Source organism: Polypterus senegalus, chromosome 10, assembly GCF_016835505.1.
Source record: "Polypterus senegalus isolate Bchr_013 chromosome 10, ASM1683550v1, whole genome shotgun sequence".
NCBI lineage: Eukaryota > Metazoa > Chordata > Cladistia > Polypteriformes > Polypteridae > Polypterus > Polypterus senegalus.
In genome coordinates, this window is record NC_053163.1 from 84,178,200 (window position 1) to 84,250,288 (window position 72,089).

The following is a 72,089-nucleotide window of genomic DNA, read 5'->3' on the forward strand; positions in this document are numbered from 1 at the left end:
AAGTTTGCAATTCATATACAAGAACAATTTGCAAGATTCTTTCCCAAACGTCATTGTTACATTACATATCGCTTTGATAATTCTTGTAACTGTTGTGTCTGCTGAACGCAGCTTTTCAAAGCTCAAGCTGATTATGAGTGACTTGCGAACAAGCATGACGCAAGATCGATTGAATGGCTTAGAGTTAATATCAATTGAGCATGAAGTCATCAACTCCCTTGATTATTCAGACTTAATCAAAGAATTTGCAAAAATAAAAGTATGCAAGGTGTTTTTACGTTAAAGGTTTGATTTACATGCTACGTTAGGTATAGTCAGTAGGTTCCTTTGACATGTTCCTCTCAAATCTGATGTATATAATATATAATCATAAAATGATAAGCTATACAATTTATATGAATAAAATAATTATTATGCATTCATATGGATAAAATAATTATCATAGATTAATATGGATAGAAACAGCAGGGCCCCCGACAGGTACCTTTGCCTAGGGCCCCCAAAAACCTAAGAACAGCCCTGACAGCAGCTGTCCTCCTTGTCTCGCAGGACGTTAAAGTGTCTCAAAGAAAATCACGTCTCAACCCAAGATTTTTTTATATAATAGAGAGATAAGCTTTACAGGGCAGGGTGGTAAAGTGACGCATTACTTCTTCACAACTCTAGGAAAGTTAAAATCCTGGCCTGCTCACAATTTGAGTGGAATTTGCATGTTTTACAAATGTCTTTGGGTTGTTTTGGTTTTGTGTGTGTGTGTATGTATCTACCCCCTGCTCATTCCAAAACTATTAATGTTGTGTGAATTTAGTGACTTAAAATGACACCTTGTGTGCTAGTGTACAAACATATGTCCTGCAATGAACTAGATCCTGACTCGTACTTAAGTGATGTCAGGAAAGGCTAGAGTTAGAGCCATCCAAAACTAAATAAAGGAGGATTGTGCTGGTTTGGATATGTGCAGAGGAGAGATGCTGAGTATATTGGGAGAAGGATGCTAAGGATAGAGCTGTCAGGTAAGAGGAAAAGAGGAAGGCCTAAGAGAAGGTTTATGGATGTGGTGAGAGAGGACATGCAGGTGATGGATGTAACAGAACAAGATACAGAGAACAGACAGATATGGAAGACGATGATCCGCAGTGGCGACCCCTAACGGGAGCAGCCGAAAAAAGAAGAAGTAAATAGCTGTATGGAAGGATGATACTTTCAATTGACCCCATATGTGTGAGTGTGAGAATGCCCCACACTTCTAGGGGTTGGTTCCTGCACTGATCTGTAAGAATGAAAATAATGAGTGAATTTAAACAATTGATGTTTGTATGGACAGCATGAGCCATAGAGCATCTAAGATAGTCAACAGTACATCCTGATAGCTTCTAGGACAAGGATTTGGTTCCAGCTTTGTCACCATTTATGTAGCATTTTCATGTTCTTTCTCAATAATGTTCATTTTCGCCTGCAGGTTCTGTTTCTTGTTTCTTCAGACATCCCAAAAACATGCATATCAGGTAAGTCAAAATCTAAATTTGATTAATGTGGGTAAAACAAGGGTGTATGCTGTATTGTGTTGGACTTATTTACTCATGATTCTCAACTATCAGGTCCTCCATGACCCTTTAATGGAAAAGGCACATCCAGAAAATTAATTCAAACAATTTAGAGCAAACCAAAAGTCTAAAATAAATTTATGAATACAGGTATATATCCTTCTGTTTTCTGAATCCAACTTTGGCTGGCTTCTGAAAAAACAAAAACAAGATCCATTGGTAAAAACACTTGCACCACACTAGGAACATTTATAGTTATCGCCCAACCTATCAGTTTGTCTATGAACTGCAAGGAGGGACATATTCCAAGTCTACTGACAAAACATTGGTCTTCTCCTCTCCGAACACCAACTGCCAGCAGAACCAACCTACAGACACATCATATAAAAGTGCATAATTCAATCAAATGCCCACGTTTAACTGTATTTATAGAACATCAAATATGATCTTATTATACTAGTTGAGTACATAACACATACCATATAATATACATAGCACTAATCTTTGTTGGGATTAGCATGCTTTACAAGAATAGATGGCAACTGGGGAAACACAATAGCTTATACATATGTTGCATTCAATAATAAAACAAATACAGTAAAATCCTGCAGTAGCACAAACCAGGAAATAACATGATCATGCCTTCCTTCCCCACAATGATCACTACTTCACTCAAACAGAGATTGTACTTCCTAAAGCCAACCAAACAATGGATTTTGCTAACACTGCACTCTAAACATCTAGCACTGCACCTGTCAATGTGGTATAAATGAGCAATTTTGTAGAGCTACAAACATTAATGTTACTGCCATCAACATTTTCTCTATTTCACCTGCTAATTCAGGCAGGCAATATTAGTTGACACCCATTACCAGGTCTGAATGCATAAGAAAACACTATTAGAAAAGAAGTATGCAAAAGTATTAGATTCAGAGTGCCCAGAGTTCACTAGGTCCCTAAAAGACCCCTGGAATGGCAATATTACCCAGAAAGTGATCTTTTAAGGGTAATTTAAAATTCTTACTACTGCACCTAGGTTCATCTTCTGAAACCCATTTTTTTATGATGTGTGTATGACCGCAAGAGGAATACAGAGTGCTAATACAATTACATATTGCTGCCTGTGCTGTAATCCAGTCAAGCTGCATATTTCTTAAATAGGAATGCACAGCTTTATTAATACTATTATTTAAACAAGTTAGATACAGCTAGAGAAATGCTTCTGATCACCTCACCTCTTTGGTCGTTGCTAACTGAGTTATAATATAGTGAATTGCTACATGTAATGATTCACACTTCATGCATTACATAAAGAATCCAGCAAAGTTACTTGGAGAGACTTTTCGTCGATGGACATAAACGTGAGATATAATGCAGCATTTTATGTTTACTTAACTGTTCACCAATGTTTATGCAAGACTCATTTCGTTCATTTTGCTTTAATGCTTTTTGACATTGCTGACTGTGAAAGGCGCTATATAAACTGACCGTCAGTGGAAGGTCGCATTTAATAGATGTCTACGCAACGGCTAAAATGCATTGAAGAAGTCTCATAAAACATACGTCATCAGTGGATCTTGTCAAACAGCCAGTATTTCTTACAATTTGTTTTCCATTTCGCTTAACAGAAATATGCAAATAACACACGATGGAAAACGGAAATAAGTTCAAGTTTTCTTTGTGTGTTTATTTTATTATTTATTTTAAAGTGCCTTCACAAGGCACCTCCCACATGGTGCAGTGTTGTGACTTGATCCTTTGGTCTTCACTGTGCCAAATTCCGCAGATGCCGCTTGGGGATAATAATAGAGCGCTTCGGTGGTACAATATCTAGAGGGTCAGAGCGCTACATCGTTTTAATGCGGCATGAATGCTTAACCCACACTGCATTTGCCATAGCACTGCCAATAAAAAAAATGTTGAAACGATACACATGCACTAAAAGGCAATTTTTCCATATTTTTTACCTAAATATTTGGAAATAATCAAGACGTTATACCTGACAATCAAAGGATAATTTTAATGACAGAAACTTATAATGAAATCAAATAACATAACCTTCCACCCCAGCTTCGTAGCCTGCATTAAGCGCGAGACGAGACCCGCCCACCTCGTCGCGATGGATTGTGGGAGTTGAAGGCCATATCTGCCAAACTTGCCGGTGTTAGACTGACATGGCATTAAGCAATGTTTCCGTATATGTTTTACTTATTTACGTTTGGCCGCCAACGACCACCTTTAAGACGCTTATGTCAGCAGCTGAAAGGCATTCGTGAATTTTTAGAATGCTGCCCATCCTCGTATGCGGATTTTTACCTAATTGGGCAATGTTTTTCAAACGGGTTAAGTATCAAACATGTTTGTGATGAGTTCTGTGCGTATCAGCGATACAATAATATTATTTGTTTTTCCTTGAATAACGCTAACGTATAAAGTAAAATTCCATTTAAACAGCTACATTTAGTACTAACAAGATGCAGTGTGTGAAATGTCATTCACTATAATGTTTTTACAAAACCCCTAAATAAAAACTGTCTGCTCTACTCATGATGTGCTTGACATCTTCTCTGGCCTAGCATAGCTTAGGATTTAGACTTTGAACTGGTGAGTAGTTCATTTGTTTTGTTTACATTTAGCAATTTATTTAAGCACATCCTAAAGATGACACCCAAAGACAATTTGTTATGGCAGTCCTTACTTTTTAGTGAAAAGATTGCATATTAATTGAAAGAGCACATGTACCAAATTTATAAATGAACACAATGGCTACCGTTGGAGAAAGTCTTTTTAATAACCCTTTTGCATCTTGGACTCTTAGGCTCACAGGGAAATTAATTAAAACACAACACAGGGAAATTAAATAAAGAGTGATCTGATACATGCAGCCGTGTTGAACCTAACCTTGAAGGGATGCCTATAGATCACCACTGGTGTTTTATGCTGACTTTTGTCTATCTGGTTAAAGTATGCAGATGCTTGTCTAGGAAGCAGTCTTATCTTGAGTCTGGGCACCATGAATGTTGTCTGTTACTAGCAGCAGTTCCCAGTCTTGCCCGGGTAAGTATTTTAAATGTATTTTCCCAGTAGCAAAATGATTTAATTTATTTAAAACTCAAAGGCACCTTCAGGGCCAAATGTTTAGGTTCCAAAGCACAGTAGTGTAGTGTCTCTTCCTGACAAAATGGGATATGTGCGCCAAATTTTTTGTTTTAAATTGGTCCATGGTTATAGAAACACACACATTGGGCTTTATACAGTATATTAGATTCATGTTTATGTCATTTTGCTTTACCTTTTAAATGTGCTTGCCTAAAGATTTGCATTCCATCAGCTATATGTTAAAGATGCTCTTGTTTATTCATATCTATAAAAGCTTTGTCTGAGCAAAGAATTCTTGGCATATCCATGATTACACTTCAAGAAGAGCATCTTGCATTTTATGCTGCTGTCAATTATAAGTTTTAGCAAGCTTTGTGACTTTATCTTTGACACTTGTGAGTTGTCATTGACAGACATTTCTTAGATACTTGTTGCAGTCCTGAGAGTCTTGGTATTCTGCTGACAAAGTGAACCAGGTGTCAAGAAGATGAATCACAGATAAAGAATATTTCCTTAACACTAGCTTGCAAATTTGTCTTTATTAGAAGTTTATAATATTTCATATTTGTATAGTCTGATGTTAAATGATAATGGGTTTGTTTTAAGAGTCAGTGTATGGAAATAATGTGTATATTGCTAAGATCCTCCACTTTCTAACCTCTCCCTCCAGCTCACAGGTAACCCATCACAGTATCATTGCCAAGTAGCATTAACATAAAAGTCTTTTTAATGTGACAGGAGAACTGGAGTATCTGTAGAAAAGTTCATGTAAACACAGTGTAGCAGTAAAGCAGTGTCCAGGCCAGACTTTAAGCCAGGGATCTCTGGATCAGTGCAACAACAATGCTAACCACTGTACTACCAATTATACAGTATATTACATTTTTATTTATAGCGTGACAAGATGCCAGGTTGACAAGGAACAGCCAGGGTAAAAAGGTATATTTACAGGTATATTTAATGAGTTTATTTTCTGAACCTGTGAGACACTTGAGCTTAGCCTGACATGCAGAGTGTAAAACTAGAACCCGTTCTTGGTGAAATGCCAGGCTAGCAAAGGGCACACTCGCTCTCTCTCTCTCTCTTTCACAGACCAGTAAATTTGATTAAGCTTTATTTTACTGTCACTAGTAAATGTAAGCTGCATTTGGTTTGTGGAAGAAAATCAAAGCACTCAGAGAACATCCATGAGGATCCAGGAAGAATGTGTAAACACTAACCTTTGCAGTATGGTGCCACCGCCCACACAACTGAGCCAATTTATAGACTTTAGTTGCCCTGCCCTAAAAATCTCTGTATTAAATAAGGAAACCATAGTGTACAGAAAATAATCATATAGACTGAAGGAGACACAGCATGATCCACAGATAATTGAAAGACTCGGAATTAAACTCGGAATTTTAATTTTATTTTCTGGAGACTCTTAGGTGTTGCCTACAGTCTTACAGTCTAAAGCCATATTGTCTGGTCGATTGACAACTTCTAAATTGACCAATAATAGTGTGAAGGTACCTTGTGATGGGCTGTCATTCATATGATACTATTTTTTATTTTACCTCCTGTTGCCAAGATGGAATATGACTGTGATGGTAACCATAAAGGAAAAGTATGCTAAAATAATGGATTGATTGGCATTTTTTAATTAATCAAAAATTTTGATAAGTGCCATGGTTATGTGGTAACAGACATTTAAATGTAAAATGTAATGTTCAATAGGCTTTTTAATAAGAAGAAGAATACATTTTATTTATATGACGCTTTTCCATTTTTATTTGGAATCCTTAGACACTGACATGGGTGTCTGATAACATCGTCTGAGAGTGCTCTTTCTCAGAACTATTTATTTAGAAATTCTGACAGACCTAATGTTCCGTCACCGAATTACTCAAATAATGAAGACTAGGAATATTAGCTACCTCTAGGACCCAGAGGACTACTCCGTACGTCACCGCCCATGGATCACCTGCCTCGGCATTTCAGTTCGGCAGTAGATGTAAACTGCAGCTGTATGGGTATGAGGATTCGCAGACTCGTGTTAAATTTAGAAACACCGCGCTGCTCAGTGTGTCTGCCCTAATTCGGAAGAATTCTGGATACACTAAATGGCAGCTATTGTTTTGAGGTGCACGGAGATGTAATAATCTATTATCATTCATGGAAGTACACTGTGAAGATCGAAAATCTTGGCTCTATGCAAAAGGCTAAGAAGACAACAAACTTTTTTGATCCACGATTTATGTTATGATGACCCAAGAAGTCTCAGAAGCCTGCCGCTCATACTATACCTTGCTCAAAAAGGATGAAATATCGCCATGATTTGTGCGTCCTACGTAAAGATGTGCCGACTACTTAATCGCCACCAGTGTAGGTATTAATACGTACTTTGTCTTCTTTATTTAACCATTGTCACTTTTAATAGATGACATCATACACATTACTTTGTGTTCAGTTGTTACAACAGAAAAGAGAAAAAAATGTCACCTATCGCTGAAACGTGATCAAGCTGTCGATGTTATTCTGTTTGAAGTATCTGAAGTAAGTGGAAGTCGATTTACGCTTTTAAAGTAGCGTGATATGTCAGCTGGAGTGCTATGTTCATGAGAAACTTCTGAACGTCTTTATTAGACTTACTTTTTAACCAATATATGTTTATTTAATTCACAGTTTCTGAAGATTCAGCAGAAGACTGATGGGGGAGGGGAAGATGTGTGAAAGACACGAAGAAGAAATCGAGGATCAGCAGCCCCCGCAGCCCGATCAACAGATACAGAATGGACACGTATTCCACTCCGGTACAAGCTTGCGGCCACCCTTCAGCATACTGATCGGCACCGCCCTTTATGTCGCAGAGTTTGTCAGCGCCGCTGTGCTTTGCGGTTACTATCACCGCTACCATGATCATTACTGGATGGGACTGACCATTACCTTTATGATAGTTCCGTCCGTAGTTAGCCAGTTGGCTCTGACGTTTATACACCGAGACTTGGGAAAGGATCGTCCCCTTATCTTACTAATACACTTGCTTCAAATGGGACCGGTCATAAGGTAAGCTGTTTATTGTTAAATGTTCTCAAGATTAAAAAAAAAAAAAAACTAAAGCATTGCTCTGTATGGTTATTACTTTTTGCGTGTCATTGTTGAGCTTTATTTGCTCACCAGGTTTGTATGACTCCAACGAATTGTCTGCTAACATATGTGATGAGCACTAGATTTCCTTTTAGATTAAGATAATCATCTGGAAATATAAGCAGTACATTGTAAACCATTTACATTTGGTTTACAATTATTATACTGTAGGTCTCTTTTCTGCACACTCACTTGGTACCTGGACATCTCTTCACACAGTTATACCCTTCATTTAGGCATCTGAACATACATTAGCACGGGGGACTCTTATGTGCAGGAAGGAGTGAAAGATATTGGTATTATTTAAATGTATATCCAACTGACCAAAATACTTGGCATTTTATTTCCAGTGCATCTTTTAAATGTTGAACCTATTGTCATTGCAAGCTGAAATACTAGTGTCCCATCCATCATCTACATTACCTGTCTCATAATTATCAATTTCTTATGAGTTCAGAATGTGTTCATTTTGTGTGTAATTGGAATCCTTAATTGACATAATTCCAAGATGAGTTGGTACCATGTGTGCATTGAACCTTTTTTGTAGTTTTAGCTTAGTGTGGTTTCTCATGTAGAAGTTTAATCCCACATTAATAAACTGTGTGGCTTGTTGAATAATTGAATCCATGGACTGTGGAAATCATCAATGTTAGGGAGGTTTTTAGAATTGGGATTCACAAACATCATAGTAGGCCTATATATTATTACAGAAGAATCAGTTCAATTCATAATTATTGGCATGTGTATACAATGCAGTGAAATTACTGTCTGCACATTTGACCAACACTGAACAGGTCCTTGTCTGGCGGCCCAAATCCCACTCTGTTAGTTATGTATCCATCCATCCATCCAGTTCCTAACCCGCTGAATCCAAATAGGGTCACGGGGGTCTGCTGGAGCCAATCCCAGCCAACACAGGGCACAAGGCAGGAACCAATCCCGGGCAGGGTGCCAACCCACCGCAGTTATGTATTCTATCTGTTATTTCAACCATTCATCCATCTTCTAAACCTGCTTATAATATAACATCACAAAATAATAGGTAACTGTGAAATTAATGCTACACTCTGCTTCATGTTAGATTTCACAATCTCAAAACACATTAAAAAGGGTGTTTTAAAGTTTTAAAAGTTTTTTGGGGGATTGAAAGAAAGGAACATTGCTCTTTAAGGGCTTGGCATAATTGTAAACTCCTTTTAGACCCAAATTTAAATGAACAGGTAGAAGCTCTCTTTTGTAAATTCAGCCCTGTTAAACATAACCCCCTATAAATCAAAAAGACATACTCTTAAACACAAGATGTAATCCAGCAAGGCAATAAAATTGTCCAGATTAATTCAGATAACGATTTTGGATGAGATCCAGCTTTGGCAGATACAAAACTAACATTCTGCACACTGATAATGGTGTCCTCCATTATCCACCTCTTCATGTTGGCACAGGTTTTTGGGTTTCCCTGTTTATCACAATTCCTCTCCGCAATACACAATAAAACCTACAGTATATTTTAAGTTGGACCAATGTATACAAAAGAATGTGAAAATTGCTTCAACCATTTTTGCATGATTGGTTAACCAGCAAGCAGTCAAACAAACAGCTTACAATTTTTATTTATACAGATACTCATTAGCCAGTAAAATTTCAGCACACCATTCAGGCAAAAACAGAGCAAAAGAAGCAGGAAAGGGTATAGAGAGTTTTCGTCAAAGCGGTCAGATTTTCTGAAAATGAAGGAAAGCAAAGTTGAAAAATATAACACAATTAAGCAGGGCTCAATCAATAGCCCAAAAGAAAAGGCTTCAAGAACTTGCTGTGTTTATGGAGCGTGTTTATGTTCACTTAAATATACCACATAAGACTGAAATAGGCATAGTTTAGCCAAGGTAATATCAACTGACCGGTCAGGTCTGGTTGGGGAGCATGCACTGGTTCATCACGTTGCCGCATCCACCACACGACGAAACAGCTGTGGATCCTGGTTGGCCATATGTCCGTCTCAGCCAGGAGTTATGTGGGTGTCCCCTCGGTCTGATCCAGCCTATCACGTCCTCAGCAATGAGGATCTTGCAAGCCAGATCACTCTCGGGGAACTGAGCCATATGGCCGTAGTGTCATAACTGATGCTCTCTCACAATACAGGTAATGTGCCTCATTTGGATCTCCATGAACAACCACTTGTTTGACACAAAGTCAAACTAGCAGTTCTCAAGGATTCTCTGAAGAGACAGAGTACCGAAGGAGTCCAGTCTTCATCTCAGGTCACTGGATAGCATTCATATCTTGTAACCATATAGCAAATCAGGAAGCACCAGGACTCTAAATACTTGGACCTTGTCCTTTTTGCATATATATATATGAGGAGCGCAACATACCCCTTTCCAGCGACCTCATGACACACCATGCTCTCCTGTCACTGACGAGGTCGACACTCTCTCTGCAGACAGACACACATGGCTGTGTCCAAGATTTCATTAATGAAGTCTGATGACTAAGGCCATCGCTGGAAATGAAGTACGACAGATTTAAATGTGACAATCTGGTAACAGGACAAAGTGGGTTTAAGCCTCTTTTTATTAAAAAAGTGTAATCTGTTACTATTTCCATTTTTTCCCTTTTATTGTTGGTTAAGTCATATTCTGCATAATTATATCTAATATTATATGAAAAGTTATAATTCCTTGTCCACTGTAAAAGTTTGGACTGGAGCTTTGCTGTCTTATAAAAATGGTATTATCCTAATATTGTAAACATTTATCAACTTATATGATTCATAGGATTGGCTATAGTTGTCCTGCAACCTTGTCCTGGATAAGAGGGTTAAGGAAATTGATGAGCGGGTGAATGAATTATTATACTGTACCTTAGGCAAGAGGCAGATCAGAACATTTTAATAAATCAGTATTTTACATTTAAAGCTGAAGAATCAAAATTAACTGTAAAGTTAAAGTAATTTTAAAAGTGGTCAGAGCACTGGGTAGTGCTGTTGCTTTTCATCTCCTAAGTGCTAGGTTCAAAAACTGTACCAACTGCTGTCGACTGGAGGCAGCACTTTCTACCAGTTAGTCTCCAGTAATTTGGCTTTCCTTCCACATCCCCAAGATGTGCATCTCTGTTTTGGTACGTGTATATGCAAGTGTCCTTTACAGCAGACTAGCACATTGTCCAGGGTTGGTTCCTGAATAAGGCCCTATACTGCTGTGATAGGCTCTCATACATTCACTTTAGGAAACAACTCGTATTATTTGAAACAAAGAAAAGGGTTAACACTATTCTTTTTTTAATTTTGAAACTGTCAAGACATTAAATTTAGTGAATCATGTGACTCCTCTGCCAGTTACATTTCTGTGTAGACAATCTTGTTTCAATGAAACCCTGTAAACATTTTAAAATGGCCTTGTCTATTTTTCTCTTTGGTTTATCATCCTATGTGTAATTTGATTCAGATGCCATTAGATAAAAATTGATGATTTGGACAATTTATTACTTACAAATTTAGTATTTCATGTATACAGGTGTGGTTTGGCTTAATGAGCAAAATAATCTCTATATATAATCTTCATTTGGATCTTGATCTTTGTTTGTCCGCGAATGAATTAGAAGAAGAAGCACTAGATGGCAGTAGAGAGACAGCTAAAACATAGGCATTGCATTAAAAATCTCCTCCAGGCTTATACTACTGAAGACTGTAGTACGCCAGTCATACCTCAAAACACAGACATTCAAACTAAACAAATTGTTGTGCTTTAAATTAACTAAAGACATCTTCATTTAGATCTTGATCTTTGTCCGCAAATTCCACACATGCGTAGACCACCTTCCAGTTTAGTATGTTGTTGTTACTCACGGATGTCAACAATGTGCCGGAATAACGAAAGGGGTGGTGGACAGTGTTATGCTGGTTAGCTCCTGAGGCCTGGTTAGAGAATGAGATTGCCGAAGATAAAAGGTACGTGCCTACATAACATATGAATGAAAGAAAGACAGTGGGTAAAATGAATGACAACGTAACAGCACATTCCAGAAATTATTATTGTTACGTTGTAGCCGGCGAGTGCTACGCGTCTCACAGTTGTACCGTGGCTTGCTCACATGTCAGTGAAGTGATCCCTATTTAAGCTTTAAAGAGCCTGGATACCTATGTGTCCCCCTTTTATAAACATTGCTCCGTGTATATTGCCTTACTCTTTGGATTGCCACAAAGCAACCTGTGAAATTGGAGAAAGGTTGAGAAGAGATCGTGAGAGGAAACGACAGCATCGTGAAAATGAGACGGACTGTGAACGGACAGAAGCAGAAATGCTCCTACACCACCACATAATTACGATTCGGACAGTGATTCCGAGTAGGCCGTTCCTATCGAATCAATGTCCAAGAGTTTTCTTTTGTAATTTTGTTTCCCTTATAAAAAATCATAATGCTGTGTGACGAAGGGCCCAGTTCACGACTGGCAGCCGCGTTTAAGCAGGGAGCCCTTCACAGACAACTTTAACACGCGCAACGTAGTTGGGCGCACATGGCTAGTTTACAATAAAAATCTATTTTTTTATATAATACATTTTTGGTTTGTTTGTCTTCAAAATGCAGTATGTGCATTCAGTACACAATTATCTCTACTTATCAAATTTATTCTTGAAATGTGAATTTATAACATTTTAAGACAGAAGCATGCTTGTAAAACTGTAATTTAAAATGGCTAGGAGACTTTCTCAAATAGCATTTGGTCATATCAACTGTGAACTACTGTAGTATTTTACATGCAAAGTAGTGGAGTTTTAATATGCAAACTTTGTGTTTGAACTGTGTATGCAGTTAGAGAAATACATCCCAAGTCAGTACAATTATAAAAATAAGACTATTTAGCAAACTATGTAAATGAAATATCTTGGAAAAAAAAGTAGTTACAACATCTTGGTAGTTTCCACGTTCTTCATATGAGATATATAACGGACATAGCAGTGCACTTCTGTTTATCTTACCTTATTTCTTGTTTACAAATTTTGTGTTTGATGCAAGTCTAATATTATCTGAAGGACTGTATCAGTGCTCGAGGCGGTTTATAAAATATTCTTGAGTTAATTCACCTTTATCCCCTCTACAGTCTGTTTTATGAAACCTTTAAATCTCTTTCAGTTATTTTTTTTTTTGCTTTAAGTTTGTGAAAAGATACAATTTTACAAACTTCTTTATTACTTTTACTTATAAAAAAGTAACCCTTCTGTGGAAGTGGGAAAACTTGCAAAACACCATATCTACTTCATTTGAAATGTCAGTATGAACCTGTGGCAATGTTTATACAATAAATTGTTTCATCCAAAAGTAACCTGTTGCAAATGAGGTGTAGTACTAATCCTTCTATGGCAACTATATCTTATAGTTAAGAAGTTACTGACATAGACAAAGATGGTGTATTTAGTTGCAAATACTTGAAAGCCATCAACAATAGTAGACACTGTGGCAAATTATCCCTAAATATGTGTATAATAAGATTGAGCTCTTAAGCTCATTAATCATAAATGTATTCAGCAATCATTTCTATCATCTACTTTCTACACTAATCAATTATCTGTAACATAGTTAATGTATCTGATTAGTTAATAAGTAGGAGGTGTTACCACTATCTATATATCAATCTAATATTAAAAAAAATAATCTTTGGCATTTCATGGACGTGTTTAGGTTGATGTTAACACCATGCCAAGGATGTAATAAATTTGTAGTAAATGTAGTAATTACTGGTTCTATTTTATCTACTACTAAATCCATTATGGTTGTATAGGGTAGGTTTACTGTCCCTGTATTGTTCTTTTTGATGTGAGACTACTTCTTTCTACATGGTATTGCTCTTATTTTCTTTCAATAGTATAGTCATTGAGCTGATTGTGAAATTTTTAGATTAGTTTTTCATATACACCTTCTTCAAATGTTTGTGGTGCGATCTGACTCTAGTGTTTGTACATGCTTCTTTATTCTTTATATTATTTAAATTAAGTACAACTCCCTCTTCAGTCTCTACATCTTTTTTTAAACAATTCCTCCATTGCCCCACACAAACCCACGTAGCAAAGTTCTCCTCAGACTGGGTAGGTTATTCCAATAGCTTCTTTCTTACTTGGCCTCAGTCCATTCCATACAATTAGTAGTGTTGGAAAATCTGTTGAACTGCTCTTAATATAGCTTTCTGATAAATTTATCTGGGACACTTAGTATTAGCATTTGCACTCTCCTACACCTGTATATTTAGATGTTTCTGTCTAAACAGTTGCTCAGAATAACTATCGGGATGATTCCCGAGTGAGCTTGGCATTATGTTTTTTTTAACATTGTCTAATTGGTTTGCTGGCAATATTTGACTTGTGACTTTCCTAACAGTGTATATTTGCAGTATTTTAGCTCTTAACAAGGAACGTGTCTGTCTACCTCTTAGTTAAATTAAAGAAAAATCATTAAGTGTCAGTTGAGCTTTATGTTGTGAAGTCATTTTCTATATTTTAGTTATGTTCGTTTCTGTTTTTTATTGTAGCTCAACATGGTTTGGCAGGTTTTACTAAAATGCCCTGGTAATTATACCTTTTAAAAGTTACACCTGATTTCTTTTTGTCTAATTTTAAGTTAGTTCATTCCCCCTAACAAAGTTAATTATTTGACATTAGAAATCTTGTAATCATTTTAAAAACAAAAATGTAAGGGTATATTTATAAAGTGACAGAACCTTCCATGTCTCTGCATATAGTAGTATTAAGAAATGTGAAATTTTATTTCATAACACAGTACACACCCACTGCAGTGCTTTGCTTTTTAAAACCTGCCTTTCCTGAACAGGCTGGGTGTATTTATGCTGTGCATTAGTATTTATTATAAGCTTTTATCTTAAATTCCTTTGCTCTCTTTAAATGTTAACTGCATTTAGGGTTTTGAATTTGTGTTTTTAAATTTTCACATTAAATTACAAACAAGAGTAGGTTTTAAAAGTTATAAAACTCTTACTATTTAGTCATCTGGATCACTAGGCAGGAACAATCCATTGGAAGATGACAGTCAATCACAGGATAAATTCATAAACGTACACACATGCACATACATACATTAAGGCCAATTTAGCAACACTAGCTCACCTAACCTACATGTCTTTGACTGTGTTGGAAAGTCTACACAGACACAGGGAGTGCCTAGGGCTTGAACCCTAGTTTCCTTTTTTTGAGGCAACATCACTACCATTATGCCTCCATGCTGCCCTTCTTTGATTCATTCATTTGCCAAATGTTTGCTCTAATGCATCTCATGGAGTATTTTTTTAAATGCACTATTAATATCTTTATATATCAAGGTACCTTTATTGCGGTAATTGTTATTTCAGTCTTTGGCATTATTAGCCGTTTGAATTTGATGACTAATATTACCATTATTATCCCCCAGCAGGTTTGCTTTCTTGATGACTACCAAATACTTTTTTTGCCTTGGCTCCCTGCTTTGGTCCTTAGCAAGGTCAAACCAGGCTATATATTCCTGTTAATTTCAGAAATGCTGGAAGTATGTGCTGAATTCTTTCCAAATATGTATCTACTAACCATTCCATCACACAGTCAATACTTATTTGGGCTTTCCCAAATTTGTTAAGTAGGTTTCTCCAGTTAAACCTGCTTACCGCAATAGTATTAATTACTGGAAAGCTTATTTCTTCTGCTGAGTATACAGAATTGTAGCTGATCATTGACTTTTGGCCCTGGATTCTATTGTACCGTCTACTCATGTTAGAAGCCCTGAGTTTGAAGATGTTTTTTTGTTATGGACAGACCATGACTAGTGCAGAAATGTAAAAACAGCTAACTACTTGGATTCAGATCAAGTACACTGTTGGTCTCAGTCTTGTCTCTTCATGTATCTCCATGATAAACCATAATAAGGTAGAAGTCTCTCAATCAAGCTACAGTAGCATGTAAGAGTTTAGGCACCCTTGCTTAAAATGTATGTTACTGTGAATAGTTAAGTGAGAATTAGATGAAATGATCACTAAAAGGCATACAGTTAAAGATGACACATTTCTTTAATATTTTAAGCAAGATTACAAGTTTTTTTGCATCATTCCCAGGTACAAAATACCAAAAAATGAAAAGGGCCTGAAGCAAAAGTTTGGGCACCCAACATTGCCAATACATAGTAACACCCCCTTTTGCAAGTATCACAGCTTGTAAATGCTTTTTTTGTAGCCAGCTAAGAGTCTATTTTTATCCATTCATCTTTGCAAAAGGCTTATAATTCTGCAAGCTTCTTGGGCCATCTTTCCTGCACTGCTCTTTTCAGATCTATCTACAGATTTTCAGTGATGTTTAGGTCAGGGGACAGTGAGTGCCATGCAAAACAGTCAGCTTGTGCCTCTTGAGGTATTCCATTGTAGATTGCGAGGTGTATTTCGATCATTATCTTGTTGCAGAACTCATCCTCTTTCTAACTTCAGTTTTTTTTACAGATGGTGTGAAGTTTGCTTCCAGAACCTGCCTGTATCTGTTTTAATCCATTGCTCCCTCTGCCACTGACATGTCCCCTGTGCCACTGGCTGCAACACAGGCTCAAAGCATGATTGATCCACTCTCAGGCTAAACAGGTGGAGAAGTGTTCTTTTCCTGGAATTTGGCACCCTTTTTCTACAAATATATCTTTACATATTGTGAACAAAAAGTTCTATTTTGTTTTTATTATTCCTCAGGATTTGTTTCCAAAATGCATCAGGTTTGCTTAGATGTTCATTTGCAAATTTCAGGCACTGAATTTTGTGGCTAGGATGCAGAACAGGTTTTCTTCTGCTGACTCTACCATGAAGGTCATATTTGTTCAGATGTCACTGCAAAGTAGAACAGTGTACCAGCACTCCAGAGTCTGCTAAATCTTCCTGAAGATCTTTTGCATTCAAACAGGGGATTTTATTTGCTTTCTAGCTAACCAACAAGCAGTTCTTTCAGAAAGTTTTCTTGGTCATCCAGACCTCAACTTGACCTCTACCGTTCCTGTTAACTGCCATTTCTTAATATTTCGAAGTGAGGAAACAGCTACCTGAAATTGCTTTGCTATCTTCTTGTAGCCATCTCCTACATTGTATTTTCTTTTTCAGACTGCTAGGCAGCTGCTTAGAGGATCTTATGGTTGCCAATTGTTGGGACAAGGTTTGAGGGGTCAGAGAATTTACACGGCTTTGCATTTTGCATCACCTGGGGTTTCCTAACATTGACTGCAAACAAGCCATAGCCGTAATGAGCTAATTAAGGTCTGAGACTTTGGTACCAAAAAGTTATCTGAGACCTCAAATATCTTGGGATGCCCAAACTTTTGCATGGTGCTCCTTTCCTTTTTTCACTGTACAATTGTACCAAACCAAAACTATACACTAATCTTGCATAAAATGCTGAAATGAAATGTGTCATCTTTAACTGTATTCCTTTTGGTAATCAATTCATCTTCTGCTCACTTAACTATTCACAGTAACAGACATTTTATGAAAGGGTGCTCAGACTTTTGTATTCCACTGTTTAGAGCCTATAGTCAGAATTACTTTGGCGCACCCAAAGTACCATTTCTGAAAATCTCAGTATCAATAGGTAATTGTTAAAACATATAACTGTGTCCATGTACTGTACTGTTTTCTTCTCAGCAACTTTACTTGGCATTGAGGTGACCCTCTCATCTGAAGATACAAAGTCCACCTAAGTGCCACCCTGATGTGGCATGGGCACTCCTATAGGGAAACGTGAGCACAGGGGAAACACCACCATGACTCAAGAACACTTTTTCTAGATCCTATTCTGCATGTATGATTGAGTTAGACTATGTATCCAATATTTTCCAGCCTCCCATATTAGTAATGTCTGACTTACCAACAAAGAAGTTTACACTTCGTTAAGCCAGTTTCAGCTTCCAAGGTCCAGTTCATCTGAATGTGCCTCACATGTAAATGTCAGTTGATTAACACTGAACTTGACATCCAGCCTTCACCTTGTGAATGGTAAGCCCAAGTTTCAACTTTACTTAACATCTGCCCACAAGGTTTGTGCTAACCAATGCCACTGTCAAGCCTGGTTCCATGAGTGGATTCTGGTGTTCCTGTTTTGGTTGGGTTTATTGTGAACATTTATAAGTGCAAGGCTCTAAGGATCTTTGAGGTACACAAGGCCACACACTGCATCATAGTGATGGCTCCAGGAGGGAGAAGAACATGGGTTTGAGTCCCACATCCTGTTTGCATGGAGTATGCAAAGTGCTTTGAGTAGTGAGAAAAGCACTATATAAATGTAAACTATTATTAATTTATTTAATTATGCTAATATAATATAAATGTTAATTATAGTTAAACAGTACTTATTTCTGAAATGCAGAGCAAATGTCTTATAATGTATGGATGTTAGCATGATAAATAAAAACAGTATAAGAAATTCATTACATGACATCTAAATTTATAAGTGGCAGTTTTCAATTCTCGGAAGGATTCTGTACACAGGCTACACTATAGAAACGTTGAAAAATAACTGACTCACAGATCCAAGCACTTGCAAGAAATAGGAATTAGAAATATAGTAGACTGGATTCTGACTAGCAGTAAGAATGAGTGTTAAGAATAGCTGTCAATGGCATGATATACTGTAAAATGAATAATTCATGCATTAACTACAAAAATACAAAAGACAAACATTGTTGAAAAAAGGGACAAGTATTTGGATAGATAAATAAAAAGTATCTTGCAAATCCAGAAAAATATATACAATAAAAGATAAATGCAGTGGAAGGTGGAAAGCTACAATAAATCAAATGCAAGAAGCCTCTTCTTGCAAGAAAAATAAAGACAGACATAGTGATTAGTTCTAGCAGTCACCACCTTGTGAAGTAAAACATACCTGTAAACAAGGATTAAAAAATATTTGTTCAGAACAATCAAAGACAGAAATTTCTTACTGACATCAATCTATTGAATTATCCACCTATCCATTTAAATGGTCTTAGGTGCAGGGAAGGAAAATAGCATCTGATGGCAGATGAGCAGTTAATTGTATTAGGTGCAGGAAGAGAAGATAGCCATGTTCAGATTCTGTTTAGTTATTATAAAAATATAATGCATGCATTTATTTATTGATCGGTTTATTTATTTTGTAAAGACACAGTGCAAAATTATATAAAATGAGCAGTACAAGCTTTAGTCGCACATTTTGAACCAGGTGTACTACTGTAGCAAAACACATTTTTAAGTGAAATGTAAACTTTACTAATTATGACTGAAGTGGGTTTGTAAAAAGAATAAAAATACTCTGCACTATTATTCCAGGAAGTCTGTTTTCTCTCTGTCTCCTCTCAGTAGTCTGCTAAGTCTTCTGATCGATATAGCAATGAAGAATTGAAAGTGAATAGTAAAAACAAGTGTGTAAAGACACTTATAATAGTTGTGCCCATAGTGAAATGCCAAAACAGTAGAAACAAGAGTATTATAACAAAATGCTTTTTGTTGATTAAACAGTGCTCATTCTTTCAGCCTCAACTTTAATATTGATTTAAGATGTGCACCATGCTGCATTCTCCATGAATGCATTTTTAAAGAATGATTTCTATCCGTGTTTCCCAACCTTTTTTCTTTGATGGCACATTTTTTGTAACCAAAACTATCCCAATACACACCACTATCTTACTAACCACAAACACATACAGTATGTACTGTATCTCATACAGTCCGAAGGGGCGGGACTACCAGAGAAGCTTAAAAGCCAAAATTGGTACTTGAGCTGTTTATTTTAACATCACAACTCAAAAAGGTAAATTCTTCCCTTTTAAAAATACAATTCTATTAAATTGTCCTGTCATTGTTGACCTAGTGGCGTCTTTGAATTTTGAGTTACATTTCTTTGACTGTAGTCAAGATGTGATTCTGTCATGCCAACCCTGCATATCAAATAATGAAGTTCCATTATTGGGCCTCTGTCTGCTCTCAACTGGAATATAGGAATGGGATTCCTTTATAAGGCATCACCAAGCAATAGGAAGTTCAGAATGCTGAGATATGAACAAACAATAGCTAGTTCAAAACATAACTGTAAAAGTTCAGACTCAGGCAAAACATGTTGAGTTGAGCTGAAATGTGATTTTCATACACTGACGTACACTGGCCGCCTGTCAAATCCAGGAACAGTCTATTAAAAAAAGTACTCTCAGTTTTTGATACTAATAACCCCAGACATTACAGTGATTACTCCATAAAAAACTGTGAGATTAATAAGATGATCTGACTTTCTACAAAACTTCTTCAAAGACCATTGGTGCACATTGTTTTAGTTTAGTTTCTATCTGTGTACTTGTGACAGGGACCGTAGTTCTTGTGACAGAACTAGGGTCCCCAAGACTTATGCCAACCCTAAGGCAGGATTTTTCTGCTAGTGCCCTGTGGTGGGCCCACCCACATAACCTGACTGAGCTGGGTTTGAAATGCCTTTGTAGAACTGCAGAGTGGATGTTGCCAGGCACTTGACAGACACAAGCATAAGGGTTATATAAACTGTTTTAAAAATAGAATGGGGACCATCTTAACAAGCAGATAAATTAAGATGAAAATTGATCGGTTTACATTTGTTTTAAAGTACAAGAAATCCATAATGCCTCTCTTTTAAAATTTGTTAAAAGTAAATCACACAATTTACGTATTTATAGCTTTAAAAGGAAAACTTACAATGGAGCAGTCCTAACAAAACAAGGCAACTGGGCAAAACCAGATGTTGACCTACACAGTATTACTGAACATCTGTTTGACTGGCACAGCATGTTGTGAACATATAATGCCATGATACACATCAGCATTTTTGAAGATAATAAGAGAATCTTGTTAATAATTGGTTATTAAAAAATTAGCATTCACTAAAAAGTAACAAGAAGTAGAAGGGGAGATAGGTGTTGAAATTAAACACACAGCTTTTAGCAACCCATTGTCTCTGTTTATATGTTTACTTCTTCATAAACTTGTGGAAGGTAATTTTATTTGCTGGGAGATGATCTCTCAATATAATTATCCTGGAGTTTTCAATAGAGTCTATCTATCTATCTATCTAATAATAATTCTGTGATAAAAATCAACCTATCCTTTTTCTAGCCTCTTTATTTAACATCAGGTTGAAGGTGCGAAGCAACCCTGGACTGTGAAATTATGGGAGCAAGATGATAACCAACTCTGGATGTCTTACCATCTCATTGTGAACACACTTAACACAGACAGACGGACATACAGCAGTTAAAAGTTCTGATTTAATCTAACCTGCACCAATTTGGGAGGTGGGAAGAAAATGTAACATGCCTCTCCTTGGCTACTGTTTCCTGTATGTGAAGGTAGTGGTAGGTTGTTTGACTGCATGATACCGATTGTCAAAAGATGCATCCATTTGTTGGTCTTCATATTTTTTATTCAGTAGAACCAGAGCCTAAGCCAGCAGAACTGGATACACACTAGGAGCAAGTTTTGGATTTGAATGCAAGTATCATCAGCCAACACTTTCTCATATTTGTTACCTTTTGATTTGCTGGTTAATCTGTCTTAAACATTTGTAGATGTGAGAGAAGAATGAAGTATAGAAAAAGTGAAGTACCAGGAGTTTATCTGTGTGATGGTATAGCGAGAAAACGTGAACTCCAAAGTGTGACCACCCTGAAATTGCACGCGACTGCAACTATAAGATACCATAACTAATGGCTATGTCAGCCTTCCACCCCAAATAGAAAATATTGCTACATTTTTAGACATTATCTTCCAAATTATACTTTGGGCTTATTATATAGCATGTGCACTATACTCTGCTTTACAATTAAAAGAGTTTACATGATATGAAATTTTATGGTTGCTACTGCTGTTTAGTGAGTTGAAGTAAAGCAGTGATTAGCACTTCCTCCAAACAATGGGTTTTAATTCTTCAATTAAGTTCAGTTTGGCATATTTTCTGTGTCTTCATGTGCTTTTGTTCTCCTGTTATCCACTTACTGTACATCTCAAAAATATGCAGTTTAAGAGTCAGCCCTGGTCTTTCACCTTCATAAATATATATGGATATATTTATATGTATATGTACAGTATATAGAGTGTGTGGCACTCCTGATATCTATGCAAAAGGACGAAGGTCCAAGTCTTTAGAGTCCTGGTGCTTCCTGTTTTGCTATATGGTTGCGAGACATGGATGCTATCCAGTGACCTGAGATGAAGACTGGACTCCTTTGGTACCATTGGTTTGACTTTGTGTCGAATGAGCGGTTGCTCATGGAGTCCTGAATGAGGCACATTACCTGCATTGATAGGGAACGTCAGTTACGGCACTATGGCCATGTGGCACGTTTCCCTGAGGGTGATCCCGGTCTTTAAGATCTTCATTGTTGGGGACCCGAGTGACTGGACCAGGCCAAGGGGTCGCCCACGTAACACCTGGCTGTGGCAGATAGAGGGTCATTTCCGGAGGGTGGGACTAGACTGTGTGTCTGCCTGGGTGGTTGCAAACCGGAATCCCGAGTTGTTTCGCCGTGTAGTGGGTGCAACAACGCACTGTACCAGTGCATGCTCCCCAACTTGACTTGGTCTTTCAAAGTGCCAGCAGCTAACTGCATTCAGATTTAAGAGAGAGACTGAATAAAAATACCTACTACAGTTCAGATCATTTGTAGAGAGAAGTATGTGTTTACATGGACCTAATATAATTTCATTTTAATGTGTGTTACAACTCAACTTTTTAGTTAAAGAATAATAATGTATTTTTTTAACTAGTACATTGCCTAGTGCACATGCAGTACAGCGAATAAAATAATTATTGGTGCTCTTGTTGAAGATGAATAAAACCATTGCTTAAATAAACAGCACTGATACTGAGTTTTACATTATGCTATACTTTTATTCGACTACACTTATGTAAAAAAGACTTTTTTAAAATAGGTAACTTTTTTCATAGTCAAGAAAAAACAAATTATTGTCGGAATTAGTTATGTCTGATGTTTAGTTAACCTCCGACTTGGACCATAGCACAAAGCCCTTTTCTGTAAGGATTAACAATTTTGGGAGAAATCCTGTGCTATTCCTTCAGGTTTCAATATGGACTTTCCAGATTGTGAACCTCAGGTCCATAATTTGGGACATTCCTTTTAAATTTTACAATATGTTGTCATGCAAAAGGTTCACCTGTGACTAAGTTACAGTTTTTTTAGCAGCTGCAGCTAGATGTTTTGGCTACAATATCTTGATACTGAGAAGATTTCATGGTGCCATTGATTTTTCCACTAGAAGCAAAAGTGCTTACCTGACCCATTAGTTCCCTTGTTACTGCTAAATGTACTAATGGCATGAGTTGAAAAGTATATTGGGGTATATCAGATTGGAAGTATATCATCAAACTGTAGTACTGGTTTAGAAGTCCCAATACCAACTGGCAATCTTATTCTCTGTAAGGTGTTAGTACATCCATGTCAACTGGCTAGTTGCAAGCCAGTTGACATGGATATACGGTTTCAACATGAAACCAGTTACTACAATAATTATGTTAAAATTACCCATTTAAAAATATTTATTTTGTAACCCTTCTATTAAAAGTCATTAATTACATTTTTGAGCATAAAATACAGGTCATTATTGGTTCTCTTAATTTATATGGCTTCTTTTGTACATGTTTGTATGAGGTCCAGTAATTCTTGAGCCCAGTATGTCTTTGTTGCAGTCTGTTGTGTCTTTGCTTTATAAAGCTCATGCAGATGATTGTTATTTTTAGAATCAGTTGTTGAGACAGTCACTGGTTAAAATTATTTTGTCTTGTTTATCTTCTGCTCTTGGCTTTCATATTTCTCATTTAATTACTGCTTAGTGGATTGGGGGATATAAAATGAGGGAAATTATAATATTGCAAAAATCCTATATTATTATGAGATTTTTCTTAATTTAAAAAAAGAGTGGAAAGCCATTATGTATTCTCTGCTTAATGTGAAATGCTTGAAGCAGAAATCTATTAGCATCTCCATGGCCTTTTAATGAAATTGTGTGCAGTCTTTTGTTTTAGAAACTCAGTGCTAATTTTTACAAAGCCTTTCTAAAACTGAGATCCTTGGAAGCTTTTGTAGTTGCTAAATGATTCCCATTTGTGTATACACAAAATAAATTCCTTTACATGTGTTACTTTTTCTGTTTAAGCCAGTTGTGCAAAAATGTAAATTGATACTTTCTTTAAGTATTGACACCCTCAACAATAATATCTGAATGAGAACAGAAACCACTTTAACTTCCATTATGGCCCTTTGAACAAGTTTTTTTTTACTATTCTGTCTCTCAAGTGTTTGCTCTATATTTTGAATAGTTGTTCCACTGAGAAGTGTATTTTGCCAGAGTCTCTGCATGTTGTTCCATTAAGTTCTAACACATTTTTAATACTTGTTGAAGAAAAAAAAGCTTTGCCATAGTAACATTGATATGCATCACTTAAGGACAGCATTAATGTAAACCATGGGTATTGCCTGATTTGCATAAGTCGGAATTTTGGTTTGACCTTATTTTATTCTCATCCATCCATTTTCTAACCTGCTTATCCAGCTCAGGGTCACAGGTAGGCAGTGTCTAGCATAGCTGATTTGGGGCACTATTCCATTGCAGGGCACACTCACAAACAAGGGCCAGTTTAGAGTGACGACTTTACCTGGCCTTCATATATTTAAGATGATGAATGAAAAACAGACTAACTGAATAAACACCCATGCAGATAAGCCAGGTTTTGAACCCAGAACCTGGAGTTATGTGGCAGTGGTTCTAATAAGTGTTCCTCTGTGTCAACCTTTTGTGAACGTGAACCTTATTTTTTACAAAATGGCTGATTTCTTACTATTTTACCACATTAACTCCTCCATTGATCACTAAGAACTGTTGTTCTTTTAAAGTACTTGTTGGCCTCAAGAAAATCTCCCTCACAAGTCGCCCTGCAGCTTTTTTTACTTAGCAAAAAAAAAAATCACTGAATAATGCAAGGACTTAAAAAAAAAAAAAATTGTACTCTCCTCGTATTCCTTTTAATACATCCTAAATTTCTAGTAGAGTTCATCTGTAAACTTCTTTCCACATGCCCTTGCAACAAGCTGTGCTCTTTGGTGTACTATACAGTTTTTGCTTTCAATCAAGCTCTGTTCCACATGCCATTTAACATTTTTACATTTCAGTTATATTGTGTGACTGATGTTTCAGTAACTTTACTGTAGCTATATAGACACAAACAAAATACTGGAATACTGAAATATGCCAAATTGCATTTTTCTCCCTGTGATACCCATACTGAATGAATGACATGGTGAAGATACTCTGGACAAACCATAAAGATGGTTTTACATTTGGAATAAACATGACCAAAAGGAAAGAAGGCCAGCTTACTAGAAGCATTTTCTCTAATTGATGTCTAATTGAGTCAGCATACAAGCTGCTTTAGAAGAAAGAGGCATTTTGGATCCATTACTTGATGGTGATGTACAGCTACATTATAATCATCTACAAATCAATATTGACAGACTACACAATGTCAATGTCAGTTTATTTATATAGCACATTTAAAACAACATAGTAATGCTGTGGCCAAAGTGCTTTACAATAATAGAATAAAAGAAAAAGGAAAAAAACAATAAAACATAAATAGTAATAAGATATATGAACATAAAATAAGATTGTGATCATATAACATTATTTCTATTTATTATCAAAGAGGAAAACCATCAGTATTACTGAAGGTCACTGAATGCAAGTGAAAAGAAGCAAGTTTTTAATCTTGTTTTAAACAGTTCAATTGTAGACGACTCCTTAATATGATGAGTTAAAGAGTTCCACAGGCGAGTAGCAGCAGCTGCAAAGGCCCTGTCCCCCTTGGTTTTACATTCAGATAAATCGGCAAGCCCATGTAAAGATTTAAAAACTAGCAGCAAGATTTTAAAATCAATTTGAAAACTGACAGGCAGCCAGTGTAAAGAAGCTAAAATAGGAGAAATAGAGTCATATTTCCTTGCCCCAACCAACTGTATCCTGTGTATCAGAGATTTGTTAATCCCAGAATACAGCGAATTGTAATAATTGAGGCGAGAAAAAATAAAAGCATGAGTAGCTTTCTCAAGCTCTTTAGAAGATAAAAAAGGCTTGATCTTACCTAATAGACGAAGTTGAAAAAAGCAACTGATTTCTTTCCTCTCTTTTGCAGACATCTTCCTAAGTTATATTAATCAAATGATAATTTGAATGCAAAAATACTGAGTAGTATAAAAAAAATTACAACTAAGCTGTCAGTGCACTTAAAGTGAATCATTAAAATAGCCAAGTGCAATTGTCCAGTCCGTTCATACCTGAACCTGCTCAATCATGTTCATACTCAAAGGGGCAGGATTTTTAGCAGCATTGTGTGAGAGTGCTGTGATTTGTACACTTATCCACAACTCATACAGAGCCAATTTGGATTCTCGTAGAAAAACCCATGTGGAGAATGTATAGACTCTGCATTCACACCGCAGCGAATCAAGGATTTGAACTATGTAACCTGGAAGTATGAGACAGTGGTGCAGTGTTAACCAATTTTAATGGCAAAAATAAAGTTGATACATTTTAAAGATATGTTGTGAATTCATAAACTGACAGATAATGGTTTCTGTAGAAAAATTACAGTGATAATGTGAGGTCTTTAAAGGCCCTGAGCTAATTGATTATCAGCAAGGCAGACAACTTTTAAAAGAACAAAAGAAATTATTAGAAAAAAGTAAAGTATTTTTGAAAAGAAGCTAGAGGCATAGTTTGTAATTTGGTGGATAATTATTTTATAAGGAATAATAAATGTTGTGTATTTTAATTACTGTATACGGTATTTCCAAATGTTGATCCAGCATATAGTACTTACATTATGGAGAGATGTTTTCTTAAGATGAACACAAGAGGTCACTGTTATATTCCTACTGTAATTTCAGGTTATTTATAATAAATGTTTATTTGTCAAAGACAGAATTTATTTAAGAAGGTATAGTTTTTAAAATGTGTAATTGTATAAAATTGAATATTTATATAGTTAGTAAACTGTCATAATGTAGTGAATTTGTATTTAGTGCTTTAGAACAGTTATAGATATAAATATCCGCAAATCGGTTAGACTTGTAAATGTTTTCTATACATTTTTCTCAGTTTTTGTTAATTTTCTGTAATATATAGGCTTAGTTTATGAATATTAACATTTAATTTTTATATTTTTTGGTACTAATAATAGTTTCCACCATAAAAATGTTCATATGCTAAGGATTACACAGATTTAATCTTAAATGAAAAACACTGACTTCTCCTTACTCTGTATGTTTTACCTTTCAAAAGAAGCCTTCATAATACACATCAATTTAAACAATTTTTACCTATTTCATTTAATAATGGCACACCGTCTGGGTTTGGCCCTAGACTATGAAATCATCCTTTAAAAATGGATGGATAATTGATTTTTATATTTCTTCCCTTTTTACATACTCTGCGTTTCATGCCTTGTGCTAACACAATTCTTGGTTTATTTCTTTTGCCACATTTGCAGTATATATTGACGGCTTCATTAGGTACAGTAGCTTATTAATACATATATATATATATATATATATATATATATACTGTAGATATATATATAGATATAGATATTCACCTTAATAAAATGACAAGTGTCTATGTGTCTGTCTGGTTGCTATGTCTCTGCTCTCCAATAGCTGGTACATCACAAATATTAGTAGTGCCTTTACAAATCCTGTACCAAATGGTATGTAACAGAGACATAGCAACTGGACAGTACACTGCAATGCAAACGTTAAATTGATTACATGCAGACATAGTTGGGATTTAGTTGTTACTTGACCAAACATGGGCAACGACATGGTATGTAACCAGCTTTGACTGTGCTACGATTATTGGTGCCAAACGTGGCAGTTCTAGTGTCTGTAATATCTTTCATTCCTTGCATTTTCACATGCTATGGACTTATAGAGATTTCAGAGGATGGCGAGATAGACAATAAACATTCAGTGTCAGTTCAATAGGTAAAACAGTAGGCAATAAGAGAGGAAAGGAAATTGGCCAGCCAGCATATGCTCATAAGATCCCTTTTAGAACAATAGTGTTCAGAAGGTTAGGAAGTTGTCAGTGTATATGAAGAATATTGATCTTTGTGATATGCAGATGAAAAACTCCGCATTTGGTGGTGGTAGTGTGATGGTATGAGGAATGTTCTCTTGGCACACATGCCTTTTAATACCAGTTGAGCATCATGTAAATACCAAAGTGTGCCTAAACATTGTTGCTGACCATGTATCTCCCTTTATGGTTGTAGGGTATCCCTTGTCTAATTGATACTTCCAGAAGGATAATGCACCATGCCAAATAACACACGTTATCTCAAGTGTGATGAACATGATAGTGATTTCAGTTTATTACTACATTGGCCTAAACAGTTCCAGGTTCTCAGTTTAGTAGAATACTATTAGGATGAGGCAGAATTGGATGTTTGCAGCATGAATGTATGACTATAAAATCTGTAGAAACTGTATGATGCTGTCAGGTCAGCATGCACAGAATCTCTAAGAAATGTATTTAGCACTTTATTGAATCAATGCCTCAAAGGAATTAAGACTGTTTTGGTGGCAAAAGAGAGAGGATCCTACCCAGTACATCCAATAATGTGGCCACTAAATGTATTGTTTATGTGTATGTATTGTTTCTTACTGGAGAACTTGTTTAGCGCCTTAGGTTATCCTCTATCCAAATCTGTAAGCCTGATCAGCCACATCACTTAGTCAGTATTTGCATAGTGATTACATTGTGAGCAGAAACACAAAGACTCTTTTATGTTGAGTAATACACAGCTTTCAGGTATCCATATTACTTTTATTTATACATCAGTGTAAATATAAAATACATTTCACTTTTAATACTAAGAACTAGCTTTTCTTTGTAGTGAAATGAATTGGCTACATGCAAACTGGAGAAAACAACAGATTTTTGTGATTCTTTATTCACTACTGACCCCTTATTGTATGGAGTTACTTTTTTTTATTTATTTCAGGTGCATAGAAGCTCTGGTGGTGTACTTTCGTGCTGGCAAGAAGGAGGAGCCATACGTGTCAATCTCAAGGAAGATTAAGTTAAAACATGGAGTGGAGAGAGAGGTAGAGACTGAGATTGGGCATTCTGCTCGAATCCTTGCTATGCATCGCAATGCCTTCAAGCGTGTGGCTGTTATTCAGGCCTTCCTAGGTTCCACCCCTCAGCTGTCACTTCAGCTGTATGCAACAGTGCTGCAGAAGTACATGCCTGCTGCAAGAGGTGCGCTTTATTGTCTCCCTTTTTCAAACCAATGTACACTTTTTTTTCCTGTGAGTTAAAGTATTCTGTTACATTCAGTGTAACAACATTACAGATACATTCGGGCTGTAGTGTATTCAGATAGCACCGGAGTGTTGGGTTATGTCCTAAAAGTACCTTCCTGTTTTAGTATATGTTAGTGCTCTCCACAGAGAGAGAGCACCTTTGTTTAATCATATTGAAGGAATACTCCACCCAAAAATCAGATTTTTGTATATGTTATTTACCACATGTAGTATGTAGTGATGGTAGGAAAAAAAAATGTAATCTCGTATTTTCATGAAGAACGGGAGAAAAAAGTTTATGATATAACAGAACACAGTTGTGACCACTTTTTGACAACATCAAACGATGTGAAAAAATTCCATGGAAAAAAGAAAAATATCCTTGCTTTGCTTGTGTTGCATAATCCACATTTATGTTGTACAATTGTAAGCTCAAAATGCATGCATGTTTGCTAACATATTATTACTAGTTACTTCCAGAAAAATCAGTGTACAACATAAACAGGAAAGGCATTGCCATAATACTGTGCTCATGAATGGAAGATCTGCCTTTTGCCCCTCATTCACTGGTCGAGAGTACTGTCTTCAATACTCAATTGTTCACTGTTGTCAGAAAGTGGTCATTATATTAGAATTAGTATATCAAACTTTTTTTTGTCGTTCTGCATAAAAACGTAGCATTAAAAATTTTTCTTGGTCATCACATGTTTACATAGGTTAAGTAACATATAAATAATTTTACACTATGTTTGGGTAAAATATTTAATACAATGAAGTAAAGAAATTTGGACATGTGGAAAAATATTAAAAATATTTTTTTCCAAAATTAAATATATATTGTGCAACAAAATAATTATTTGTGTTGCTGTCTATTTTGAATTCTGTCAGACTGTGTGTTGAGTTCTCATAAATCCATGAGTCTGCACTGGTGTTTCTCCAGGTAATCAAGTTTTCCTTCCTCATCCCAGAAATGTGTGTTGTTGATTGCTGACTGTAAATTGGAGCCATAAGTATGTGCGTGTACATCAGTGGGCTGTATGATGGAGCGATGTCCCAACGCAGGATTGGTATTTTGCACCTAATGCTTTCAGGATAGACTCATCAGCAATGTGACCCTAAATTCAATGGGCTCACTAAATAGATGGATTTTTGCAATGTATATAGTTTCCTCAGAGTCTGAACTCATAAGAGAAGTTTACTTTTTAAAAATGAGTTGTATGCCAATGACACCCTTGCACATTAATCCTTGTATAATTAGGCCTTTGAAAATGCTTTTAAAATGAATTGAAAGGATTGATCCATTCATCCATTTTTTCTTAAATTCCACACAGTACAAACCTGATTATTGGGAAAACCGCTTATCTGGGTCACAAGGTAAGAATTTAGCCCTGAAGAGAACCACTCACATTTAGTTTGGGTTTATACATCACGCAGCAAGACGCACGCTTCTGTGGACGGTACTGCTACACAAGCGTTACACTGTTTATACTTGTGTGCATACTGTACATAAATCTGGAAAACAACGTGAGACTTCGCTGTGTTGTAAATTCCCAGGACACCATAACATAATATATCTGAAAAGGATGGATATTTAATTATCACATCGATCATTCCAGCAAGCATCGGGCTCAAGGCAGAAACAATCCCTGGACAGGGCATCCGCTCATCGCAAGGTGAATACAAGCACACACACATACACTAGCGTCATTTTAGCATTACCAAATCCCCAAACCTGCATGTCCTTGGAAAGAAACCAGAGAACACCATGGAAACCCACCAGGGAAACATTCAAAATTCCAGGCAAGGAACACCAGAGTCGTGACTTCCTGTGAGGCTACAGTGCTACCACTCTGCCACCATGCAGCAAAATCTGTAATTATTCACAGTGTTCATTATTTAAATGAAGTTAACGCTTTATCTGTAAAATGTAACATACATGCTTTAACACATTTCATCATCAAAGTGATATCAAGTATAAATCCAAGGATTCTAAATGTGCAGAGAGCTGAAATATCATAAATTTAATGTGTTCTATGTGGCAATTGCTGCCTGTCACTGCTGTCAGTACACAAGGAAGCCCCAGAAGTACGTAGCACTGGGTCGGTTTTAAGATATCGTTTACGACAGTCTACTTTAATGACAAACTACACAGTTAAAGTGGAAACTTTGAGATTAAAGCCAAAATTTCCAGTTTAATCACAAAATAGATCTTTTCTCTGCGCCCCTAATTTTTTTTTCTCTGTGGCTCAAATACGCTTCCATATTTCCGACCTTTAAAAGTTATTGCGTCATTACGTTGGGGAATATTCAACACTTGAAAACAAAAAGCACCATGAATACATTGTATGTCCTGTAGGATCTGCAAAGTGGCTTGCTGTCATATGTTGATAGAAAAGAGACGCTCTGATGTCACGTTCCAATTTGAATACACTGTGCCCCACAATTTTTTGCTGGTACTACAATTCGCACACGCATTGTGTTACTTTCTGAGGACGTGCTCAAAGGACGTGTCAAATGAACGTTGGGAATGTGTGGTAGCCATGATGTGTACACGTTCTGAGCGTGAAGTATAAACCACAGCAACATAGGAAGACCATGCATACTGAACATGCATGACTCCATGCTGTCCAAGCTTGTTCAGGACTGCCCATTGATTTCCAAAACTCTCGTATCATACTCTGCTGATGGTTGATGTAGACCAGGGATCCTCAACCACGGTCCAGCAGGGCCATAGTAGCTGCAGATTTTTCTTGCACCTAGTTTCCTAATTCCCAGGTTCAGTATTATTTAGATTCATTTCAGGTTGATGGCGAGTGTAACTATTTTTCTTGACATGAAGAACCATAAACAGTTTCAAACAAATGTTTTTTTTTTTTCTTCTTTTTCAGTTGCCCTGATGTCACTGTCTCTGATTTCTGTTACATATGGAGCCTTGGTCTGCACCATTTTGGCCATCCAGATTAAATATGATGACTACAAACTTGTTCTGCAGCCACTGGGCTATTTGTGTATAGTAATGTGGCGGGCTACAGAAATTGCCACACGTGTCACTGTGATAGTACTTTTCAGCACTGCCCTGAAATACTGGATAGTCCCAATTGGTTTAATTAATTTACTGTTTCTCTTCTTCCTTCCATGGGTGGAGTTCTGGAGGAAAAAGGCGCCATTCCCGGAGAATGTTGAAAAGAACTTTAGTAAAGTAGGCACCGCCTTTGTGCTTTCTTTAGTGACTTTCCTTTATGCTGGCATAAATGTTTTCTGTTGGTCAGCAGTGCAGCTAAATCTGGCAGACAAGGACTTGATAGAAAAATCTCAGAGCTGGGGTCGACTAGCTATATACTATTCTGTACGGTTTGTGGAGAATGCTGTCCTCATCACACTCTGGTATTTTTACAAAACAGACATCTATGAGTATTTTTGCTCACCTTTATTGGTTGCACAACTTATGGTGGCCTACGTTTTAGGTGTCATTTTCATGCTCGCTTTTTATCAGTATTTCCATCCCTGTCGGCGGCTCTTCACGCACAATGTTGAAGACTGTTTGCACTGTGTTTGTCTGAAAAGCACATCCGCTCCTCAGTTACCGCAAGACCAGAAACCCGAGGGAATGCTGGAGCACATCAATGAACTTCGGGAGACAAACTTGATGGAATGATGCTCAGTTACACTATATGGGTATCTGTTAGAAGATTTTTTATTTTTTTTTTCAGACGTGCATATTAAGGCCATTAATAAATTACATACCATCATGTAGATTAGAATGTTGAAGCTACAAAAACATCTGAAGAAAAAAAAGTGATTCAAATCGTGCCAGGCTTGGGCACATGGGGCAAAAGAAAAATTACATTTAATTATGTAGGCAAATATGTTTAGGATTTGTTATTTTTTACTGCATGGCTTCAATATCAAAGTGTGGAGAAAAAGTATATTGTTATACATTGATATTTTGTTTCATAAACAACAATATTGCTATAACAGGTACTTGAAGGAATATTTACTTTGCTACAAAAATAACAGAATTGACTCTGCACTTTGTTTATAAAAAAAAAAAAAAGTTTGAAGTTCCACAGATTTCAAAATCTTAACACTATATCTGTCTGTGTTTATTGAATGTGGCATTGACTTATAATTAATATTTTAAGTAATTAATCCAATTTTAAAATTTTACTAAAGTTGTACATTTTTTAATGCATAGTGCATGTGAATAATACTTGATTCGGAATTCAGGGATTTTAAAAATACAGAGCCTTTTGATAAGTTTCATTCCTTATAATCATGCAACAATTCTGAAAGCCAGATGACTCCTTTAAAAATGTGCAACTGTAGGAAGGGATTTTAGGTTTGTTAAATAAATGTAAGTTTGATTGTCTTCAGTACACATGGGCACACATGAATACATGGAAATCTGAAATCCAGGGTGCAGAAAGCTGCTGCTGTGACATAAATAACATGTACCAGAGAGACTGTGAAGTTTGGATTTGTTTAGACTTGGCCATTTCATTCTCTGTGAGAAGAATCCATAGTCCACATACGAAAGAAAGTGTCAATACAACAAACTATACTGTTCTCTAACATTCAGTTATCAGTTTTTTTTATTCTTTTCCAAGAGTATTCACATTGGATTAACATTAATCAACTAGTAATTTCAATCCTGTCAGTTTCCAAAATGATACACTACTATCAGTGCTTGAGTACGAAAGCACAGAGAGCTACATCCCAGGCTGCCAGCTTTGAGTGCTTGGGCAGAAGCCAACACTTCAATGAGACACCAGTCCATTGGAGGACACACATGGACACAGAGACCCGTGCTCGCACATTAAGACCAGGTTCCTAAATGGTGCTTTGAGGTGTGCGAGGATACAGGAGTACCAGATGAAAAATCACATCAACACAAGGAGAACGTTCAAACTCCACAGAGAAACTGAGCTGGGAAATGAAGCCAGGCTTCCCAGACTTGCTTTCAAGAAATAATGTTAAAACACTTTTAACATGAACCTTTAATATTGCAGTACGTTTAGCATAACTTAAACATCATTTTCAAGTACAAAGCAAATTTTAAAAAAACTTTAATAAGTAAAATGTTACCCTTTGGCAAAGTTCTTGTATTTAATTGTGGGAATCTGAAGAGACAAAATGTTAGAACATTTTATTTTTAAAAATGCTTTAAGAACCTTGCACTGTTTGAGGTTTTACCGTGAATGACTCATAATTTGTTTGCTAGTATAGTATTCTCTCCACAAGTATGTCTTTGTTTGTATGTACAGTACAGTACACTCTTAATTTTACCAACTTTCATGTTCTGACAGGTTACTTTAACTGTCATGCAGTCTTTTCCTGTCAAATCATTATGCCTACAGCTGCAGTTCTTGTTTGGATTAGAGTAGCGTATTTGTAGTGTTCTCACCTTCACAGGGTGAGCTTTAAAGTTGCTGCTACTGCTATCTGAATACAGTGGCTCTTCTCCATTCTGGTCACCTCTTCCCTGGCTGTGCCACCTTCTTTGTCAGGTTTACTGCGATTTCACATTCATGCTCAATGTGTCTTTTGAGACTAGCCTGTTCAGTCTAGGATTAGCTCCTGGCTTCTTCTGGTGTTAATAAAACTTAGAAAGCAACAGTAAAGTGGTTATTCATCTAAGCAATGTAACCTAATAAAATAACTTCTTTGGAATGGTCAGTGGTGGCTTAAGTGAGGCATATTTCTCTTGATACTTCATTACAAGACCTGGGAATCATTCATAATAATTTTACCATCCTGTCAATATGTCACACAGTACAGAGATGAATAACCTATTTACTGATGTTTTATCAGACCAAAAGAAGACTTTGTTAAGGTTTTTCTACATAAGTAAAAATGAGTAATAGGTGCATTTTTCCAGTACCTAAACTAAAGTGTTTCCAAATACTCTAGGAAATTATGTTTCGAATGCTTTTAATCTCTGGGATTTGTTTCTTGAAGGTTGCCTGTTCTGTGTACGTACGTGATGCGTGAAGGTATTTTAATATTCTGGATGTTTGTAGTTATCAGATTGTAGGATTTAAAAAAATCTCCCGTGATTGAATTATGGCCTTGTACAGAAGAGTGAGTGTCACAAATATTCATTTCACAATTGAATGAGATGCATGTACAATACAAATAAATGAAAAAGCCTGGGACGTTGTGCATATGTTTAGGAAAGTTATCAAAGAACACTAGCCTTAACACACAAAAGCCACCAGCAAGTCCAACAGTCTGTTTCACATAATGCCCTTCTCTGAACACACCATTACAAGAAGCTTTAAGAAGCTAACAACACCATTGTTGTTTGTTACAACTGATTTATTCAGTAATAAGTGTTTTTTAGCCATGCACTATGCTGCTGCTAAATTTGTGATATTTCTGCATCAGCAGAGCTGGCAGCAAATACTGTACATTGTACTGTAAGGTATCATCATCATCATCACTGGTTTAACCACCATTTTCCAGGTTCACTGAGTATGGTCTGTCAAATCTTTTTCTTCTACACCCGGCAGTACTGACTTCTTTTGAATTAAGACCCTTTTTTCTTGTGTGAACTATAAGGTTTAGTGACAGTCAATTGAACTGAAATCAGCCAACAGTATACTTCAAGGAAACAAGGTACACACACACACACACACACTTGCTTGCTTCTTGTATGGTACTGAAACATGCCATTGCACCAAAGGCTAAAGGTGAGGGGATGAGAGAGTGGTTAGCAAAATGGCGCTTGACAATTTCTTTTACTGATGACGCCTTGTGAGGGTCTGCGTTTTGTATCCATATTACATGAATCCTAATGTTGACTCCACTAGCGGATAATTCCAGATGATCAGATTGAATGCTTTGTGGTGGCCGTCTGCAGCTGGTGTCTGCCCCTCTTTCTCAGTGTCTTATTTAAGGTTGTGTTTGGCATCTGAAATTTTAGAAGTGAACTGTAAAGCTGGAAAATTAACAGCTAATGTTTGCCCAACTCTTGTGAGTAATTGCAAACTTTGGGGGAAATGTGTCATGTTCTAACATCAAGTGCTACTGTTTTATCCATTGAAATATCTGCACAAATTGTAATTAAAGGTGGTAAACCTTTTCATTTGAGCTGCTGTACTTTTCCCTGCCAGTCCGTCTACACTGTGAACTGGTTTCTTCCTTGCACCTAGTAGTGTGGGGACCCTGATTTTCATCAGATGTGTTAATAAATAAAAAAAAGAACATTACCATTTAACAGTCCAATGTTGAAAAGAAAATGTTTTAACTGGTTGGATTTTTTTCTTCTCCTACTGTCCTCCTACTGACTTCACTCCATCATCTTGGAGTAGGGCAGGTCATAGACAAAATGGCAGGGAAGCTGAAAGTACTTTCTGCCCTCAGTATTTGTGAGACTCACCCAAACCTCTCCTGGTATGTACAGTGCGCTTGGTGGCATTGCCAGTTAACTAAGCTCCAGGCAGAGAAAACGCTCCTGAACAGGACAATAGTGCCTACTCCAGACAAAATTCAAATGAAGAATCCAAAGCCACTTAGGTAACTGTCATGTCAGTCATAATAACAAAATTACAACCTTTAACTCTAAATTACAGTACTTGACTTTGATTTGAAGTTTGTTTTTAAGTTGTCCACAAGTACAAAAACAAAGGAGTCAGGAGTGTGCAGCCTGCAAATGCAACAGACATCAGTGCGGCTGTGTAGGGAAATCTGTCCTCTAAACCCCCCCAAAGTACTTGTAGTAGGCCAGTGCCCTGAGAGTAGTGGTGTTAGGAATCCATGCCTTCAAGCACTCGGAATCCTCACAGACAGAGTCCTGACATATATTCTGAAAACACTGGCAGGCATTGATTATTCAAACAACTCCATGCAGAAGTGTGGTCAGTGGTGCCTTACTGTAAAATGATGATGAAGTTCATTAAATTTTAAGGCTGGGCTTCCCTTTTCATTTTTTTCATTCTTACTGCAGCTTTGCTATTGTGATAGTGCACCTCACCCAGAACAAACTGCCCACATCAGAGCTTATCAAAATAAGGGATTTTTTTAAAACAAACAATAAGGATTTGGAAGTATAAACGTGGGATAACTGGGAAAGGAAAAAAAAAAAACGAAAACCTCCTTCCACTCGCCTTCAGATATTTTCTGCATTGTTGGCCACACTACCTCCCTGCCGGAGTGAACCCTTGCCACCATTTGACCAGGGGTCCAGAATGTCCCCCAGAAAGTCTTGTTCACTTTCACTGCTGAGTGCTCTTTCGTGGCCTTAGGTCTTCCTACATTCCTGGGCCCTATATCAAGGGCAGGCCTCATTTATAACCCTTTGTCAGTGAACACGTCTGCAGTGTCACCATCTATATGTGTTGGGAAACACTTGCTACTCCCAGCCTGTTTCCTAAAATTTTCCAGGTAAGTGAGTAATTTGGGGCACTTCAGAAACTTGAGGAAAATAAAATCACTTGCCCTTATATTACAGTGACCCTGTAACAGGTACCTCTCATGTTTAAGGTCTGTTGCCTCCTCGAGTGAAATCCAGTCCAGGGGACTCATGTATAAACAGTGCGTATGCACAAAAATGTTGCGTAAGAATGTTTCCACGTTCAAATCACGATGTATAAAACCTAAACTTGCTGTAAAGCCACGCGCATTTCCACGGTAGCTCATACCATGTCATACGCAAGTTCTCTGCTCAGTTTTGCAGACTGGCGGCACCCAGTCTACTGTTCCTGTGCGGTTATCCTTTCTTTTTTACATCCACATCCCTGACGCGGCTTTATAAATACACTGAAATTAACTGCATATTTTTTATTAGTTTAATGCATCTGATTGTAATTAACCTGTAACAATATAATGGTCCACAGAATTGTCAAACTATTCCAAATACCATAACTGCTTTAGCGTCGTTACTCTCACTGTACCTCAGATCCCACATCAGATAATCTTTTTCTATATTATTCTCATTGCACCAGAGTATTTATAACACTGTATCTGAGTGTGAAATACAGCTGTACAGCAGCTGATCAGAAAGAGAATTATCGGTATACAGCATCAAGTACACGCTGCCTCAGCCATGCTGTCTATTGAACTGCTCCCATATGACAAACGCTTCAGAGCCTTTCCTGTACTGAACTCACGGTTCAGAAACAGTTTCATCACAAGAACTCTAAACGCACTCCATCAGTCCATCAAGTGCTCCTTGTAGAACTGTTCGTACTTATTAGTACAATCACCTCACTGTAAACTTGCACTGCACTACAGTTATAATATCGCACAACCTGAGCCACTTTATGAAGCATGTATCTATATATGATGATGATATCATTTTTAAGATGAAATGCGGCAAAATATGTTTATTATATTATGCAGATAAAACTTTAACTACACAGTGCCGCAGCACTAGCGAGCCGCTGGCGCTCCGTTCACAGATTGTTCCTGCCTCGCGCTGTATTCTTGCCAGTGCTGATGCAACACTGGAAGGACAGATGGATAGAATAATTAAACATGTACTACGAAGATATTTCAATGTTCCTTAAAAGTTTTGAAGAATCAGTGTTCTAAGCTTACAGATGGCTTAACGTCTATTACAGAGCTGATTGTGTGGCGATTGGGTATTTAGAGAAAGAAAAGTAAGGACAGGAATTGGAGGTTAGTACGTTTTGAAAGAGACAGTACTGCTACAATAAAGTATTTCATTGAAGGTAGCACACGGCGCAGCACGCATCTTGTGTGAGACATGAACAATCACTGTGCCATCGTGTTCCCATGTTTAATAACATGCTTTTACTCCTATCAGCATGAACATGATATCACATATACATCTCAGTATTTTAATTATTCAGAGAGCTGTAATATCATGAATGTAATGGATTCTGTGTCCTGTCAGAGGAAGAGAGCCGGTTTAAGAAGCATGTAGTGATTCACACACATAGAGCACATAAAAGATCAAATACAAAACAAAGCATTTAACGTGCTACTTTAGTTACGCTGGGATTGAGAAACTTGTAAATTAAACAATTTTTAGATTAAGTTTATGATATTCTACTTTAAAAACAATTTAGATATTAAAGTTGACATTTCGTGCTTTTTTCCCCACTGTGTGCCTTTTTTTTTCTCTGTACCCTAATAAGCTTTCACATGACACTCAAGATGGTGGACTACGACTAACCTTTTCACAGCAACTTTGATATCTGACAACTTCTTTTTTATTTCGGGCACCATGCGACTTTATGAATGTGAGCTTTCCAGTTTCTCTGACACCCTATTTCACTCAATCAACTTCCTTTTGTTGTTTATATCACTGTTTAAATCAACAAATAGTACGTTTTTCTTTGCCTCCACTTGGTATTCGCTGAAATTATTCTATTTTCCCTTTTGCTTTTGCCATTGCCTTTTCACAGAAGGCTGAGCTTAAGGGCTATTTATATTGATTTGCATATTCAAATAGGTGTAATTCTGGGAGGAGTTGGGTTGGGACAGCAGGCGCGTGCACATGCGTTACTTTTCACGCTGACCGTGATTTATGAAGCGGAAGAACATGGAAGCTGGCCTACGCAGAGATTTATGCATCTGGATTTTTTTGTGTGTAAATACATTTCCACTTTTGTCCATATATGCCATGTTATAGTGTGAATTCTACGCATGGCGTTATACATGAGACCCCAGGGGCCTCATGTATAAACGGTGTGTACGAACAGAAATGTTGCGTAAGAACTTTTCCATTGTACCTCATACCTTGTCGTGCGCAAGTTCTCCGCTCGGTTTTGCAGACTGGCGGCACCCAGCGTCAAAGCAATGCTACTGTTCCTGTGTGGTTACACCTTATTTTCCTGACGCGGCTTTATAAATACACTGAAACTAACCGCATATTGTTTATTAGTGTAACGCATCTGATTGTAATTAACTTGTAACAATATAATGGTCCAGGGAATAGCCATAGTATTCCAAATACCATAACTGCTTTAGCGTTGTTACTCTCACTGCACCTTCTTCTTATCTTCTTTCAGCTCCTCCCGTTAGGAGTTGCCACAGCGGATCATCTTTTTCCATATTACTCTCACTGCACCACTCAGAGTATTTATATCACTGTATCTGAGTGTGAATCACAGCAGCAGCTAATCGGAAAGAGAATTATCGGTATACAGTTTCAAGCACACGGCAAAACATTTCAAAGCCTTTCCTGTACAGACGCGTATTTACATATGATGACGATATCATTTTTAAGGTGAAATGCAGCAAAATATGTTTATAATATTATACAGATAAAACTTTAACTTCATTTAAATAATCTATATTCTTCACTGGGAGTGTCGTGAAGGATAGAATAATTAAACATGTACTACGAAGATATTTCAATGTTCCTTAAACGTTTTGAAGAATCTTCGCTCTAAGCTTACAGATGGCTTAACTTCTACTACAGAGCTGATTGTGTGGTGATTGGGTATTTGGGGAAAGAAAAGCAAGGACTGCAGTGGCACTTACGCCAATATATACTGAATATAAATCAGAAAGAGAAAATAATGACACAGCTAAAAACGCAGCAACAAATTTCGGCAAAAGTTAAATGCTTGTGTCATGAGCACGAGGCGGCTATTCATTGTCTGCAACGGACGTGGCCATCCACCGTGCATAAGATACCATATTGACATTGGCGGGTGAAGGAGCCACCGATTCTTTCTCTGCCCAGGGCCACCACAAGCCTAGAGCCACCCCTGAGTACTGCTGCAATAAATTATTTCATCGAAGGTCGCACACAATCACTGCGCCGTGAAAGCCACGTTTAATAACGTGCTTTAACTCCTATCATCAAGAAAATGATATCACGTATACGTCTCAGTATTTTAGTTATTCAGAGACCTGTAATATCACGAATGTCATGGATTCTGTGTCCAGTTGGAGGAAGAGATCCGGTTTAAGAAGCAAGTAGTGATTCACACACATAGGCACATAGAAGATCAAATACAAAACAAAGCATTTAACGTGCTACTTTAATTAGGATGTGATTTGAGAAAATGGTTAATTAAACGATTTTAAGATGAAGTTTATGATGTTCTACTTTAATGACGAAATAAACTACGTGATTAAAGTGGAAAAGCCGAGATTGAAGTTGACATTTCGTGCTTTTTCCCCACCGTGTGCCTTTTTTTCTCTGTACCATAATAAGCTTTCATATGACACTCAGACAGTGGGCTACAACTCGGCTTTTCATGGCGACTTTGATATGTGACTTCTTTTTTATTTCCGGCACTGTACGATTTTGTGAACGTGAGCTTTCAAGTTTCTCCAACACGCTATGTCACTCAATCAACTTCCTTTTGTTGATTATACCACGGTTTATTTGAACAAATACAGTAGTATGTTTTTCCTTTGCCTCCACTTAGTATTCACTGAAATTCTTATATTTTCCCCCGTGCTTTTCCCATTGTCTTTTCACAGAAGGCTGAGCTTAAGGGCGATTTATATACATTTGCATATTCAAAGAGGTGTAATTCTGGGAGGAGTTACATAAAGCGCGTGCACGAGTGTTACTTTTCACGCTGATCGGGATTTATGTAGCGGAAGAACTTGGAAGTTGGAGTACGCACAGATTACTGCATCAGGATTTTTCTGTGCGTAAGCACATTTCGTCTTTTGTGCTTACGCCATGTTATAGTGCGAATTCTACGCACGCCGTTATACATGAGGCCCCTGGTGTTTAGCTTCATAAAGCCTCCCCTTGTACTGAAATCCTCTTTTTGTACCCCATTTTCCTCCAGGACCATCTTGCCAGTTTAATACTTAGTCATCCTCACAACACACAAAAGAGTACAGTATGTCTGCTTTCCACTAGTGTGCTTAAACAATCATAAAAACCATTAGATATTACTTTGTTTACAAAGTATAAGAAAAAGCAAATATAGCAAAGGTAAGAAGGTGTCATGGCCATTAATGAACACATAGGTCTTGTGTAATACTTCTCCCTACCCAGTGACACCTTCAAAGATCACCCACCAAAGTGAGGTTGGTAAGACATTTAGAAAAGAAAAAACAAATCATAATGGCTTTAATATTGGTCTTTAAAATCCCACACTGTTTATGCCAAAATGAGATTTCACTGGTTAGCTCCTAGTTCTTACTTGACTCGCCATCGATCCCTTTAGTGAAGCTGTTTGATGATATTTTAAAGTCACTGGCAACCAGCTTTAAATAAGACCAAAACCAGTCCATCAGTCCATTACATGATACTCCTGTACATACTTGGCCATTATAGGATGATGTCACATTATGACACTTTTAGTCATTGGGTATGTCAGACTTACAGAGTGCAATTGTTGATCTCATCATCAGACTGTGTCAAAGACTGAAAATTGCTGGCTTTTTAGAAATCACACAAAGCATTTCCAGCACAGTCGTGTTTGTCCCTTTTTCTAGCAGCAAACAGCATCCTGCTGGACTAAGTTGTTGCTGAACAAAGGGTTAACATATGCAGGGAGCTCAGCTGTAGGATCCACCCTATTTTTCTTTTGCTCTTTTTATGCAAAATATGAGAGATCAGACAGGTGAGTTTGTGAGGTCCAAAATACGCATGCTCCTTGTTCCTCATCGCTGCATTATGTGCATTTCACTTCTGAATGAGCATGCATTGGTGATGAGCTCATATGCGCACAGCGCCCACCACTACAACCAAATATAAAATCAAGCCTGTATGGTTTTATCAGAGCGAGCCACATTTAGGTGATCACCTTCACAGGAGCACACCACCAAGTGCTTCTTTCTCCCCAAGATTACATAAATGAAGGCAGCAAATGAAAATCACTGGAAAAGTTGTGTGATGTGACATGCATGGCCTGTACAGCAGCAACAATTAAACCTAATGTTGGAGAAACATCTACTGAGACACTTGGACCACCCTGAGCTGGGGTTTGAACCCAGACCTCTGCTGCTGAAACACCAGTGTGCCACCACACATCATGAGTGTGCTTATCAAATACATTTGTTCAAATAAATCAAATCTATGCCTCTTTTTAGTCAAACATTTGGCCGTCAGTCATTATTATTATTTGACTGATATCTTTATCTAAGGCAACTTACAACATTTGAGATACTATTGGCTCCATGTCTTTTGTGTTTTCAGCTGGAGCACAGGCAGTTGAAGTGACTTGCTAATGGTCCTACAGTGTCAGTAGTGGGATATGAACCCACAACATCTGAGTTTGAAGTTCAAAGTCTTAACCAGTGCGCCACACATAGAATAGAATAATGTGAGTAAACTTACTTTACAATTAAAGGTTTTACCCTTTAAAAGTCAAGTCTTTAATGTTTTTAAAATTATAGGTAAGATTTACAATACCCTTTTGAATATTGTGCATCTATGATAAAGCTTAATTTGTTAAAACATTAACTTAATAAAAGTAATTATACACTTCCAGTAATTATATGACTTTTTTGAAGAATTAAGTTCATTTTTATTTGTGTTCATCTAAGTGAGCGTACACTGCCATGGCAGTCACATAAATAACAATAATAACCTTATTACCACCCTTGAAGCAGTGACTGGCCCATGTCTATTAAGATTTACAGGAATCCTCAGAGCCTGGTACAGCAGGGCGTTCCTAAAATGAAGTCGCTCACACAAAAGCAAGTGACACTGATTTGGCCTAAGGCACAAGCGAGGTGTTGCTCTTAGGTAAATTACTTAGAAAGACCTTAATTTACAAGAAAAGTACAGTCTGTAACTGAAATGCCCTTCATCTGATACATTCTGAGATTTTTCAAGTAAAGAAGACAATAGTTTGGAGGTAACTACATTCATTAATCATGACGGCAGGGAGTGGCAATGGGTTGCATGTTGATGCCAGTTAAGAATTTCGGAGTAGTCCGTACACTTGACAAAAATGAAGCCTATGTGTAAACTTATCATGCATGAAATGAAAGATTGCAGTGTGTCACTTGCATTGTATTTCTCATTCACACCTATGTACAGGTTGGCATGCCATGTGTCTGTCTTGGCAGTAATAGGGGCAAGGAAGAAACCAGCATGGGACGAGGCCTGTGCATGAATCAAGTTTGGCATCTTCTTTGGTTTTTATGAACACAGACTAATGGCTTACTCTTCGCCAATAGATTCCCAATAATGTGGCCCTAACTAAAGCTTGATGGCGACTGCCACATCATGATGACAAAATGGGCCAAGTGGAGCCTACGTGGTTCTTGTGCACAGTAGATCTGGAATGGGGATGACCCTCAGCTTTGTTTAAGGGCTGCCATGTGTACAATGGTGCACTGTTTTTGTAGTTTTTTTTTTTAATTACAAAGATACCAAATACAAAAACTGTCATTTTCAAATGATTGGGTTTTGTGTTGTACAAAGTAGGACTCATGTATCAAATGCCTCATTTATATGTTGTCACACATACTTGGATCCCTAAAAAGCTCGCCTGAGGTAAGCATTACCCTCTAGGGTGAGAGGGGGCACTCTTGCTAACGGTATCTTTTCCTTTTTCCATAACCCAGAGAGGATGACCAGTGAGGGAACTCACACCAGGATGTAACATCTGGCGCATGCCCCACCCCTTCAGGTCACGTTGCCATAAAGAGCAGTGACCCTGGAAGGTGACATCTCGCTGCCAGATTTGTGGGTTTTTCGCTAAATTGGGCTATTTTGAAAGAGTTGTGTTTTTTTGTGCTATTCTAATAATAATAATACATTTTATGTTCAAAGGATACGTACGGAGCCCCCAAATGCCAAAAATCCAAGTGGATCATTGCTGAGCAGGATTCTGAGTCCTGTAAGTGCTGCAAACTAGAGAACTATGAATGTACTATTGTTTGAATTAGTGTCTTTTAGGTCGTACCCTTTGCACAAGTTTTATCTTTTGTTTTTGTTGGTTTGCCAGTGTGGTACCCCAACATTTCTCTCTGCTCCCAACTGCCTTCTTGCTGCTGGTCGCAATGATAATTATCCTGCTTACTTGACAGATGTCTCACTTGTATACCAAATAGCCAGCTCAAATGGAAAATATTACATGTTTGCACCATATGTCCAGTATAAATGTCAAATATCAGGTGTACATGTTAAATGCAACTCCACAGAATGATTTTCAAGTCATTAAAGAGTGAATATAAAAGACACCTGTAAAAATATAAATGCTGAGCTGAAGACGATAAACTTGTTATTCCTGCATGTTAGGTAGGCCCCTTTATTCAGCATCAGGGTTGCGCTACCATACGATGTTCAGCACAACATCATGTACAAGTCATAGCACGGTTTGTATTTACATGACGACTTTCCTCGAGTCACCAAACACGAAGCAGAAGTTGTCAAGGTGGCAGCAGACCAGAGCTGAGTTTAAAGTTGACATCACTGAGGGCAATGACTTTACCATGACTCTCAGTCTCCAGTAATTGAAAGACCGCTACCGGAAGTGACAGGATAATTAACCCATGATGTCCCAATTTCTAAACAGCTCATTGACAGGTCGGGTTGCCATCCGTTCCTTGTTTTACAGAATCGCACTGTATTTGAAAATGACATGTTGTATTCTAGCAGAATGCTATTCATTCTGTAATTTATACATGTCTCTGAGAATATGAAATTAATCTGTAATACAATCAACAGCTATAACCGATTTTTTCTTAATAAAACAGATATGTTGGCTAAATAACAAAAAACCATGGAACAATATGAAGCACCCCTTATTTTTCTCCTGCTTCACGTTTCTTGCCAGATACGGTGATGACGACTACGCAAGCCAGTTAGTTAGCGCTGGAAAACTGAGGTGTTTACAGTATTATTGCCTCAAATGTTTTTAACAGTTTAGGTGACAAATAAATGGCCAGGTTTATGCACATGCATGTGATGTCAAGCAGCATGCCGCTGTTAACATGCGAGGGAGCACCCTGAGAATTCTTTGTGAGTCACATGCAACACTCAAAGTATCAATCAATCAATCAACATTTATTTATATAGCACATATTCATACAAAAAAAATGTAGCTCAAAGTGCTTTACAAAATGAATAGAGAAATAGAAGACACAATAAAAGATAAACATAAGTCAACATTAATTAACATAGAATAAGAGTAAGGTCCGATGGCCAGGGTGGACAGAAAAACAAAAAAACTCCAAAGGCTGGAGAAAAAAATAAAATCTGTAGGGGTTCCAGACCAAGAGACCACCCAGTCCCCTCTGGGTAATCTACCTAACATAAATCAAACAGTCCTCTTTGTATTTAGCGTTTTCATGGAAGGACTTGATGATGATGGTCACGTAGACTTCTGGCTTTCAGTCCATCAATGTTGGTGCATCATGATGCTTTGAGTAGGTGGTGGTGGCGCAGGCCGCCACCAGAAAGAAACCGGAAAAAGAAACAAAAGAGAGAGTAGGGGTCAGTACGGATTTTAGAGCCACCATGAATAGTTATTGTGATGAATTGAACATACAGAATATCAGTATTAAGTTAAAGTGAAGTTATAAAAAGGCCATGTTAAAGTAATGTGCTTTCAGCAGTGTTTTAAAGTGCTCTACTGTATTTGCCTGGCGAATTCCTATTGGCAGGCTATTCCAGATTTTGGGTGCATAACAGCAGAAGGCCGCCTCACCACTTCTTTTAAGTTTAGCTTTTGGAATTATAAGGAGACACTCATTTGAAGATCTAAGGTTACGATTTGGAATATAACGTGTCAGGCATTCCGATATATAAGATGGAGCGAGATTATTTAAGGCTTTATAAACCATAAGCAGTATTTTAAAGTCAATCCTGAATGACACAGGCAACCAGTGTAGTGACATCAAAACTGGAGAAATGTGTTCGGATTTTCTTTTCCCAGTTAGGATTCTAGCAGCTGCATTCTGCACTCGTTGCAAATGATTTATGTCTTTTTTGGGTAGTCCTGAGAGGAGTGCGTTACAGTAATCTAGTCTACTGAAAACAAAAGCGTGAATTAATTTCTCAGCATCTTTCAATGATATAAGAGGTCTAACTTTTGCTATATTTCTTAAGTGAAAAAATGCTGTCCTAGTGGTCCGATGAATATGTGATTTAAAATTCAGGTTACAGTCAACGGTTACCCCTAAGTTTTTTACTTCCGTCTTAACTTCTAATCCTAATGCGTCAAGTTTATTTCTGATAACCTCACTGAATCCGTTTTTGCCAATCAATACAATTTCAGTTTTCTCTTTATTTAACTTGAGAAAATTACTATTCATCCATTCAGAAATACCAGTAAGACATTGTGTTAGTGTATCGAAAGAGTCGGAGTCATCAGGTGCTATAGATAAGTACAGCTGTGTGTCATCAGCATAGCTGTGGTAGCTCACGTTGTAACCTGAGATAATCTGACCTAACGGAAGCATGTAGATTGAGAATAACAGTAGCCATAGTAATGATGCATTGTTGATATTCTGAATATGCTAATAAGATTAATAATAATATATACAGTATATTAAATATAATTCAGGCAGAATTACATACAGTATACCCAAAATCATGGCTAGCATTGGGGCCAAGTAATAACCATAGCTAATGCAAAAATATCCATTTCATTTCTAATAATATGAAGCTATGTAATACAATATAAGCCTACTGTTTATAATTATCTTTATTATAGGTGACACCAGGTAAGATGGCACATATTTACCACACAGTGACACACAATCTAAGCTATAATAATCTAGATGGCGCTCAAAAAATGAAACCTCAAACCTTCTCAGACACAAACATTCTAGCTGCCAGAAGCAACTTAAAATATACAAGAAGAAATAAAGATCAACGTTGCTGTAACAGTGCTGTGGAATGCACCTGCTGTTGCTGAAGATATTTTAACTCTTTCAGGGCTAATGTTGACTTTTGTCAAAAGGTGATGATGGTAATCAACTGTAAACTGTGAAAAAAACAAACCATTATGTTTTTGTAGGACTCTCGTTGCCAGAAGGATTGATCGAGATTTCCTGCGCTCATGTGAGTAGCAAGGAGCAAACAACATCAAAAATGGCACTGACATCTGTCGAGAGATCAAAGTGAATACGTAAAGCAAAATACTCCGTGTGCAACGTTTTGCCTATTATCTCTGAACTGTACGATGACTTGTCGGACTCTGATTTTGACACAAGTGATCGAATACGAATGTGAGAGATTCCAGCTTCAACTGATTGGTCCCCTGCTAGTCGTGGTACTGACAAAGATCGCCAGGGAGGACTGTCACTTGTCACAATGATAAGAGGTGGAAACCAGATTGTAATGCACTGCGACCGTGATCGCTACTGCTGTCCCAGCCACGTGAAGAGAGCCAAGCAGCAAACCTGCTGCTCATTCTTGGCAAACTGGCAGCCACAGCATGCAGCAACAGATGTTTTATGTTGATTTCTGTGAGAAAACATAACTTTCCAGAAACTATGTTTTTTGGAAAAAATATTCAGCCCTCAAAGAGTTAATGTTCATGTTTTAGAAGCTATGTTTTTTGCAGTGAGTGTTGCCAATGAATATAGTTAATGCACTTTAAACATTAAAGTCTGGCAGCAAACTCACTTGCTGTTAGTGATACTGTTACACTAGTATTTTTGTTGCTATGTTTGCTGTGGAACTGTTGTCAATGACTGTAGCTAATACATTCAGCATAGTCAATACTTTTTGAAAGCACGATGGGGAGTGGATTATAAACACACACCCTGCTTCACACACTACCTTCCACAAACTCCCCAATAACCCCCACCATTGCCCTAAAGTGTTCCTTATCTTTATTTAACTCTATTCACTCTGTCCTAGACATCTCCCTGATGTTTGTGTATTCTTAATATGTTGCATTATTTTATAAAGTACTTATTAACTTTGCTTACCAACAATTCTTTCCTTACACATATGCCAGCAATTAGTATCAATGCATACAGTATGCAGGATATCTTACCAAAATAAAATAAAATGGCATTTAATAATCGCCCACATGTATTAACATGTCTGCTTTCAAATACTAGTACTGTACAAACATCTCAATAAATGTGAAAAATAGGACTCAAATGGTCCCCATATGTCATTCAGGTAATGTAGACAAGTTCACTCTCTCTTAGCCATGTTTCATCAGCTGAAATGACCTCAAGGTATACAAGTGACAAGGTCAATAGATGTGCTCTAGTAGTTGATTTGACCTTTAAACATAAAGTGAACAAACACTGACAGATATGGAGCTCATCTAAAATTAGGTATGGATGAGGAATGCAATATCAGATCCAAATACTGACTACAGTTATTTTTTACCATATGGCCATCCTTATATATAATTTGATACTATCCGTATGTATGGTGTTTGCATCAATACACCATATGTATGGTATTCACGTCGTTAATACCTTAATATGTATGGTGTTTGCGTCAATTTGATACTATCCGTATGTATGGTGTCCGCGTCAATACCTCGACTCAATACAAGTTAGAACCATGCAATGGGACTCTGCCTCTGTAGTTAGAACATAATGTGGCAAACGCAGACGCAGTATTGCATGATTGGCTAAGAATGTTCGAATGCTACAGTGACGCCGCTGGACGGCCGAGTATAGTAAGTTGGTGTTGGTTTGAGCAGATAATAGTAAGTTCGGTTGGTTTTTGGAACGTTGGTTTGGTGGGGCGTACTTTCCAGGACTAACATCATCGACTGATTTAAACCCTTCGACAGCTCCGGTACCGTAAGTAATTTAGAACGTATCGCCATTTGCTTCGTACGTCGAAATCTGTCTTTGGGCAGTTCGGTTTTGGTTTTGTCCTTTTGACATCTATTGGCAAACTGAGTAATGACGGCTGGGTATTAACAACGGTCATTGTTTATATTTTAGCCAATCTCAGATCTAAAATGACCACGGCAACATAATTATTACTCCGACTCTGATTAGAGTCATAAAATACGGTTTGTTTTGAAAATTTGTTTACCAGAAAAAATCAAATGAGGTGCGCCGAAGAGCTGAGTTCACGTCTCGCAGCCCCATTTAAACAGGAAGCTCTTCATTACATTGGCTGAAAAGGTCTATTTTAAACACAAATCAGTGCCATGATAACAAAATCATTTCAAGGACTTAAAAAAACAATAAAATTATTTTCAGAGAAAGTATGGATTTCACAAACGTAGAATTTGTAGCCTGATTCAATCGGGCTCCCAGTCGCTAGTAAGAAAATATTTATTCAACTGCATGACTTTAGTTGAAAGCATAAAAGGAACCAAAACTGAGAGAATTTGGGCCCTCATATTGTTCTGTATGTATAAGAAATCCATTTTTGCTTACCAGAGAAGGAATTTTTTCCCCAGTAATACACGAAGAAAAATGCAGCCTGAATGAACAATTAGCACAGAAAATAGGGACCAAAGAGGGACCAAAACTGAGAGGTAGGCCCTTAGATTCGAACCCCTGTAAGGATGACAAAAAGGAAATAAAAGAAGAGCAAAACTGTGTTTCTTGGTCAGAACTAAAAGGGCAAAACTAATGGATAAGTTGTCAGATTTGGGTCCCAATTCTTTTATGATAAAATGAATACATGTTTGGATGCATCTTGTAATAATTACATTTTTTTTGTCTACTTTACTGAAACAACCACAGCATCACTGCATCACGTACTTATTAATATCATTTTAGAAATTTCAAACAATCTGAGTGGAGTGGCTGGTCATGATTTACCATAATTTATAAAAAAAATTCACAAAATGTTTGCTTTTTTGGCAATGAAAGACAAAGGCTATACCATACATGTACAAGCTTTTCATAGCTATGTCTCCATCCATTTGATGACTTCTTGCTGGACAGATCACCATTAGGTTGCCATAATCTATCTATCTATCTATCTATCTATCTATCTATCTATCTATCTATCTATCTATCTATCTATCTAATCATGAACATTGGACTTGCCTTTAAACACTGAAGACTTCCAAAGACACGCAGGAAGAAATTCGGCATCAGAGGCATACAAGATGCCACCAAAAAAAAGTCAAACTTCAGGAGTGCCTCTCTGCTTGGCTAGGTGACCTGACAACTGCAGGTATGAGCATTGACCCTCAATGTAGAGAGCTAACAACAACCATTCATGAGATGTGTGTCGAAACCATTGGGTGCACCACACATTAACACCAGAATTGGTTTGATTAGAACAATGCAGACATAATAGACCTCCTGGGCTGCAAGAGAGAAGCTTCTACATCTGTCAAAATGATGCCAAAACACAACAGAAGCATGAGGAACACCAGTGCCTCAAAACTGAGATCCAGAAAGATTTTCAATTTCAATAACACACGATGGGAAGAGAAATCTAAGGAGATTGAAAGCTTTGCTGATCACTATGATATGCCAAGCTTCCATCAGATGACAAAGACCCTCTACAGACCAAGCTCAAATGGCTGTACTCTTTTGATGTCACCAGATTGAATCCTCTTGAAGGATGGTGCTGCCATCTTGCAACACTGAATAAAGAATTTCGAACAACTGTTCCAGCATGAATCCGTACTGCCACGAAGCATCATTCAAGCAGTTTCTCAGTACCCAGAAAACACATCCTTGGGTGAACCACCAACCCGGGAGGAGATCCTTCAAGCCATCAAGTAAATGAAGGACAACAAAGACTGCAGTCTGGGTGGCTTTCCTTCAGAGATATTTAAGGCTGGTGGTGAGGGACTTGCTTGTAACTTTTAGGAGATCACTAAAAGATCTAGAGGGATGAAAAAATCCCATCAGACCTCAAAAATACCACCTATACCTCCATCTTCAAGAAGGGCAACAAATAAGACAATCGAAACTACTATGGCATCACCCTGGTCGCCACTGCTAGGAAGGTCTTCACCCAAAATTGTCTTTTTACACTTGCCCAGGATGTCCTCCCTGAGTCTCAGTGTTGCTTGAAACCATTCCGAGGCACCAGCAGCATCATACAGTCAGGTCCATAAGTATTTGGACAGTGACGCAATTTTTATAATTCTGGCTCTGTACACCACCACAATGGATTTGAAATAAAGCAGTCATTATGTTATTGAACCCACTATCCCAAGACTTGTTGTGTCTTAAAAACTAGACTAGGCTATTCAGTCATTTAAGAATATATGAAAAATCTTGATGGATATCACACACATTTCATCTGAATGCTGTTGATGTAGAACCTAATTTCCTCATTTATAATTTAAATCACTTGGGCCCCAACTCTGACAAACCTTTGATTCCCCCTGTGTGTTTTCACCACTTATTTGAGTGCATTTGCATTTCTCTTGCCACAGTAGAGACAAGAACAATTTCATATATGCAACAGATGATTTCCTCTCCTACATGTCTACTGGAAAATAGGAAAATGGATCAATCTGATGACCTTTGGAGTTTTAGGTACCCATTTGCTTTCATTTTTATCATTCCAGTGTTTTCTTCTTGAATTATGAGAGTCAAAGACCTTATCCTGAACCTACAAAGTAATTTCTGATTACACATTGCTTATGGAAAATAAGAAGAGGGCCTAAACCTGATGACCAACAAGCCTGCATGTTGACAGTTTTAACCATTGCAAGGAATGTTGGGAGGAAAAGTGGAACTAAAATCTCTTGTACATTCCATAAGGGATACCAAAAGGTCCTTTGCCCATTTTGGCCAAAAAGTATAGGAAACCTGGAGATATTAACCATTTAAACTCAGCCCCATTGTTCTGGACCTGCCGGAGGAACCGAACAATAATGCAAGATAAAAAAAAAAGTTGCATAAAACTATCATTTCTTCATATTATTCATTAAAATGGTGTTTTGCCATTAAAATGGTGTATTGCATACCATAAAACCACATGCAATATTTTTCTTTCTTCCCTCTATAATGGTTAAATTGCAGCAACACATGCACACAATGGTTTTCTTGAACGTCCAGATTCAATTGTGTACAATTCGACATGCAGACTATTATCTGCTAAATGAGAGGGGTGTTTCAAGTTTCAAATGATACCACCTTCCACTTTCTATTTTTCAGAATTGTTAAGATATTTTTGAATCTTGCAACTATAGCTGTTGCAATATGGATACATGGTATAATTTCTTTACCAACTGTATACGTTCTGACAGAGTAAGATCTGCCCTTTGGGGTGATATGTCTTTAATAATGGATATGTGTGCTATGGATACTTATTATTTGAAAATATTAAAAGCACAGAAAAAGAATCCTGTTTTGGTTCTACTTCAAAACAGTAAAACAAGACGTATTACATGTAGAAAATGTATGTCATTTTTATCTGGGTGTTCTGACACATTTACTGACACTTTTGTAGTGTTTGGGAGCTTATTCCAACACCTATGGAAATAAAGATAACATTCAAAGTACATTTTTAGTAAAAATGAATTTTGCAACTTATTCGGCTGTAACAAATGTGTGCAGCATAATTCTCCAGCTGTAAAATTCTGAAAGAGTAATATCTGACCTTGATTTTGAGACGTTGAACATGAATATTGAGTGAAGGATGATGAAGTTATAGCCAGTTATATCGAAGTAGCAGAAGTGAAAAAAGTAACCTAATATATACTGTAATATTAATGATTTTGCATTATCCTACAAGACATTAGGCTCCAACGACATGTGAAGAACAGACGTGCTTACAAATTAATTATTAGTCCCTCCAGTAAATCAGAGACAAATATGTTTAACAAGTTAAATATGACATCTTGAATATCGTGTTCCATTTGAATAGATGTAAATACATTGCTGTGTAACCATCCGTTTATTTTGAAAATGTTAAAGAATCGTGCAGGGTTTGCTGCTCTGTTAGTAATCCATTCGACAATATGTGCCGCTGCCTTCTTTATACTGTAAATGTGTGTGATTTAAACCTGTTCGGTATAGCAAGCCATTTTAACATTTAATTCCTTTAATTTGATATCCGCTTTCAAATGTTGATATTATGAGTTTTAAATTTGATATCAGCACTTAGAAATTTGATATTGGGTTTATAAAATTTGATATCACGCTTTTAAAATGTGACATTGAGCTTATGAAATTTGATATGAAGTTTTTCAAATTTGATATCTATTTTTTTTTTAATTTGAAATCAAGTTTTTAAAATTTGATATTGCACTTTAGTACTAGGGTGTTGTACCGTGTTAGCCATTATGAATGTAGAGAAAAGCCAAGCAAAATGACACCTTTTATTGGCTAACTAAAAAGATTACAATATGCATATCTTTTTAGTTAGCCAATAAAAAATGTCATTTTGCTTGGCTTTTCTCTATTTTGCACTTTGAAATTTGAGATGATAGCTTAAATGCTGATATATATGCATTTTAAACTCGCACATCAAATTTTCCTATATTCCATTTATGAAATTTGATATCAAGCTTTTAAAATTTGATAACAAGTTTTTAAAATTTAATATCGCACTTTGAAAATTTTTTAAGTTTTTAAAAAGGATAGTTACATTTTAATATTTGATATCAAGCTTTTTAAATTTGATATCGTGCTTCTGAAGTTTCACATGAGAGCTTAAATGCTAATATACAGTATATGCATTTTAAAATCTTACATCATATTTTGCCATTTTGATGTCAAGTTTGATATTTGATATTAGGCTTGTAAAATGTGATATCGCTTTTAAACATATGAAATCACACTTTTAAAATTTGATATCAAGCTTTAATTAATAAACAAGCAATTCAGGTAATGGGAAGTTGATACATCTTAACACGACAACTGCATTCTGGGGTCAAAACTGCAATGCAAAATTGAAACAGAACTTATTAACATGAAGCAGGGTTTCAATCCCGATGTGTAAGCATGAAGAGCTGAAATTATCACACAAATATATCTATTTTTCTCTCTTCACCTATATTTGTTTGTTTGCTTTCTCCTAAATTCCAAAAAAGGTGTTTGCCAAGATAATTACAGTACGTTACATTCTGAACTCGTTCAACTGAATTCAAGCCTGCCGTGGCAACTTTGGATGCAAAAGAGACGCCACTTACATAGACACACACACATACACACACACATATACGTGGCCATTGTGGAATCGCCAATCATCCTAACCAGCATGCCTCTGAAATGGAGTCTGGGCATGCATACACAGATTGAACATGCAAACTCCACCCTGCCGTCCTTGACAGCATAACTGATGACTTTAAATTGACCATGTATTATTAAGTGTGCCCCTGTTGCCAGGTGCCATTTTAAGCCTCTGAGCAATGTTAACATGTTGTCTGCCAGCTGAGTATAATCTTTACAACATCTGCAAAAGCTAAGTCAGCGCTGGCCTTGTGACTCTGTTTTTGACCCGATTCTGACATTCCTTTTTAGGTGTTCTGAATAACAGGTCACCACTCAAATCTATTTTGTTTTGATTTTATAGTACTGGAAACAACTTACCTGGGCATTTTGCCATTGACATAACCTTATACAGAGCAAATTGCTTTTGTTACTGGCTTTATATGCTCTTAATAACTGGACCTATTTCAAATTTACCCTTTCTCTCTAAGATACTAGAAAAAGTAGTCGTCAATCAGCTCTAGTCACACCTTACGCATCACAATTTATCTGAAAAATTCCAGTCTAGCTTCTGCACATGTCATAGTACAGAAACAGCAGTAACACGTGTTGTAAACAACATTCTGATATCCTCTGATGAAGGAAGCTCCACTGTAATTATGTTGTTAGACTTAAGCGCAGCGTTTGACACAATTGACCATGAATAGCATTACTGCACATGCTAGAAAAGGATGTTGGGCTTATAGGTACTGTACACACTCGGTTTGGTTCTTATTTATTAAGTCGATTCCAATACGTACAGAAATGTACTAACAGTACTCCATCATTAAACACAGACATGAGATATGGTGTCCCGCAGGGCTCAGTACTGGGACCTTTACTGTTTTAACTATACATCCATCCACTGGGATCTATCATTAGAAAATATAATGTTAATTTTCACTCGTATGCAGATGACACCCAGTTATACCTTTCTTTTAGATCAAATGAAGTTTCTCCAATGTTGTCTTTAATTGATTGTGTTACTGAATTAAAGGAGTGGGTGGATAAGAACTACCGTATATACTCACATATAAGTCGGGTCTTGAAAACCAAAAAATCAGTCATAAAATCAGACCCTGACTTATATACTCGTTCATTGAATATTATTACAGCAGCGTAGTTACCAATTTCTTTCACTACTTTAACAACATTTAATTTAAAACCAGCTTCATATTTTCTTCTGATCAAACGCTCCATCATAGATAATGGAAGCTCTTATGATAAAGGTGTATGAGGGTGTGAGATACAAAAAATACAAATCAGTGGAAACGTTCGGGTATTACTGTGTGGTCACGTAGGCACAATACAAAGAGAGACAGAGGTTAGGAGCATTGCTGCACCCACATAGAAAAAAACGGTAGTGTGCTCTGTGTTTACTTTCTCAGGTAGGTGTTAGCATATCATAATCCCTTGTAACAATAGCATGAGTTTTCCACATTCGACTTATATGACTGACATAATAAAATACCAGAAATTATATGGTAAAATCAAGTCCCGACTTATCCGCGACAGAACTTATCCGCGAGAATATATGGTACCTATCTTTAAACACCGATAAAACAGAGATGTTAATTATTGGAGGTTGTGACGGATGGCCGGCCCTATGGCACTGAATCTGGTGTGACGGAAGGCCGAGGCCGGGACTCACCTTTGGCACTGAATCCGGGGAAACTGCCATGGGAGGCTTTTAAAGGAGAAGACAGAAAGTAAGGTCAAAGGGGTCGGGCTTATTAGGGTCTTCAGCCATAGGCTCAAGCCTGGATGTGACATCAAAGGGGCCGGAGCTGGCAAGGTCTTCTTCCACAGGCTCGGACCCGGAAGTGAGGTCAAGAGAGCCAGGTAGAATCTCCCGTGAATGGTCTGCAGGAAAGGGAGAAAAAGAATCAGTGCACTCTGCCACATCCCAGTCTGATTCAGAACTGCCCTTACTCAAGCCCTTTAGCTGCCTCCCATGCGCACATGTGTGACAAAGGTAATGATGCTGATCGCAACAATATTTTGTCAACATTTAACTCAGTTGGAATCACCATTAATTTTACTGAATCAACCCGCAATCCAGGATTTATCTTTGACTCCAGTATGTAATTTAAAACTGTGACCCAACATTTGCACGATAGACATAAGAGCACCGACAAAATAGCGCGATTAAAACACAGCGTCAAAATCACACCAACAAAATCGCGAAAGTTTCATTAAATATGAATTACTAGTTTAAAGCATATATAATAATGTTTATTTTAGAAGTCAATATTATGAGACATGGCATGCCATCAGCACGGCACGCAGATAGTCCTTAAGATCATGCCCTGCATATGTAGGAAGAATTGCAGCAAGACGTCTTGATAGTTGAGCGTATTTAGACTTGCTGGCTGCCTGACTGCTGGTAATTCCACATTGTATACGACACGTTATGCCAACCCTCGACTGAGTTATTTGTTCGCGGCATGCCATCAACAGTTATAACAGTTATAACCTAGCACATAATGTGTACATAATGCGCACGTACGTTTCCCACTCTCTTGGCCTCTCTCGCGATTTTGTCGGCGCTCATTTGTCCGTCGCGGTTTTGTCAGTGCTCATATGTCTTTCGCACTTTTGTCGGTGAACCCTTAATCCGCACATCACAAATTTGTCCAGATCATGTTTCTTCCATCTTAAAAATGTTGGGAAATTAAGGTGCTTTCTAAATAAACAGGATTCTGACTGAGAAATTAATTCATGCATTTATCTCTAGTAGGATTGACTGCTGCAATGCTGTGTTCACTGGATGTTCAAATTGTTCTCTATACAGTTTCCAGTTAATCCAAAATGCTGCTGCAAGAATTATTACAAGAACAAGAAAATACGAACACATAACTCCAGTTCTTAAATCCTCACATTGGCTCCCTGTTATGTTTAGGGCAGATTTCAAAATCCTCCTTTTAACATATAAAGTCTTAAATGGCCAAGACACCCGGCTTACTTATCTGCACTTATCATGACTTACAAACCAGAGCGCACATTAAGATCTCAAGATGCTGGACTGCTTATGATTCCAAGGATTAATAATACAGTAATAATAATAATTCATTACATTTATATAGCGCTTTTCTCAAAGTGAACCCACAATCTTATACAAATACAATAACAGTGGGAGGTCAAGCTTTTAGTTACAGGGCTCCTAAACTGTGGAATGGTCTGCCTGCTACTATAAGAGATGCCCCTTCAGTCTCAGCTTTCAAATCCCGGCTGAAGACTCACTACTTCAGTTTATCATATCCAGACTAGAGCAGCTGATTAACTGTACAGACGGTATCTCTGTTGTTGGTCACTAGCACTAAAACATAATTTGTTAACTATTCAACTATTCTGTTTCCGTTCTCGGTACTCAAAGGTGCCACTGCCCACCTGCCAAGTTGTTTTGCCTGCCTAAATTAAAGTCATCTCTGATGGACGATTGCAGGAATCGTCGGGTAGAGGGGTCCTTTCATCAGATTAGCTGGCCCAGCACTGTGTTAGCTATGGAATGGCCAATAGGGGGAGGCAGCTTGATGGCTGATGTCTCCAGGACTCTGAACAAATCCAAATCGTGTTATGTGATTTCATCTACTGTTGAATTCTGTTCTTTACTTGTAATACTTCTATTGCACTATTCTATTGTATTGAGGATTATTTGTGCTGTGTTCTGTGTATTGTATTGAATTGTATTTACCCCTCTTTTTTGTCACCCACTGCATGCCCAACCTACCTGGGGTCTCTCTTTCAACTGCATTTCCCAAGATTTCTTCCATTTTTTCCCTGCAAGGGTTTTTTAAGGAGTTTTTGTCTTCTTGCAGAGTCAAATCTGGAGGGCTGTCAAAAGGCAGGGTCTGTTAAAGCCCATTGCGGCACTTCTTGTGTGATTTTGGGCTATAAAAAAATAAATTGTATTGTATTGTATTGTGACATCTGAAAATAATGTACGCAGTGCTCAAATTGTGTAGCATGCCATTCACCTGTCCCTCACCATTGTGCACCCCTCCAAACAGTGACCTCTACAAAACCCTTTGAAATTGTATAGCAGCAGACATTTTGGAACTGCCACTCACTTCACGTGGTAATAGATATGTTTTAGTCATACAAGAGTAGTTCACAAAGTTTGTAACCTCTATGCTTTACAAGATTAATGTGCTACTACAATTGCTCGATGCTTTTTCGAAAACCTTATCACACAACATCGTATTCCAGAAGTCTGCTCACAGATGAAGTTTGGCCGTTTGAGTCAGATTTGATTTATTTGGCTGCATGTCCATACTTCTACATGTCAGAAACTGTCCCCTCACTGCAAAGGATCATTTGAAATTGTGGATTGCATGGGTTCTTCTGGGGATGAGTTTGGTTTCATTTATTGTATAAGGTATCTTTTTGAATCTACCAAGTTACAGGTTGTCCATTATAATCATCTGAAGAGATACACTCCTCTGCTACCCACTGCCTTACCCACTATGCCACTCATTCCATGAACTCCTAATGGAAAGTTACCTAAATTTAACTGCACTATCTAGCTCATTCCACTTTGTACCAGCTACTCAGATACAAAAGAAGGCTGAGGTCCATTTGGGTAAAGAGAACATGACTCAGTTTGGGCAAAACTCAACCACTAACCCTGTTGTTCAGGTGGAACAGGGCCATTCTTAGGCATGGGCGAGCAGGGCAGTCGCCCGGGGCCCTGAGACAAAAGGGGCCCCATCATTCGATGTTTTTTTTTTAAGATCGATGCAAGCTACGTATCTGTACTACGAAGTTTAATGCTAAGCTTACTGTCCTTTCCCAGAGCAGGGACACTGCAACACGGAACTGGGTCTTGGGGCGTTCACTATGGCCAGGGTTCTGTGTGGGCGGAGCCCTGTTATGACACACCCCCACAAAATTCAATAAATAGAGTGCTCTTGTCAGAGGAGACCATTCCATTCCAGACCATGGTTGCATCTTGAGTGTGGGCATGGACTTCTTCCCGTGCTTTTCTGTCACGTATAATGCTTTCTTCCCTTTTTCGCCTTGGCATTGGTCTTATCGTATTTTGCTCGTAACTGCATCTTATTCACGTTAGCAGTTTCGCATGTACCATATTATTATGAAACGCAGTTATCCATCCGGTGCTACTAAACGAAAGAAAAAGGCAGACGATGTAGCCTTTATTGAGACACAAAAAGGAGTTTTGCTGAAATTTGTCCTGGCCAAAAAGGTGCATTCTCCTACTGATTCATTTCCAAACCGGCCAGCAGTAAGCAACAAGCAACTTACCAGTTACTGTCGCTGCTGGACAGTAAAGATAATCAAGAATTACCTCAGGACAACCATGTTACAAGAACGATTGAATGCTTTAGCATTAATGTCTATTGAGCGAGACGTTGTCCATTCGCTTGATTAGTCGGCATTAATTAAAGATTTTGCAAGTGTTAAAGTGTGAAAAGTTGATTTCGTTTCTTGAGCTTTATTCTGGAATGTTCTTTAGCCCAAGTTTTAATTTGGCAGAAAAAAATGGAAAACGGTATAAAAAACACACTTTTTAATTGTGACAAAAAATAAATAAAATGCTGTAAAATTTATAAGAAATTGGCACCACTGCACTGCACATTTTGTACATGCTGGGCTTAGCTACATACATCCACACGGTGCCCAGTGGAAACAGGTCAAATCTGGCTGAACTGTAGTTAATACTACACGCATTAGGGCCCAGACAGTCTAATTATGCCCAGGTTCCCCAACGTCCTAAGAACGGCCGACGGTGGAATATGGGACAAATCAGGAAGCACTTTCATCTGTTGAAGATCTTCCACTTGTGCCTCAATCCAGTTCTTTTTGTTCCTAAAAATGATTCCATCCACCTTAAAAAAGATACCTTGTTACAGTTCTAGTGATTCCAAGCTTAAGGACAGATGACATTTAGGATATTTTAGGGATATTTTAAGGTATAGAAGCAAAATATGCTAAATTGAGAACAAAAAGAACTTAAAGTATGGTGGATCAAGATGGTAATGTTCAAAATATGCAGCAACTGCATGTACTGTACAATCCTAAAAGTAAAAGTGTCAAAGTGGTAATTCAGAGCAATGCCATAGGGGCACTATTTTTGGTTCCCAAAAGCACTATCATATATAAAGATTTCAGAATGGACCTTTTATTTAGATCTGTAACAGTATTGAAATAACAATGAATAAATAACAGATGTGTGAAATAGTGGGTTCCTTATTGTAAAAGGACTCTCGCTGGACAATACCACAGTCAAAGTTAAGGTTTCCTTGACCTGCTCATAACCTGTTATACAGTCTACTATACATTAAATATTTCTGTTTTGTACACAACTTAGGAAACTTTTCAAAGCTCAAAGAAGTAATTTAAAATGTAAAGAACCTATTCCAGAATGAAACCACAAAGAGCTTCACAAGGAACAAGGAAAACTAAAAGTAACCATAAGGAACAAGGAAAAATAGAGTGTAAAAAAATGCACTTTTTTTTTTTTTATTTAGATCACTCTACTAAAATCCATGGCACGGCTGTACAAATTATGTGATTTTTTATTTTGTCAAAATTGATCTGACCACTTTGAAAGGGATAAAGAGAATCATGCGAGTTTCTTCGATTGCGGTGTCTGTAAAAAATCAAAATATTTCCTTGACATTCTACCCGTTCATGAACACAGTGACTACGTGAGGAGGGGAGGAGCCCCGGAGAAAAGATGACCGGTATTTTAGCAAACGCGTCTTATTGTCTGCAGTTCCTTTGTAAGAAACGAAGCACCAAAGCTGTCGGGATGAGCAACTGGATCGTTAACAACGGGCCATCTGCACTCGTTCTGGTAGGAAATGTTTCTGTTTCTGACAAATGTATCTATAATTAGAACCGAAGACACAGCACCCTGTACGTGAGCTGTATAGGCTACGTGTTGTAAAGTTTACTTTGTTAAGGAATAAAAAATGCAAATTACTATACTGCACATACTGTAACTAAGGAAATGTGACAGAAAGAAAAGACAGAAAACCTTTTTGGATAGCGCTCCGCAGGAAAGTGCTCTAAATAACCATTATGATGCTTTGAAAGACGCCACAAGTTACAGCTACTGTACTTTGCTTTTTGCGTGATACCCTAACTAGAGTAATTTCGTATATATTCGCAAATCCAAAACAGATTTTTTTTCTGCTTCTACTCGCGTATGCTGTATGTTAAAACACTTATAGTGTCTACACCTGTAACTGTGTAGAAGATCGTTTATTAGTATAAATAATGTTAAAATATGTTCCTCTGCCATGTCTTTCTTAAAACAAACTTGCAAAAGTCGGTAACTTTAACTGGAGAAGGGTTCAGAGCATTGAGTGCACTGTAAGTGCTTGACACTGTCCCGTAAAAAGGTAGAGAATGGTTTACAGTAGGCTATACCTGACGATGGGGACGCGGCGACGTGCATCCAAAGTGATGAATTTCAAGGAGGGGCTGGTTACGTGGTTGCCAGAATGATCAACGAGGCCGAATATAACGCAACAGGTCATTAAAGTTCAAAACAGACGTGCAAAAATATTTGAAATGCATGCGTTCATCATGTAAGTCATTCCACTCACGATATCTCTCCTCCTTCACGCTTTTGACCACTTAACCTCCTTTTTTCCCTCTAAAAGTCAGTAAGAACAGGCACAATTGTCCCTCCATCAGCATAGCCTCACTTCCTCAGCTGACAGATAGATAGATAGATAGATAGATAGATAGATAGATAGATAGATAGATAGATAGATAGATAGATAGATAGATAGATAGATAGATACTTTATTAATCCCAAGGGGAAATTCACATACTCCAGCAGCAGCATACTGATAAAAAAACAATATTAAATGAAAGAGTGATAAAAATGCAGGTAAAACAGACAACGACTTTGTGTAACGTTATAACGTTTACCCCCGGGTGGAATTGAAGAGTCGCATAGTGTGGGGGAGGAACGATCTCCTCAGTCTGTCAGTGGAGCAAGACAGTGACAGCAGTCCGTCGCTGAAGCTGCTCCTCTGTCTGGAGATGATCCAGTTCAGTGGATGCAGTGGATTTTCCATGATTGACAGGAGCCTGCTCAGCACCCATCGCTCTGCCACAGATGTCAAACTGTCCAGCTCCGTGCCTACAATAGAGCCTGCCTGCCTTCCTCACCAGTTTGTCCAGGCATGCGGCGTTCCTCTTCTTTATGCTGCCTCCCCCAGCACACCACCGCGTAGAAGATGGCACTCGCCACAACCATCTGATTGAACATCTGTAGCACCTTATTGCAGATGTTGAAGGACGCCAGCCTTCTAAGGAAGTATAGTCGGCTCTGTCCTCTCTAGCATAGAGCATCAGTATTGGCAGTCCAGTCCAATTTATCATTCAGCTGTACTCCCAGGTATTTATAGGTCTACAACCTTTGCACACGGTCACCTCTGATGATCACGGGGTCCATGAGATATTGTTAGCTATGTGGCACTGACCAAACACTGTCACCTCATGACTAGGAGACTACCAGCGCAGCGATCGAATACGCCGTAACAAGTATGACAATGCTTTGGACGGTGACTGTCAACGTAGAGTCTGCACGTTCTCCCTGTGTCGATTTGATAAACTACAGATGCTAAATTGGTGGGCTGTATGCCGTACCAAGGACTGGCACTCACGTGAACTGCATAAGTAGCCTAAACACTTATATGTGTTATTTATTAGTCGTTTTGCTGCTCTTAATGGAACTTATTGCTTCATTAAACAACTTAGTTTTCATCTCACTCTGTAATGTTATAATGCTCTTCCCAAAAAAAAACTGATATGTCTTTTTCCGAAATCTTTCTGTAATGTCACAATTTATATATTGTGTAGCTTTTTCTACGTTGTCGTTTTCGGTTAACTGCGACTAACAATGTGACATATAAGAAAAGAGGCGCTGGTGTGTCCTTGTGTGGGCATCATCATTTGATAAGTTCTCAATTCAGACATAATCTTAATAAAGAATTTTAAGTGGGATATTTTCTTTGTAAAAGACACTCACACCTCTGACATGGCGCTGATGCCGCGCAGTTCGCTTTCCAGGTCCTCCCTGCGTGGAGTTTGCATTTTCTCCCCGTGTGTGCGAGGGTTTCCTCCGGGTGCTCCGGTTTCCTCCCACAGTCCAAAGACATGCAGGTTAGGTGAATTGGCGATTCTTAATTGTGTGCTTGGTGTGTGTGTGCCCTGTAGTTAGGATATAGCGGGTTGGATAATGGATGGATGGATGGATGGATGGGACTGTTATGCTGTGCTACAACATCCAGCCATCCATCTTGTTTCTTACCTGGTCCATGGACGTGAAGAGCGGGAGTCTATTGTGGCAGCAATCGATGGAAACCTGGGGAGACAGTTAAATGAGGTTTGGAAACCAACTTCTGATATTAAATTCAAATGAAGTGGGTATTCTACGGTACATTATTTGGTTAAATCTTTCGAATATGGACTTTCTAAACCTACTCTTTCTTGGTGAGAGTCTTGGGTAGCTTACCCGCCACTGAAAGCACAGTGGCCAGAGCCACTTGACGCGGGTGCGCTTTCACCCGCACTTAACATGACGCTGTTCACTGGGAGTGGGCGTGGTTTTGAGTGTGACGGGTGTGACGTCCCGTCCAGTCTGCTGCTTCTGTCTGCGTTGCGCGATGTCGACTGGATAGGCTTTGGCTTCGGCTTGATGCAGTAATATCAACAGGCTTGTTAAAATGTATGGACGCATGAATGAGTAAATACTAATGTCCGGAATTGGGTTTACTTAGTTTTTTGAGGCTAAGCACATTTTAACTGTGACATGAAGCTTCTTGACATGATGCTTGAAATGCCGCTTCGTTAAATGTGTTTACTTAATTGGACTCGAATGGACATTACGCCTTTGGGAAATGGAAAGATGAGTAAATATAATAGAAGCTAATATTTACAGAAATAAATTATCTACAACAAAAGTTAGTTTGAAAATATAATGTAAAACTGTAAGCTGTAAAAAATATTCATTTATTAAATCATAACAGAATCCAATACAATTTTTTAGAAATATCTAATTTATTAAAAAAATGACACTAACATAAACATAAAATTAACAGCTCCGCTTTAAAAAATTTTATGCGTTCGAGTTCAAATTCATTGTACCATATACAGTACATAGTACTGTCATTTCTTAAATGCTTTTTTGACCGACAGTCATCTATTTATTTATTTTCACGTATATCCCAACACTGCTTTGATTTAGCATAGGTTAAAAGTGATAGCTAAAACGATTAGCTAAGGAATCATTTCCTAAGTGAATGTAATACGCTTATGGTATCCTTCATACACATATAGTAGTTTGGCTAATTGTCCATTTTCTAAACCCAGCAGCGCCAGTCATAACACTGAAATCAGACCCACTCCTTCATTAGTGTGTTTCCAGAAACCTCTTATTTTATCTATTTAAAGTGAAGCCAATCCCAGCAGAGCTGGTGCACAAGATCAAAACTAAACCAGAATAAAGGTGCCAATCTGCCAATGGGCACATTCACACACATATATAGGTTCAATTGTGACAATTTTACATTAACACCAAGAACCAGAAGAAGAAATAATTTTTCTGTTGAAACGTAGAACTGTAAAAGAGTTAAGAAGGCATTATTTGAACGTTGATTGTAAGTGAATGATACTGGCATACTTGGTCACATATTAGATTAATCTGTAATTACCACATAACACAAACACATTACATCTTGCCTGAAGAAGGGGCCTGAGTTGCCTCGAAAGCTTGCATATTGTAATCTTCTTAGTTAGCCAATAAAAGGTGTCATTTTGCTTGGCTTTTCTCTACATTCATAATGGCTAACACGGTACAACAACCTAGTACTACATACATAACACAAACAAAGCCTTTGTTAAGATCTTGTTGGATAGCAGTAAGTGATTAGCAGATGTGCTATAAGCAGCACTTTTCCTAAACTGTTATGTTGGATACTGTGGAAGTAATAATGGGATCAAACGCAGTGTTTGTTAGGGTCACACAGTAATGTCTGATTAATACCTGCACCCAGGCTATCCCTGTTTCAAAGTGTCACCCATATGCTGCAGCTAATTGTTCTTTGTCTTTATTTTTTACATTATTATTTTTTATTTTCCCATATCATTGCTTTATGTTGTGTTGGATGACTGTTTCTGCTTTGGTACTTGTCTTTGTACTGATAATCAGCATAATTTTAAGTTTCCAAGTCCAATGAAACACTATTGAACATACTTTGTCTTGTGTTTACAAGTTTTAATTTACATGATCACCTTTTGTTTTAGTTTTTACCATTGGAGCCCTTGTGGTAATAACTAAGTAATTTGTCGTTATTTAGTTTTGTTTAAGAAATTTGAATTTCAAACAACTGAACAAGGAAGCAGAGACACATCATGTTTGGAATCGACTTACAGACTTGTAGACTCCGTAAGAAGCCAGTCAGTGACCATATCTTCTTTGAGGAGTTCCCAGGTTGTACCAAGCAGAAACCAACTGAACTGCAACATCTCAAAAATGGATCCTGAAACCTTTGAGAAAAAAAAAAATTGTGACACTAATATGTTATTAATCTGTAGTTTTATGCACCATGTTCATGTTTAAGTGCAACCAAGTCATGCAAGGCTTGATTGCAAAGTACAAATTCACACAAAGTGATAAACATACTTGTTTGTTTTTTATGCAGATGGTCTGGATGGGAATCAACATATTCCTGTTTGTGTACCATTTCATTTTCTATGATCAAGGGCCTCAGTTTTACTACACTCGCCACCTTCTTTTGGTAAGTTTATATGAATCAATATTTCACTGTTGGTTTCCTGAGACATTGGAGTACAGCACAGCAATTCTGGTTGAGTAATTTTTAGTTGTTGTGTATTCAAATAAACTGCACCTTTTTATGTATAGGTGGCACAGTTGACAAGACCCACTTCATATATCACAAGTTCAAATGCACCTTCAGTGTGTGCATGCTATGATGAAGATGATGTATCCTTGCCATGTCTTCTTCTATCCTCCAAGATTTTCTTTAAGGCTAATTGGTGCTGCTGGTATGGAGTTGAAACATTTAACCTGTGTTCTCAGGGGATTATTCTAAAACACTCACATTTCCTTTCTCGTCCTTATGATGTGTAGGTCAGTAGTAATAGAAGTCATATTGTCACATGTACAGTACATGTATAACTTTAATTTATTTAATTGAAAACATAAACAACTTACTCCAGCTTCCATAATAACAACAACAATTTATTTTCTTGTATAGCCCAAAATCACACAAGGAAAGCCTCAATGGGCTTTAAGATGCCCTGTTTATCGATAACCTCCAGCCTTAACACCCTAAGAAGATCAGAAAAGGTCATTTAGAACTGTCCCAGCATAGGTGTGTGTATAAGTGGGCCCTGATATGGACTATCATCCCATTCACCTTGCATCCGAACTTCTGGCATGGGCTCCAGCCTCCTGTGACTCTACTGGAATAAGTAGGATAGAAAAATGGATGAATGAATTTGGCGATTGTATATCATTCTGGTTAGTATAAAATATATTATATAAGCACTAATGAAGTTATGTGTAATTTTTGTGGACCATGGTAACATTGTAGTAGACTTACAAAGATGTAATCCTGCTTTGGGTCTTATACTTTGAAACATATGATCCTTTCGTCCTTTGTGGAAATGGGGCAGGTATAGAACATTAATGGAATACATTTTTTTATTGTTTGCATGAAATATTTGATTAGAAAATGAACGAAATGACTAATAAAAATTACAAATCAAATTTTCCTTTACCACAGTGGTTCAGAGGTTAAAAAAGCAACCTCACAACTCCAGGGCACTTAGCTCAGATTTCACTGCCTGTGTAAAATTTTACCATTCACCCCGAGTTTGTGTTTGTTTTCTCTGGGTACTCCGTTTTTTTCTCCTTCATCTAAAATACTTACACAACACTGACCCGGTAGTTTAAGTGTGCCCTTAATGGCCCCTTATCCATAACTGGTTACTGCCTTGCACTGGTGTTATCAAAACAGATTCTGTTTCTCCACGACCTTGATTTGTTCAGTATACAAACCGTACTACACTGCTACTTACAGTCATGTGAAAATGTAAATACACCCCATGAAAATTGCTGACTTTTTCAATACATTTGAACAGTGTCACAAACTCCACAATGAGCCATAGCAAGGTTTTGGGCAGCCACCCGTATATTATGTTCCTGGCTGCAAATTGTAAATAAACAAACTGGAGTCCAAATCAGAACTGAGGGAACAGGGAAAAGGTGGAGACTTTTAAAGGTCAGGGTAGGAAGTGACGTCAAAGGGGATGGGATCGGAAAGGTCTTCAGCCATAGGCTCAAGTCCGGGTGTGACATCAAGGGGGCCAGAGCCAGCAAGGCCTTCCTCTATAGGTCCAGACCCGGAAGTGACATCAACAGGGCCAGGTGGAACTTCCTGTGAATGGTCTGCAGGAAAGCAAGAAAAAGAGTCAGTGTACTCTGCCGATCCCGGTCAGATTCAGAATTTCCCTCACTCAAGCCCTTTAGCTGCCTCCCATGTGTGACAACAGACAAACAATAGATTTTCATGCAAATAGTGCTGGCAGATAAGGGTGATATACTTGAATAAAAACACAAGGAAATGTTGCCTTTTCAATAGTTTATTAAAAAAAATATCAAGAGATGTAATGGTCTACTGGGGAAAAAGTAATTACACCATTGGCCTCAGGACATTATTTTACCCCATATAGATGAAATTGCTTCCTGAAGGTGTTTTGCATAACTGCTGGCAAATTTCTGAACACTCCTCCATGCAAAATGTTTTCAATTGCATAGCACTTGTGGGTATTTTTGTGTGTACTGCCCTGTTACAAATCCCCTATATATATATATATATAAGTTCAGACGTCTGCTGTTTCAGGTAAGCTGCATTCTGAAATGGATCATTCTCTGGCAAACAACTACATTGCTTATTCAGGAAGACAGTTTAAAGAATGCTTTAAGGCTAATGGAAATTGAATTATGGAACAGAGAGTGGGCACAGTTTCACTCTGGGCAGGGCATGAAATGTGCAGAAAGAGTACAATAATGTATGTTTAATAGTTTGGGCAGTCCATTGGCACAATCCTTCACCACAGTTCAAATCCTGGCCTGGTCCCCCTGTAAAGTTTTATTATTGTTTTCCCAAGGTCTCTGTGTTTTTTATTAGTTTTGGATACCTCTGTGTCCTCTCAAGTCATAAACACATGTTCATGTGTGTTAGTTTAATTGATATCTCTATATTGTCATTATATGGAAGAGTGTGTCCTATGATCAACTGGTACATCACCCAGGGATCATGCCTTGTACCAAGTGCTGCTAGAATAGGCTACATCTTTCTGCAGCCCTAAATTAGAATAAGAAGCAATGGATGGATGCTAATAGGACCCGGTCATACAGCTTTTTGATGGAGTGAGGAATTCATGGTTTGCAATTCGCATGGTCTGCCACCTTTCTTCGGCACATCCAATATATTATCTGAAGGTTTTAAGGGACTGAAATTGATAATGGAATAAATAACTTCAACTTTTTCAATAATAAATAATTTAAAGGAAAGGTAAGACAAAGCATTTAATCTGTTTGGTCTTGAGTAGATGTGTATTTTCCATGGATTTTTATCATCTGAATAAAGCAATACTAATAGTCTGAACCGTATTTATTGTTTCTTCTTCTAGTATTTTTACATTAAAAGGATCTTTTCATAAGCTGTGTACCGTAGTACATAAGGACCGATTTAATCTGAAAAATTTCTGCATTTGTTTAAGTGGTTCAACATGTGTGCGATGCTGTTTTAATAAGTGCCTAAATAACAGAGTTGTCACATGCAAGCACTGACTTCCTCGTTTATGGTACATTATGTAAGATGCTGCATTAATTACATTGTCAGTGCTTTTGACATGAAACTAGAATATGGGTTGGGTTCAAAAGAGAAAAGACTCTTCTCCCTTGTGAAAGCTGACTCAGACTCATAATAACAGGGTTGCAAGTTATCTGAATAACAGAGGGAAAACAAGTTCTTCAATGACCTTGTTGCTGTATGTATTTTACATAATCGAGTTTCTGCAATTGAAGTTCATCCCCCTCTATCTAGAACCTTGCACTGATGTTTCAGGAAGGTTTTGTATACATTTGTTTTTGACTGAGAACAGTTTCTAGTAGAATACCCCAGCATCACTAGGCTGAGCAGGAGAGAATGGTGAAGTGGAGGGTTAGGATAGTACAATATCAAGAGTATAGAGATGCTGGCTGTTATTTGAGTAATAAATATAAACTAATTCTATTAAGTAACAGCATGGTGTTATATCGGTTAGTATTGTTACCTCACATTTCCATAGACTTGAATTTGATTCCCAGCCTGGTCACTGTCTTTGTAGAATTTGTATGTCCTAAGTGCACCTATATGGAATTTTTCAGATACTCCAGGTTCTACGTACATCCCAAATACTTGTTGCTGGATTAAGTGGTGTGTGTAATTTGGCTTGGAGAAGAGTTTTCTGCACTAGATTGTCTTCACATACAGGGTTACTTCCTGCTGGGATAGGAATTATTCAATATAACCTTCTAACAAAAAAAATGGTGGATGGATTCTATTTATTGAGAAAATAAGGCTGATGCACCCACTGTCTGTTCTGTCAGAGTTCATAAGGAATTTCTCAAGGATTGATTTTGTCAAAAACACAAACAGCAAATTTCTTAGCACAACAAAGCCTTATACAATATTATAAAAAAAAAGATTACCCTACTTTTATCAGACAGGGAGGCCACATTATGAGAGGGTTTTTTGTTAAATTCTTCTGCAGGATCCAGACGTGCATTTTGTATACTCTTTATATTTTATTTTCCTCTAAAGGCTAGTTTCTGTTCCAATTCAAAATGGCTAATAATCAAACAAGGAAGCATTTGTCTTTTGTTCATTCCCTTTCTTTTATGACCTTATTAAGAAATAAAATTTCCTTACTAAAGGCCTTTTCACAAAAGCCTAACATTGGAATTTCCCAATTTTGGACAAGATGGTATGACTGACTTTTTTTGTACAAAGGTGTGTGTGTGCACAGTCCTTGAAAGGTCTTTTAAAGATGAGCACATGAAAGAGGCATGTGAATCAGATAATATCACGAAAAAGGTATGCAGTATAACAAAATGAAAATAACTAAAGGGTTGAGCAGAATAAAGCTGCACATCCTTCCAGGAAGGATTTGCACAATCAATGATGTATGAATTACTGGTAAGAAAACGTTTCTTTGACTTGAGTTTATTTTATTTGTTGTTTGTCACTTAAATTCTTACATTTATCATTAGTGAAAGCAGGTGAAGTCAAAGGGTAATGAAAAATGGGATGTACAGTGCCACTAGCTCCTTATATATATATATATATATATAACACACTTTAAAAGTACAGAATAATGATATAGCAGAAAAGTTATTGAGCAGTCACCTCAAAGTTGTGCAGTCAAATCGTTGGTGACCTCTAACCCCAAGAAGCTCAAGCACTCAGGTAATTCCGTCATTGATGACTGTCTAACTGAGATAAGCTATAACACTCAAATCTAAAGGCAGGAGACCTTTTGCTGCTATAATTTGCTCAGAATCCTGATTCATGCCCAGTCTCTCAAAACCAGTCACATTTCATGGAGTCATCTGTCTCATCATATCAATGCTCTTGGAAGCCTACTTTCAATACAGTACATACATATCTTAAGCTAAGGAACCATAGTAAAAACATACCATTCGTGACCAAAAGTATATGTACCTTTAGATTTGTGTTATTACACAGAAAGAGATATTTCTATTTCACCAGAAACAAATATGGTGCTATAATACTGGTATAATATTGGTAAACAACTGGTAATTCATTCAAATAAATCGGGGTCACAAATGTATCTCATTTAACTACAGAATGTACAGCACAGGGCTATGAAAAAAAATGGACTATAGTATCCAATAATAATAATAATTCATTACAT

The 72,089-nt window shown here is 37.5% G+C and overlaps 2 protein-coding genes across 4 annotated transcripts in view; both read left to right on the forward strand.

Moving 5' to 3' along the window:
• The first annotated feature begins 6,612 nt into the window (after nt 1–6,612).
• On the forward strand, nt 6,613–36,365 carry xkrx (XK related X-linked). Of its 3 annotated transcripts, none has more exons than XM_039766039.1 (4): nt 6,613–7,011; nt 7,308–7,688; nt 28,838–29,097; nt 32,030–36,365. In XM_039766039.1, the coding sequence occupies exons 2-4, from the start codon at nt 7,333–7,335 to the stop codon at nt 32,794–32,796; spliced, it is 1,383 nt and encodes a 460-aa protein (XP_039621973.1). In that variant the 5' UTR covers nt 6,613–7,011; nt 7,308–7,332; the 3' UTR covers nt 32,797–36,365. The 3 variants fall into 3 exon arrangements, with proteins under 3 accessions (XP_039621973.1, XP_039621972.1, XP_039621974.1); XM_039766038.1 differs by having other exon boundaries at nt 6,615–7,007; XM_039766040.1 differs by lacking the exon at nt 6,613–7,011 and adding an exon at nt 7,041–7,178.
• Nucleotides 36,366–61,730: 25,365 nt separating this feature from the next.
• nox1 (NADPH oxidase 1) overlaps nt 61,731–72,089 on the forward strand; it is a 17,643-nt gene continuing 7,284 nt past the window's right edge. Inside the window, exons 1-2 of the mRNA XM_039767651.1 lie at nt 61,731–61,914; nt 66,782–66,877. Of these exons, the coding sequence (XP_039623585.1) occupies nt 61,795–61,914; nt 66,782–66,877 (216 nt within the window). The 5' untranslated portion in view covers nt 61,731–61,794. The remainder of the gene's footprint in view (nt 61,915–66,781; nt 66,878–72,089) is intronic.

Excerpts from the sequence above, each read along its gene's own strand:
- xkrx (XM_039766039.1), top strand. The coding sequence starts at position 7,333 with ATGGGGGAGGGGAAGATGTGTGAAAGACACGAAGAAGAAATCGAGGAT. Across the intron at positions 7,689-28,837 it reads CAAATGGGACCGGTCATAAG|GTGCATAGAAGCTCTGGTGG; the intron begins GTAAGCTGTTTA and ends TATTTATTTCAG. Across the intron at positions 29,098-32,029 it reads GTACATGCCTGCTGCAAGAG|TTGCCCTGATGTCACTGTCT; the intron begins GTGCGCTTTATT and ends CTTCTTTTTCAG.